General features: G+C 40.2%; 1 protein-coding gene across 1 annotated transcript; it reads left to right on the top strand.

Annotated features, from left to right (window-relative positions):
- Positions 1–8,162: 8,162 nt before the first annotated feature.
- Positions 8,163–27,635, top strand: FAM104B (family with sequence similarity 104 member B). Its single transcript, XM_032267032.1, has 3 exons — positions 8,163–8,267; positions 11,911–12,007; positions 23,780–27,635. Exons 1-3 carry the CDS (start codon positions 8,248–8,250, stop codon positions 24,005–24,007), a joined length of 345 nt encoding a protein of 114 aa, XP_032122923.1. The 5' UTR covers positions 8,163–8,247; the 3' UTR covers positions 24,008–27,635.
- Positions 27,636–68,449: the final 40,814 nt, after the last annotated feature.

Here is a 68,449-nt window from a genome sequence, read left to right as displayed (position 1 = left end):
GAAAGACCTTTTGTGAAAGAAATTAATTATTTTCATATCTATATTTATAAATGCTTTTCTTCAGACAGGATGTTGCTCTGTCACCCAGGCTGGAGGGGAGTGGCATGACCATACCTCACTGCAACCTCGATCTCCTGGGTTCAAGCAATCCTTAACATGCAGTCCCCCCGGTGACTGATACTACAGGTATGGGCAGCACTACACCTGGGTAATGTTTTTTTTTTTTTTTTGACAGTGGTCTCACTGTGTTGCTAAGGCTAGTCTTGAATACCTGGGCTCAAGTGATCCTCCCACCTAGGCCAATTTTTATACATGCTTTGATTAATCCATTTTTATTTGGTTCTGTGTTCTGTCATGCTTGCAATGAATTTAACTAAATAAATTCTAATGCAGACTAAATAAATACACACCTGTTTACTTTTTTAGGTTGTGTCACTGCATAGTTAAGTCTCTGGACTAGAAATAGATTTACCTGAATATATCTGTAGGTCATTCAGGCAGTGTATAGTTCAGAAATCTACATAGATACTGATGATAGGATCTAGGCTCAGTCTACTGTGACATGATGCACAGCAGTGGTGACTATGCTCGTCATAAACTGTACTTCCCAGATAGCAGCCAAATAACCTGTTCATAAGACAGCTCTGACATTATTTGCATAACACTGTAAAGAAGAGCACTACCTCAAAAGAGCCACTACTATGTCAGTTGTGGACTGGCTTTAGGCACATTTTTTCTGATTTTGAAATCTAACATAAAGTGGGTCTTTCAAAGTCAGGGACAGTTTTGTTAGAATTGGGTAGGAATCATAATGATTTAGGATCGATGGAGTCAACAAGACAAGATTTTTAGGCTAAGGTTTCAAAGAGTTTGGGGATTGAAAAATGCCATTTGACACTTTTTATTGAGGAGTTGATGGATCTTTCAGGCAGTTGCTGAAATGAACGGTAAAGTTCTTTGCAATGTTTATTTTCCTAGGCAAGAGATTCCTGTATTAGAAAACTTATTTTGATGAAGCCAGTGGAGTATAAACTCACATTAACATAGACAGTAAGCTGTGTGCATGATTCCTGTTAATGTGGGAAATAGTATATGAAAAGGAAACATAGGAAGGGGGCCCTGATCAGATCTATCTTTCTGTAAGTAAATTAGGAAATACTGTTGAGCTGACTCCTGTATATTCCATCCAGCTGGAATTCCCTTAAGGAAATACCTTGAGTAGGAAAACAGAGGTTTCTCAATTTCTCTGTCTCTAAAAAGCAGCTTGAGTAGGAACTGTGGTTCTTCAAGATTTGAGGTTTTTTTTTAAGGAGTAAGAGCAGTCATAGTCCTGATCTAATATTTAGTATATCTTTTATCTTTCCTGTACTTTCTTGCCAAGGACACTATCGTTACTAAATTTTACTTTCTTTTTTCTTTTATTAATTATAGTTTTTAGTATAGTGCACTCAGAAGTTCTCAAAGAATGGGAGACAGTGATTTCTGAATTTAGACTTTCCGTGAGCAACTAACTGGCACATGATCAAAGTCACGGCATCAGATGGCTGCATGGTTCTGCTTCACTGGGACCTGGATTTTGATGATTGCTGAGTAGCCACACTCCAGCTTCAAAGGGCGGTGTTTAACTTCATGCCAAATTTAAGCTTCTTCCCATCATTCCTGTGAGAGATAAACTTTGACCAGCTGGATGAATTCAAAGAATGATAATTTTAAAGAAAGTAGATAAAATAATTAGTAAATAGTGTCCACTGCATACAGAATATACAAATACACTGCACATTCACATACACATACTTATATTTATTTGTGTGCTGAAGTATATACAAACTGTGTATTTCTCATGCATTGTAATAAAAGAGTTGGAAGGTCACTGCCTTAGAGGTTATGAGACAAAATGTTTAGAGGCCCTTCCTTTAGCCATCTGTGAAGATGATGGATTAAGACTAGCTCAGAATAAATTCACTGTTGTCTGTGGCTTTCTACATAATGCTTTAAGTAGCCCTCAGTGATGTTTAAATTGGTCAGTTTTATTGTGGGCATCTGACACTTAGCAAACTCATTTGTGAACTCATGAGATGGTGAGAAGAAGTCTGATTAGTGGTGGGGCTTTAGTTCCTACCATGTCTTTCTGCAGCTGCAGGGTGTTTTAATGTGTGTGCTTCTGCACTTATCTGATGATGCTTTGATGTGTTCCCTTTCATTTCACCCTTTTATTATTGACTGTCTCTTATGGCTCCTATTAGGTACTTTGTTAGCATCTTGTGACAGTGCCATCTGTGGTACTCAGATTTGATCTGTTTTGCACATATTCCAAAATATTTTCAAGCATGAATATTTATTCTTACCAACTTTCCTGTAAGTACTTGGAGGAGTCCAGTGCAATTAAATGTGAATATTTGATGTTACATCTTACTGGGCAATAATTATACTGCATTTCTAAGCAGACTAACAGTCATTATGCTTGAGGTATACGTCAGCATTATGCTTAGATAAATGACACATTGACCAAGACATAGAATGAAAGATTCTGATATATTGACATTTTTAACAAATCACCTTGAGAAATACACAATCATGAAATATTTGGAAAAATTCTCCCTTTGAAACTGATGCAGGATATGCCAGCCCCAAAACTGAAGCTTTGCCCAGGAGAGATTTCAAGTGTGAGCTGGTGGTATCAGGCAGCAATCTTTTATTGAATGGAACTGCTCCTTGCAGAGGAGGGCTAACTCATAGGCACTACACCAGAGTCAGCAACCTATGGGGTCTTTGCAAATGCATTTCTATTCACTTATACCCACTTTCAATTATATGTACATTAAGGGCAGGTTAATGCAAATTGAGGAGCGAAGTATTTAGAACTTTCTATGAAAGGGGCGGTAACTTCCAGGCCATTGCCATGGGAAGCTGTTGTCACTTCCAGTTCATTGGCGTGGCATTTGTAAACTGTGATGGTGCTGGTGGGAGTCTCCCATGCTAATAAGCAAAGAGGGCAGCCAGGGATCACCTTTGTGGCCATCTGCTGGTTTCTGCCAGTTTCTCCATTTTATTCTGTCTGAATCAGATCCTGTTTTAGTCAGCAGGGTTATGACCAGAAACAAGTCCTGCCAGTCTCCTACCTCAGATATATATTTGTGTATTCATCTAAGCCCTGGGACAAGTTTCTCAGAGTGGAAACATAGTTTGGTAAAGCTGGATGCTTTTTTGAGGGGATAGAGTAAGACCAGAAAGTAATCCATACTTTTCAATCTTTAAGTAAATAAATTAAATAATGGATGAAAAATGTAAGCCTTAATGTGATGCAGAGTAGTAGATATTAGATTAATACAGGGTCATGGATTTTTCTTTAACGGGCTTGGCAGTAAAAATTTTAGTCTTTGTGGGCCACATAGATTCTGTGGCATATTGTTGTGTTTTTTTTTTTAAGGTGTTTAAAATGTAAAAAAAAAAAAATTATTATCTCAAAGGCTATGCAAAAATGAGCCATGGGCTGGATTTAGCCTTCAAGTCATAGTCAGCTAGCCCCTGGATTATCTTTTAATTCAAATATTTCAATGCTGCATTTTCGTACCAGTAGTCAAAGTATTAACAAAGGAGAGCTCTACCTCCACATAATATTTAGAAAGGCTGAAGAGAAAGTCACTTTAGACCTGAAAATAAGAAAAAGCCTAATAATCTATATTATCATTTTTTTAGATCATGAGAGAGCTGAGGTAATAAGGTAGCCACAGGAACTGATATAAGAGGGTGACAAGTCCCTCTGAGGTGAGATGAGACACACAAACTGTGTCACCTCTGGCAGAACATGTGTGCAAGAAGTGACAGTCATAAAATGGGTAAGAAGAAAACACTCAAAATTAACAAATTCATAAAGTTTACACATAGGCTACTGAGACAGCTGGAATCCCTGGAAGTCTCAGACATAAGTAGAATCCACATTCACAGACAAGTGAGATCCCATCTCAAAGAAAATAATAGTCAAACGGTATAAGGCTGGATGAAAAATCAAGAACAAAAATAACAGATGCTGGTGAGTTCGTGGAGAAAAGGCAATGTTTATACACTGTTGGTGGAAGTGTAAATTATTTCAACCATTTTGGAAAGGAGTGTGGCAATTCCTCAAAAAGCTAAAAGCACAACTCTCATTTGACCCAGAATCCCATTACTGGGTATATTAAGACACATGCACAAGTATGTTCATTGAAGCACTATTCACAATAACAAAGACGTAGAATCAACCTAAATGTCTATCAATAGGAGACTGGATAAAGACAATGTGGTATATATGCACCATGGAATATTATGCATCTGTTAAAAAAAAAAGAGAGAGAGAGAGAGACATCATGACCTTTTCAGGAACATGGATGGAGCTGGAGGTGATTATCCTTAGCAAACTAACATAGGAAAAGAAAACCAAATGTCACATGTACTCACTTATAAGTGGGAGCTAAATGATGAGAACACATGGACACATAGCAAGGATCAACACACTGGAGGCTATCACAGGGTGGAGAGTGGGAGGAGAGAGAGGATCTGAAAAAATAACTAATGGGCACCAGGCTTAATACCTGGGTGTCAAAATTATTTGTACAACAAACCCCTGTGACATGTGTTTACCTATATTACAAACCCGCACATGTACCCCTCAACCCAAAATAAGTTTCAAAAGAACCTCACAAAACTTTATGAAATAGTCTGATCTTTCTACTTAGAAGAAATAAATTCACTTATTTTTGTACAAGGAAGGAAGGGAGGAAGGGAAGGAGGGAGGGAGGGAAGGAGGGGAAGAAAAAGAGAAAAATAGGGCTGAACAAATGTGTCTGTCTCTACCCAAACAGGTCTTCATGAGAAGGTACTTTGAGCAACTTACATGAGAAGTAACAAAAATCAGAGGATGTATTAGTCCATTTTCGTGCTGCTGATAAAGACATATCTGAGACTGGGCAATTTACAAAAAAAAAAAAAAAAAAAAAAAAAAAGGTTAATGGAGAGTTCACAGTTCCACATGGCTGGGGAGGCCTAACAATCATGGCAGAAGGCAAGGAGGAGCCTTCTGTTATTCTGGCTGTTGTTTCTGAGCAATTCAAACTTGCCTTGGGCCCCAGTGAATCCTGTATTCTCTTGTAGGGCACCTTTTCCCTGGATTAACAGCGCAGTTGAGAACCAACACAGACTGGTTAGTTTAGGAAGAAAAAGAAAAGAAAAATACAGGGGATCAACATTTCCTCCCCCATGATATTATTGTTCTCTTTTTACTTTTTCTATTCAATCTAGAGAAGGATATTTGAATCCCAAAATTTCTAAGCTGAGAGACCGCTGAAAGATCATCCTATAGAGTATAGCCATTTTCCAAATAAATATTGTTTTAGCAACAGAACACTTTTGTGAAATGAAATTTCATCTAAAACCCTACTGCAGAAAATGGGGCAATAAAGTAATATTTTTTCATATAAATGTGTCACCTTAGTTTCAAGTTATCTTTCTATAACGGCTGTCAGTAAATTTGATTGAGGTTCTTTTGAGGCACCTAACAAATTGTTCTGTGGATTTCTGCAAAACACTTCAGTTCCACATTGGCTTCTGCATCTAATTTTTTGGTATTTTTATTGCTATTGTTTTACAGCTACAAGAAGATCTTGATTTTCACAATATATTGATCACTAATCTGTGTCTTGGGGGAAAAAAGAATCCCATTTTAAAACTAAACAAGTTACAAGTAAAGGATGGAAGAAGATGTACCCTGCAAATATGAATCACATAAAAATTCAATGTGTCGGCCGGGCGCAGTGGCTCAAGCCTGTAATCCCAGCACTTTGGGAGGTTGAGGCAGGCAGATCACGAGGTCAAGAGATTGAAACCATCCTGGCCAACATGGTGAAACCCCGTCCCTACTAAAAATACAAAAATTAGCTGGGTGTGGTGGCGTGTGCCTGTAGTCCCAGCTACTCGGGAGGCTGAGGCAGGAGAATTGCTTGAACCCGGGAGGCAGAGGTTGCAGTGAGCCGAGATTGTGCCACTGCACTCCACCTTGGCGCCTGGTGACACAGTGAGACTCTGCCTCAAAAAAAAAAAATTCAATGTGTCAAATTAATACCTCACAAACCATACTTCATACTGGGGATTATTACAAGGGACAAAATTGAACATTATATAATAATCATGAGATCTGGTCATTTAAAAGTGTGTAGCACCTGCCTCCCCTCCCCCAGCTCTCTCTCGCTCCTGCCTTTGCCGTATGAAGTGCTTGCTCCTGCTTCACCTTTTACCAAGAGAAAAAGCTTCCTGAGGCCTCCCCAGAAGCTGAGCAGAAGCTGTTACCAGAAAGGGGTCCCAATCCAGATCCCAAGAGAGGGTTCTTGGATCTCATCCAAGAAAGAATTCAGGATGAGTATACCGTGCAAAGCAAAAGAAAGTTTATTAAGAAAGTAAAGTGGTGAAAAATACAGCTACTCTATAGACAGAGTAGGGTGTTCCCAAAAGTAAGAGAAGGAATGTGTCCACCCTAGGTAAAATACTCATTTATATACAGGATTAAAAAAGATTATGGGGAGACATGGTCTGCTACAAGGGTTTGTGATAAAGGATTAATTTTCTTAATTACTATTTTTGCAAGAATTGATATTATGATCTTTAAAGCAAAATTAGGAATGCTTCTGTTCTCAAGGTATCAGGATATCGGGACACTCCTAAGTCTGGGTCTGTTCAGTAAATGTTATCAATCTGTTCCCTTAACCATAAACCTCTAGAGGCTAGAAATAATTAACTTTCTGAGAATGCAGCTAAGCAAGTCCCAGCCTCATTTTTCCTACCCCTCACTCAAAATCGAGTTGCTCTGGTTCGAGTGCCTCTGACAAAGCCAGCGCCATGCTTTCTGTAGAACCTGCAGAGCCGTGAGCTAATTAAAACCTCTTTTCTTTTTAAATTACCCAGACTCAGGTATTTCTTTACAGCAATACAAGATGGCCTAATACAGGTCTGCATTGCTTAGGAGTCTCATGTTGATTGCAGTGTTTTCAGTGGTTTCTGAAGGAAGGCTAACTTCTCTCTCAAATCCTGCTGATGATGTTCATTTGCTCACATATGTCTGGCTGGTGTAACTTGCACTTTTGTCTCTCTCATCTTGGTCAGAATCTGGTGCTCCTTGGCTGACTCAGCCTCAGCCCATCTGTGCTGGCTTCGGCAGACCCCTCTGAATCTGGGCCTCATCCTCGCTTCCGATCCTGGCCAGGGTTGTCCACTCCACAGCCTCAGCTGCAGGGTAACCTAGCCCCTATCTGGCTGAGGCTTGCCTCATGGTAGCACTCCTGGCTCTTGAATCAGCCACTTTGCATACCCTCCAGCGCCCCCCACCCACAACCTTCCTCAGATGATTCAGCCCCCTGGGGTCTCACCTATAACACAGCAGTAACCACGATCAGCTCTAGAAAACAAAATCCTTCATTTCTAACCATCTATTTGCCCACTTTGTAGATGATAGCATGATCCGATAGACATGGAGAACGTGGTGATTCAAGTAAAAGGAATGATCATTACAAAAGCTTATTCCTTGAAAATGTGGAAGGGCATGGGATCCAAGTAAAGGGTGTTAAGGAAAAAAATTATTCATGACATTTATTAAAGAACGGTAAGGCAGACTTTATCCATCAGGATAGGTGTAGGACCACTGCAATGGGGGGTTATGTAGTGAAGGGAGAGAAACTTGGTTCCACTCCAAATACAACAAGGAAAAGCGGGGATTTATAGCCAAAAAGCAGGGTGGGTAGCAATGGATGGAAAATTACGAAGAGGAAACACCAAGGGTAAGGGGGTATTCTGGCTAAATTGAACTAACAGGATTCTTGGTGAAGGTGGACTCCGGTGATCAGACATCACCTGTGGGATGAGGAACCTGAGATATTGAGGATGGAGAATTCTAACTAAACTGAGTTAGCAGGGTTCTTGTTAAAATTGCACAATGCAGAGACAAACATGGAAGTTTAAAAGTCCCCTGTCCAGGGCTGTCTGCTCCGCAGCCTCGGCTGCAGGGTCACTTAGACCCTAGCTGGGTTAGGCTTCCTTTATGGTACGGATCTTTAGCTCTCGAATCAGCCACTTTCCACTTCTGCCCCTCACCCTTAGGGACCTCCCCGGGCTCCGATGCGCAGGCCCAGAGCCCGTCAATCGTAGGCCAGACCCGCCCTCCGGGCTGCGTTTTTCCGGCGGCGCAGAAACTTCTTGCGCGGTTGCTATGGTTCTGAGGGCAAGACTATGGGAGGCTGCCCTGTACGGTAGGTTCGTCGGGGCCTTTCCGGCCGGTACCAGCCCATTCGCTGGTCCCCACCGTCATCACGCTTTGCTTTCGCAGCCAAGATCTTGGGGCTCGGGGAGGTTACGTAGCGGAGATGTATTTTCCTCCGGGGTTTGTGGCGCTCGGGTTGCAAGACTTGGAGGTAGCAGTGTTGCTCCGCGAAGCGGCCCTGCTCGCCTCAGCCCAGCCCTTCGTACTTGAAAAAAATGCCGCGAAGCGTTCTCCGAAAGAAAATACTGGTTCTTTGGTGGTCGGTGCCTTACAAGCCCTGGAGGCGGGGGTGAGGTGGGGAGACGTGGTCCCTTGTGAAAACTCAGTCAGTGGACAATACCATTCTGTTTTTCAAATTGGCATTTCTTCGATGAGGCTGCTAGGTACCCTTGCAACTAGTTATTTCTGTTTCTCTGATTGGTTTTGTCATCTTTCTCCACTTGATACTGGGGTTCTGTGGACCTTTATCAATGCATTCTTTCATTACAAACGTCTCTGAATCTCATTGTAGAAAACTTGGTTAGACTGTGAAGTGTAATAAAGAAAGCCAATCTTACCCATAGTCTGATCACCCAGGCGTGACCATTAATCGTATTTTGTGATAAATTTCCTTGAATGTTTTTCATTCATAAAGTTGCATTCTAAACAAAAGAGATTAACATTGTATCATGATTTGAACATCCCGCTTTTTTTTTTTTTTTTTTTTTTTCTTTTTTTGAGACAGAGTTTCGCTCTCGTTACCCAGGCTGGAGTGCAATGGCGCGATCTCGGCTCACCGCAGCCTCCGCCTCCTGGGTTCAGGCAATTCTCCTGCCTCAGCCTCCTGAGTAGCTGGGATTACAGGCACGTGCCACCATGCCCAGCTAATTTTTGTATTTTTAGTAGAGACGGGGTTTCACCATGTTGACCAGGATGGTCTCGATCTCTTGACCTCGTGATCCACCCACCTCGGCCTCCCAAAGTGCTGGGATTACAGGCGTGAGCCACCGCGCCCGGCCCACATCCCGCTTTTTAAACTCAGCTTCACACTTTGAGAAACCATTTTCATAGTATTAGTCTGTTTTAAAAACAATGCAAACATATTGTGAGCTGTTGAAAGTTTCAGTAAAACTTGAGCGCAAAATACTCAAAATACCATGATCAAAGGCAACCATCACCATGCTCCCTAATGAAGGCAGGAGCTGTGGCTTGTGTTTGTTTTACTCTTGTATCCTGGGCACCTGGAGGAGTGCCTAGCACTTAGTGGATGCTCAATAAACATTGTGAAATAAAATAATATTTACATTCAGTCATTTTTTTCTATATGTAATCAATCATTTCGTAATGGAGTATAATGTAGCAACAGTTTTCTACATGATTTTTTATTTGGCATTTTGTAGTCAGCATTTGCCTGTGTCATTAGGATATCTTAAAAATCTGTTTTATTGGCCTCAGCCAGTTCAGTTGACAAAGTGCATTTACTTGGTTGGTAACAGACTCAGGACAGAGCCCAGATCTTTCTAGGTTCGAAGCTCTTTCTTTCATTTCATAATCCCACTGAGGCTTCCGTAAGATGTAGCCTAGAATTTCCTTGGTAGATGCGGTGGATCTTTTATTGTTGCTCCATGTTTTGATCAGGTGTTCATATATTGCCTATCTTTCAGAAAAAAAGACCCTACCCTGGATCAATTCATAGAACTGAGATTCTGGAAGGCATCCTAAGGTTATTTAGGCCGGTGGTGAAAAGCTAGTCAACGGAGCCTGCTGCACTGATTTAGATAATGTAATGAGGAGCTTGCAATATAAAGGAAAATACACTAACTATGAATTCAGGGGCCAAATTACCAACATGCTCTTGGAGTTAGGGGCACAGACATATGACAGTAAACAGTATATAGGAAGCAAGCCTCATCTGACTACAAAGTTCTTTCCCCAAATCCAACTAAAACTGCTTTGGCATGCCTCACACATGTCTGGGAAAAAATCACATTTCCTGCAGAAAAAAAAAAGTGCCTTTTTAAACACTGTATACAAATAAGCTGGATTCATTTATACTGGCAAGTTCTTTATCATAAAGATATTGTTTGATTGGGACATGCAGTTCTTCATTAACTTTTACTTCCTGAAAACTTTTATGGAGGACCTTGGGCCAAGGCTAAAGAGAACTTTCCTTCCAGCCTTAGCTCTACCACCCTGACTCATTTTACTGTCTGAGTAACTGTGCTTCTCTGGGTCTGCTGTTTCCTCAGTTTTTGTTTTTTTTTTTATTTTTTTTTTCGAGACGGAGTTTCACTCACGTTACCCAGGCTGGAGTGCAATGGCGCGATCTCGGCTCACCGCAACCTCCGCCTCCCGGGTTCAGGCAATTCTCCTGCCTCAGCCTCCTGAGTAGCTGGGATTACAGGCATGCACCACCATGCCCAGCTAATTTTTTGTAGTTTTAGTAGAGACAGGGTTTCACCATGTTGACCAGGATGGTCTCGATCTCTTGACCTCGTAATCCACCCGCCTCGGCCTCCCAAAGTGCTGGGATTACAGGCGTGAGCCACCGCGCCCGGCCCCTGTTTCCTCAGTTTTAAGAAGAGTTCAGGCTATGTTAGTGGGTGTCACAGGAAAGCAGATATAGGGAGAGATGTGGTTAAAGAGCCCCTGTTCCCAGTACAGGAACCCCTTTTTTTTCCTATTATGTGTTGCTTTTAGTTTCTTAAAGAAAGTGGTTTAATTTAACAGTGTTAGAAATCACTGCACTATGTGATCAGTACTCAGTCTCCCAAAGGTGAGAATTGACTAAACAGTAATGAAATTATAAAAATGGGTAAACTCAGCCATTCTTAGAAGTATCAAAAACTCAAAAGTAGTCTCTAAACAGATGGCTGGGGAGAATGTCTGATTCATAATAGAGTGCTGTGAAAATTGTGTTAAATGCTGCAATCTGATTACTTATTGACAAGGAACTTGAAACTGAAGATGTAATCTTACCAATCATTGAAAGCAATTTTGAAAAAAGAATATTTCCAGGAAGTAATCGGCCACAATCTCAAGAAAGTAATCGGTGACAATCCAGTGGAGTAACTACTATGTCATAATACTAGTTGGTATAGCAACAGTAAGTGCCTAACCACATTCAACATACAAGAAATAGCTCTTCAGTGTCCCTACACCATTACAAGTGTAATGACTTGTATTTATTAGCATGATATAGCTTTAATTGAGCTATAATTACTAGTAAATAGACACTGGCAGTTATACATGTCTTAAGTGTTATCTTATGGAAGGGGTTAAAACATCATTTACCCTGGAATTGTAACTTCATGGAGTCAAGACAATGAAACTAATTAGGTAGATTTTGAAAACTTAGCTATTAAATTCGTCATGTTCTTACTTTATTTTCAAGGGTCACTTAAAGTTATGAAAATTATTTCTAGAAATGAAATTTACAGCCTGACTTTACTTACAGTTCTTGTATTACATTTTTTATCTTCATGCCTGGTAATGGAGTACTTAAGACTTTTATATCTTGGGATAGCAGATAGTGACATATTTTTTCAGGCAAGATCTCATATATATATGTTGTCACTGCTTTACAGTTAAAGCGTCCAAAAGATTAATTTTTAGATGACATATTTTCCTCTTTCTTTGCAATTTATTTTCAGGAAAAGAAGAAATGGCAATAAAGAGGGCAACCATCATTCCCCCCAGCCCAAAAGGAGTAAGAGAAGCCCTGTCTTTCAGGATTCTCGAGATACAGAGGTAGGAAGTGTGATTAGATAACCTCTATTTCATTCATTGTCTACACTAAATTATCCACTTTGTGCTCCCTAATGAAAAGAAATGTATTATTCCAAGAAATCTTCATAAAAGCTTTCTTGCTTGATTACAGTGGCTTTTGAGCTGGAGCTCTTAATTATTATATACAGTATCTCACAGGAGATGGAAAAGAAGCACAGAAAAACTTTGCTAAACATAATCAGGAGGAATTAGGCCCCGTAATTTTGCCCCTCATATGAGCAGGGAATAGTAGTCTTACTCACCTACTTTTCGTATGGAAAACATATTTTCTAGTATGTAGTGATATGTTATTAGCTGGAAGGTAAGTCTTGCTTTCTCAGTGAAAAAGTTAAAAATCTGGGGCAGTCTCAAATTTTGTAAAACTTTAATGGTGCTGGAAAAAGAGCTTGAAGTTTTTAATTTTTTATTGATATAGAATAGTTGTACATATTTTGGGGGTACGTGTGATATTTTGATACCTGTATATAATGTGTAATGATCAAGTCAGGGTAATGGGGATATCTATCACCTCAAACATATATCTTTTATTTGTGTTGGGAACTTATAATTCTTTTCTATTTTGAAATATATAATAAATTATTATTAACTGTAATTTTCCTACCATACTATTGAATACTATAACTTATTCCTTCTTTAGAACTGTATTTTTATACCCCTTAGCCAACTTCTTTTCATCTCCCCTTCCTCTTTTCTAACCCTCTGGTAACCACCATTCTAAGGAGCTTGAATTCTAACTTCAAGGTGCTTCACTTTAATGACTTGTATTCATTAGCATAATATAGCTTTAATTGAGATATAATTACTAGTAGAGTGTTAAAGGAGCCTTGTAAAGTCTTTCTGAGTTAATCCTTTTAGTTAGTAACTTAATATGGCTTACTTTTCCCTTTTTTGAGCAAGATGAGAAAAGATTATCAATCCATGTCCTCTTCCTGGTACCTACCTATACACAGGTATGATTATCCGAGATCCTGGGCAGCTACTTGGATGGGTAAAATGTAACTATGTTTAACTTATATAATTTATTCTCTTAGGTGCTGGGGGATTTTTGTTGGATAAAGACCCAAACATTTCTGTACAAGTGTCTCTTACTTACCAGGAGCATTCGTTTTACCTTTTTTTTTTTCCTGGTTATCTTTTATTCTTTATTATTTTTTTATTATACTTTAAGTTCTAGGGTACATGTGCAGATTGTGCAGGATTGTTACATAGGTATATACATGCTATGGTGGTTTGCTGCATCCATCCCCCCATCATCTACATTAGGTAATTCTAATGTTAACCCTCCCTAGTCCCCCCACCCCTTGCTATACCTCCACTAGCTCTCCCACCCCCCAACAGGCCCTGGTGTATGATGTTCCCCTCCCTGTGTCCATGTGTTCTCATTGTTCAACATCCATTTATGAGTGAGAACATGTGGTGTTTGGTTTTATGTTCTTGTGTCAGTTTGCTGAGAATGATGATTTCCAGCTTCATCCATGTCCCTGCAAAGGACATTAACTTATCCTTTTTTATGGCTGAATAGTATTCCATGGTGTATAAGTGCCACATTTTCTTTATGCAGTCTATCATTGATGGGCATTTGGGTTGGTTCCAAGTCTTTGCTATTGTAAACAGTGCCACAATGAATATACGTGTACATGTGTCTTTATAATAGAACAATTTATAATCCTATTTATAACACTTTGGGTATATACCCAGTAATGGGATTGCTGGGTTAAATGGTATTTGTATTTCTAAATCCTTGAGGAGACACCACACTGTCTTCCACAATGGTTGAACTAATTTATACTCCCATCGGTTTATTGAGTAAAAATTATTTTTACTCAAAAAAATTTATTGAGAAGAAATTAAGAGTGGAAAATTATGTAGATATACACACAAGTGGCTTATCTGGAGCAGATCTCTGCCTTTTTCTCTTCCCTACTGTATAGATTAGGAAAAGATTTTCTGTGCTAATGCTACAATTCCAAGGGGGCAGCAGAAGTAAGACAAATGAGAGAAAAACAGAACCAGGAGGCCCCACATACTTTTAAAATTAGAGTTCTATGAATCCTATTATTTTTTTTAACTGGTAGGAAATCTCCCCTTGTCAGATTATTTTAAGTAATATCAATTCGGATGACAACTGAGACATTTTTTTTTTGAGACAGAGCCTCACTGGATCACCCAGACTGAAGATGCTATTGCATGATCTCCACTCGCTGCACCCCCCACCTCCTGGGTCAAATGATTCTCTCACCTCAGCCTCCTGAGTAGCTGGGATTACAGGCATGCAGCACCGTGCCTGGCTAATTTTTGTATTTCAGTAGAAATGGGGTTTTTCCATGTTGGCCAGGCTGGTCTCGAACTCCTGGCCTTAAATGATTCTCCTGCCTTGGCATCCCAAAGTGCTGGAATTACAGGTGTGTGGCACCATGCCCTAGTGTTGATGAAATTTTTTGAAGAACATTTTCTCTTAGGTTCTTTCTCATTAAGAACCTAAGAGAATTTACAGTCATTCTCATTAAGTTTGATTACATACATTCTAAGAGACAGAACTACTTTGGGAGACGTTTTTAGGGATGAAATTGTTGAACAAAATAATGGTCATTAGATGTGGTTTTAAACACTATGGCAAAATGGGAACCTTGTGAAATTAGCTTCTACTTAAAGATACATTCAAAATGGAGGAACAAGCTTTTTCAAAGACGGCCCAATCTGTTTCATGCATTTTAAGAAACCTTGTTCATGTAGCATACTAAACATCCCAAGCACTTTCATATTGCAGTTGAATCTTACAATCTCAGTTGTTTTAATGAATTGAAGATGAATATGTCCACATGTTTTTTTCTGCAGGTGAGGATTACCTATCAGTCTTTTTTTTTTTCATTTCTTTTTGTTTGTTCAAATCCCATTTACTGAATTGAAACAAGGTGAGTTGCATAGATTTTTAAATAATTGTATAGATTCTATTATAAATTGCATTTGTAAGCTGAAAAATAACTTACAACTCAGTGTCTGTTCTAACTTCATCTTATGAGAGAAACTGAGCTACAAAAAGCATAGATTATTTACCCCATCAGCACAGAGAAGTTAACACATGAATATCATTGCCTTGCTAATTTGGAAAGTGGTTGTAATTCAACAACCTAATTAACTTGGTATTTTACGGTTCATAAGATTCTACAATGTTTCTAGTATTAGGGAATGTGGACGTGTCATTTTAAATGCACTGGAACTTTGGGAGCACATATTTTAAGTGCCCTCTGATGGATTTGGTTAGGATCATCTGTTTTACTTACTCAAGTTTCTACAGGTGCCTTTGAATAAACATCATATTATTATACCAGGGATAGAATATGTATTAGGAATGAATGTTCTGTTATGGAGGTTCACATAAAGGAAAAGCTCTAAGGCATGGAGGGATAGAATTGAGAGGAAAGCTAAGGCTTGAAAGAAAGTAAACTACCAGGTTCATCTGCTTTTACAATTAAAAAGAGTTATATAATTTTATATCATAAATACATGCATGAATTTCTGCTCTATTTTTATGAAGATATTCTGTAATTGATATTCCGTCTCATCTCCTCAGTTCTATTTATTTACTGTTTCCTTCATTAGCCTGCTAAGGTTCTCTTTTCACTCCCTAACTAATCTTGCATCTGGTTTCTTTTTCTCTCAAGTACTGTGTCTTTTCTCTTTCTTCTAAATCCAAACTGTAATCTGCATTCACTCCCCAGTCAGCAGTCATTGCTACATTCTTGTCATTGCAATAGCTTGATGCTGTCATTCTCAAAGTATTGTATTTTTCTTGATTAGGCTCAAGAATTCCCTGTTGAATCCCTAAGTAGCCCAAGCAAAGTGCTTCCTTATACATTTTATAATAGACATGCAAATATTTGTTGAGATACTGGTTGGACATCAGAACAATCTGTGCCTACTTGAGAGCCTCTCAGAGGTTGGGCCCCAGCATGTGGATATGAGTCAAAGTGTCAGAAAGCCACACAGGTGGTTCTGATGCCTATTCTAAAACAGAATATGTTATGGCAAATCCCTGCTAGCCTCAAAGTTTCTTTGGTTACAGGTTAAGTATGCAGATTTCATTATGGCCCAAACTAACCTAGATCCTGCTTTTTCACACAAGCCTGGACTCCGGGGTTTTTGTAAAGTGCCTTTGTGAATTTTGCATAATGAGATACCCTTCTTTAGCGTCTTCATAAATATAATTTTATTTTGCTATGTATGTAAATTTGCAAGGGCTCTGTTCTTCATTTGCCTTGCACAGATACCAGCATTAAACCTATATTGAAAATGCAGAGAAAAAAGAATGAGCTTTGTAACTGTCAGATAGGATAAGCATTCTGGTAAGACATTTTTATGAGGAATCAGGAGGATGATGAAAATGTTTTATATATTATGAGTCCTTCCAAATACTGGAGTACTTAAAAATCTTATTTATTCTCTGATAAAAGAATTTGCAGTTTGCGCGGCTGAGGCAGGAGGATCCCTTGAGCCCAGGAGTTCAAGGCCACAGAGAGCTGGGATTGCAGCAATCCAGCCTGGGTGTTCCAGCAAGAGCCTGTCTCTTAAAAAATAAAGTGTTGTAAGGTTAATGCTTCTGTACTAAGATAGCAGTTTCAAGTGTCAAAACCATGTACCATCAAGAAGCAGATTTTCCTCTCAATCATTCTGACAATAAAACAACCCATTAAACGGGATATCTCACATGAAATAGATTCACAGGGTAAGTGTAACAAAGCCCAGATTGCATGATATAGGCTATGTTTATTAAATGAACAGCATTATTGGCCTAGAAAATGCTAGTGTATGTGACTTTTTAGATGCTCTTTAGTAGGCTAAAGGAGATTAAACCCTCTTCCCAAAACCTCCTTTATGGACTCATAGTGCTTTTTAAGTCTTTGCTTTGAAGTCAGAAGTAACTGAATCCAAAAGCAGATTTTACTTCATTTTGTAGTAGCATTCTTTAGTTTGCCTACTTACAAATAAAATGTTTGTTTTTCACAAAAGAAATATGTTTGTAGTAGATGAGTTAGAAAGTGAAGATACAAAACTAAAAGTTAAAAAAATTATTTAAAGTCCCAACTATATATATGTGAACTCAAAATATCTGAGACAGGTCTCAATCGATTTAGAAAGTGTCTTTTGCCAAGGTTAAGGACACACCCTTGACACAGGCTCAGGAGGTCCTGACAACATGTGCCCAAGGTGGTTGGGGTATAGCTTGCTTTTATACATTTTAGGGAGAGAGAAGACACCAATCAATATGTGTAAGATGTACATTGGTTCAGCCTGGAAAGACAGGAGAGTTTGAAGCTGGGGCTTCCAGGTCATAGGTAGGTAAAAGACAAGAGGTTGCATTCTTTTGAGTCCTTCATCTGCCTTTCACTGAATGTACAATTTAGTCTGGCTTAGTGAATCTGCATTTTTACATAAACAATAGGGCAGAGGGAACAATCAGATACACGTTTGTCTCAGGTGAGCACAGGGATGACTTTCTGTCTGGCACCTGTGAAGGTAAGTTATCAGTTTACGTTGCCAGGGTAAAATTCAACAGAACTGTTTTAGGGTAAGATCTTAAGGCCCACAAAGGATTTTCTTATTGGCAAATTGTGAGAAAGGTATGTTGTTTTAAAAAAAAAAAATTGTAGCTACCGGATTTAGGAATAAAATGGGAAGCTGGTTTGCCTGATGTAGATCTCAGCTTGACTTTTCCCTTGGCTTAATGATTTTAGAGCCCTGAGATTTATTTTCCTTCACATTTGTCACACTTTCTTAAATCTTTTGGAGAAAGCATTTTAGAAGAAAATGAGTCTCTGGTCTCAGATTTTGTTTGATCTCTTGTGGCAAGAATGGCTTATTTCTAGATGAGTAGTCACATATTATTAGGAAATCTCATTTCTAGCAGGTTGTGAAGTATCATGGCCTATGAAGTGAAAATAGGGGGAGGAAGAGAGAAAGAATACAACAAACAAACAAGAAGATGGAGAACAATCCTGGAAAATCAATATAGGCCATATTACTCTGAAGTCCATACATCAGTAGGCAGGTATGAAAGTGTTTTATGTATGTAAATAGGTTGCTGTTATTTTTTTCTGAAGCTTAAATTGTCTAGCTTCAGTTCACAAGGCTTTAAGAAAGCACAGGTTAATTTTTAGTGATTTCAAATCAGGAAAAATGGAAGGAAGGAAAGGAAAGAAGTTAAAAAAAAAAAAAAAAAAACAAAAAAAAAAAAAAAAAATTTTTTTTGGAGACTTGTAGCCAGGAAAAATTTTAGAATTCAGTCTAAACTAGAAAATAATAAAAATTGAAAAAACATTAGGCAAGACTAGAATCTAACAACAGGTATACTATAGTTCATTTTGAAACGTATTTTTTCTCTCTCCAACCTCCATTTTCACTAAAAACAAATCATACGACAAATTTATGTGTAAAATAAGTGTTAGTTTTATTATGCTTGGCCTGAGTATTTGCATAAAGTCAGCAAGAATAGCTATTGGCCATGCAGGCTCTTTTGTTTTTTGAGTTGGCTTTGCTGGAACTTTATTCCATAAGGAATCTCAGATTACACTTCAAAGCCTTTAGCCCAGCCATGGATTTATCTATGCCTGTAAATACCTGTATTAATTGGGTGAATTCCTTACTGAGGTCCCAAGATAATCTGGGACTCTTTGGGCCTATCAGAAAGTGCCGTTCTTTACTTACCACAGGTCAGGAACCTGTACAGGAACTGTATAGACAATATATGAGGCCAGCTTTCTCAAGGGGATTTTATTGGTTCTATAAGTCAACCCTGATTCCTTAAAACAATCTGTTTGTATCTGAAAGTATGCCACTCCAATCAAAGCCTCAGTAAACTAACCAGTGTCTTCAATTGTGTCATGTTACAAAAGAAAACAGAGTCTTATCAAATTTTTGCAAATAACTATACTACCATCAACTATGTATAATTGCAAATAGTTTTCAAATTCTGGAGAAATCAGGTAGAGAGAAATATGCTTCAGATTTTCTCACAAGAGCATAGTTTACCCAGTTGTTAAAAAGCAGTAAAATAGCTCAAAGAGAAACAAAAGTTAGAAAAATAAACAAAGTTAGAAATTCAGAAACACAAGTTTCTGAGTTTCAAACAATGTTTCAAAGTCACAAAAAGATTATTTGTTTTCCATTGTCTAGGCTATGTAATTAACTCCTGTTCTCAATGTTTATGAACACATTAGCTCTCTATGGGAGTCTTGGAAGTTTTTCCTCTATTATAGCATCACAATCTCCACAGTTATCCAAAACCTGCATTCAAGAGCACCTGTCAGAGTCCTATATCTGATTGTGAAAGCACCTTTTGAGAATGATAAAAGTAAAACAACCATGAATGACAAGAGTTCTAAAATTGTCATAATTAAAGACACAATTGACAAGGAAATTTGGTTACTTCTGTGGCATACAGCAATTTTACATAATCATAATTACTACTGATAACATATACCAGGGATTCCCAGTCCCCAGGCTTGCAGACTGGTACTGGTCCATGGCCTCTTAGGAACCAGGCTGCACAGGAGGAGGTGAGTGGTGGGCAAGCGAGCAATACTGCCTGAGCTCTGCCTCCTGTCAGATAGGTGGCGGCATTAGATTCTCATAGGAGCATGAACTCTATTGTAAACGGCACATGTGAGGGATCTAGGCTGTGTGTTCCTTATGAGAATCTAATGCCTGATGATCTGAGGTAGAACAGTTTAATCCTGAAACCATACCTTCCTTCCCCTATCCGTGGAAAAATTGTCTTCCACGAAACCAGTCCCAAGTGCTAATAAGGTTGGGGACTGCTGACATGTACCAAAACATGTCAATTTCACAGGAATTTCATACAATTTTGAAACATGTACTAGTAACACGTTTATATAAATATAATCCAAAAAAGGTTAAATGCTGTTTCATACTTGACAATACTTCTTATATGATTTTATTATATCAAATAACCTGAATATGTCTCTTTTGGACTTCAGGGGACCTAATATCAAAAGATTAATGAGGACCAAAGTTAGAATGTTATTTTGGAAAGTTTGTCAACTATAAAGTGTTAAAAACACTTAATATCACAAAATAGAATCAAAGGTCATTGTAAAATAAGTTATTTATTTAGCCAAATGATAACTCAAAGATTTCCCCAAAAAAGACAAAACCCTTTATTTTTTCAGAGAGGAGACTTAATTTCCCAAACAAGAAGCCTTAATAAAGATGGTGTAAATCCCATTAAATCCTCTTTTAAAATTTTATAAACAAATTTATTAAGATTTGGTCATCTTGACCATAAGATACAATTTCAGTAAACTTTTTTTATAACCTTTATATTTTTTAAATTAAGAAGTGGGTTAATGCTTCTTAATTTCCAAGAGAACCTTGTTACTGTGACTTTGGGGCCCAGATGCTGGTCTTGCATCAGTGTGCCATCAATGTTAATGATTAATTTATAGAGAAACTGAACTAATTTGTCTCTCAAAATTGGCCATTAGAATCTCATGCACCCACCTCTTCCATGATAGTCCCTGGGCCTTGAGCAATTGAATAGTTTTAATTTCTGGCCCTGTGTCTCATGAACAGCTTATTTTTATTGGCATCTTCTACTGGGTCTGAAGATAAGGCTTTAACTGCTGTCATTGTTTAAGATTTAGCAGGACTTGGTGTTCTTTTTAATACTCAGGAGTCAAAGCCCTGTAACTTAAAGGCACAAGGACTTTAAAAGCAACAAAGTTACATGGATGTAATAACCTTGATTAAAAAAAAAAAAAAACAGTTTAACCTCAGTTTTTTTCTAAGCAAATCAAAACTTAATAACAATGGCATAGGAGTTATTTTGATAAAATGTAAAATTTGTTTGTTAAACCAGTTGCCAAAAAAGCAAAAAAAAAAAAAAAAAAAAAAAAAATCTTCTTGCAGTACAATTGCTGTTCCCTATGGAGAGTCCATTTAGGTAACCTGCAAATCAAAACTAATGGAAAGGATACTTTAATTATTTAGACATAGGGAGAGTGTTTCCTGGGTAATTAGTGAAAATTTTTGGATTTATAGAATTCAAAGCCAAGAGCACAGAATGTTATGTTGGAAGAAAACATTTTCTTTAGACCTTTAAGATAAAACATTTTTAGCATCAGGCCATGGCAAACAGAACCTGAGGAAAAAAATTACAGAAGCTAAAAATGAGTTGAAGGAGACAGTTATTATCTCAGGCCTTTTCAAAGTGGAGACAAAGCTGAAAACAGCAAGATAATAAAAGTTAAAAATTGGGTTAAAAAAATTAAAATCCCTTGTAAAACAATACCTTAAGAAAATTTTGTTGTTCTAAACAATTCTTTAGTGTACAGGTGTTTTTTTTTTTTAAATATCAAAACCTAATCTCTAAAAAGACTATTATAAATAATTTTCCTTTAATTAAAGACAACTTGATACAAATCATTAATGAGATGCCTGGACTTCCTGTTTTATCCTAGACATCTCTCTTTCTTAAATAACCAGTTATTTTAGGACAGAAATTTACCATACAAGATTCTTTCTCATATAAAATTATTTTCCCTTTAACCTTTCTTGCCAAAAATACCTTTATATTTATAAAGAGGTGAATATATAGTATGTAAAGAAAGCGATATTTCTTTACATTGCTCTTATTTACTGGTTACTTTCACCTTGTTTCACAAATAACTTTTAAATAACCTTTGAATTAGACAAACATTATTTTCTTTTAAATAACAAAACATTTATTAGAAAAATATTTTCCTATTTTTTTAAAAAATTGGAAATGATCCAGACCTTTAATGAGTATTTATTATTTAACTTATTATAACTTTAGATTTTAAATTATATGACGTTTATTTACAGGCATTTATTCCATTACATTTCCCTAATTAATTAATTTTTAAATGGTTTACCCAGATGAAAGCTGTGAAAGTCATTATTTAGTTATTTATGTTAACTATGTTTATGGCCTGTAAATATAGGTTTTTCTAAGAACTTGAAGTATAAAGATTTCTGATATAGAATGATATATTACTATTGTTAATGGCTGATGAGATTCTGTTGTATGAATGCATGTACTATAATTTAACTACTTTGTTTTTAAATATTTAGTTGTTTCTGATTTTTAGCTATTAAAAAATATTGATAGTATACAAATGTGTTAATGAGCATTCCTATTTATATCTGTACACAATTGAGTTTAAAAACTTCTTAAATGAAGCAAATTAAAGGTAGATCTATTTTTTCTCAATAATTATTCTAAAGAAATCCCTTCTAGCCTATGAATTTTTAATGTACACAAGATAGCATCACCCTAGTGTTACACTATAGTGTAAAATCAATATGCTGTCATTGGAAATGAAAATTTGATTCATCAGAAATGATTTTTAATTCTTACCTGATTTTTCAGGCAGTACCTGTAACCAAAAAAACAAGCAAAACTAAGAGGAACCAAAGTGTGGACTGTGGGTTTCTTATCCAATGTAATAGCTTATTTAATTTTGGAATATTCATAACATCATTACTTTGCGACAGTGGGAGTTCTAGAGTTTTATACTCGGGCCTAAGAAAATATTTTTTTGAGTTTTCTTTTTGAATTGGCCTTAAAATTTATTCCTTAAATCAATGTGATTGCTATGCTAACTCTCACATCTGGCTTCATTTGGCCTTTCCCATCTCTTTCCTGCATAAGTTCTTTTAACATATGTTTCTAGTTGGATGATGATGAGCATAGGTTGTCTCTTGGTACTTGTGGGCAGTGTACTGTGTGACCTAAGTTGAGCAGCTGTAAATGACCTATGGACTATGACCATTCTTGGTTTAAGTCTTACTAATGTTACCTTTGGAAAATACTTACTTAGAAGAACTATAATACCAGCATTGTTAATATTGTAATTTGAACAAGAGTCCTTGCCATTACCTTATTCTTTTGAGAATTGTAACATTGGAAGGCAGGAAATTCTTGGAAATGACTGTTTACAGGGATCCCTGAGTAGCTTCTCCAACATAAAAAAGATACTGAGTCATGTTAGTTCAATGAAAAAAAAAGATCTTAAGAGGAAATACACACCCTATTAAATCCATAAATATAGAAGAACAATGAATGCTAGCCATAAAATGCTAATAAGTAACATGTAACTTTGACTAAAAGTAGGTCAAATGCCTTTCAGGATATGTATGTAGTATTGAATTGATATAGGAGGACCATAAATGTCCACTATCAGGATATGTGTACAAAGTCATTGTTTATTTATATCTATGTGTGTATGCATGTATGTGTCTTATTTGCTTCATTGTAACTTTTACCCATAGTCCATCTTACTTGTTATGGTCATTATTTCTACTACATCCTTAATATTAATTGATACTTCAGGTGGAGGTTAAGTATTTACTTCTCTGATCTGGTTATTGGAATAAATGCTACAAGCAAGGGTAGAGAATGTGTGAAGAGATTTGGAATTGGAAGGCCTGTGTTTGAATGCTCACCCTGCCACTTCCTAGTTCTGTGACTTTGGACAAGGCAGTGATCTGTTTCCTCATCTGTAAAATGGGGGCTGTTAATCTCAACTTAATTGAAGGATTGTTGTGAGGATAGAATGAACTATCTTAAATGGCTCTACTTTATAAAAACCGTTAAGCCCAGTATAGAGTTTTTATGCTGCTATTCTCCAAGCCAAGTAGGAAAAATATTGTAATAGTATAATAGCAATCCCCTTTCTGTCTTTTTCCTTCCAGTTTTCATGCAGTGATAAGGAAAGGAGCAGCAGCTACATTAATATCCCAGAGAGAGGAAATGGACCAGAAGGCAACTTAAACCAGATTGTTACTGAACCCAATACAAACATTCCCCAGTTCTTGCACGAGGGGTATGTACTATGCCAAGGTCTTTATTCCCACATCAACCAGATCTTGAAGGAGGCTCACTTCAACAGCCTGCAGCAGCGAGGACAAGCTCCAGCATGATGAACTAGGACTTCCTTATTCCAACCTAACCTGTGTTTATAAAAGCAATTGCATACACACCAAAAAAAGTCTATTGGTTTTTAAGTCTGTATTTTAAATAACAAGTTAATGGGCAATTGTTTAATTGGAGTTTCACTGAACTATTGCAATTTTAAACGGGCCATGAAGAAATTTTTATGGGATTGTTTTCAAGTTGGGTATCAAATTAATGTTAAGGTAGCAATATGAGAAAACTTATCCTGTGCATTGAAGCCATAGTATGTCCAATTCAGATTGATTTCCAGATCTGTCAGTTAGAAACTCTATGTTAAACATCTTTTTAAAGTACAAGTAAGTCATCTTAAAAAATGCAATGACAATAGCCTAGTAAAGTATATGTAGCTTTCATTTAAAAAACAAACAAAAAATCCACACTCAAAAACCATAAGTTAGTATTCCCAAATATGCAAAGCCAGATTCAGTCTTGCACTGAAATGAACTGCCATACTGTCCCTCAGAAGGTAGATGTTCTATTGAAATTGCTCTCTAGTTGTAATGGCAACAATTAGACCCAGTTTAGACTGTGAACATGAAAACCTCTCTCTAATAACTCTCTCTACTCTTTGTATTTCCAGGGAGAATGTTTCTAAGGCTCTTGAATACTCAGATACCTTCTGTATCATTTATCCTCTAGACTGTGCACTTCAGACCTAGTAGGAAATACTGTACAATTCTGTCAGACAAGAAATATGTAATAACATTTTGTCTTACACAAAAATTTATTACATTAGCACATGTGATCTCATAATTCCATCTATTATGTCTAGAGTTAATGCTAATACAGTGTAAGCTACTAAACTGATGTGTAAAGTAGCAAGAATTGTGGAAGTGGGTTGGACAACTGTATACTTCATGCTTCAAGGACCCTTTCACAGAGATTAGGGAGCTAGCTTACATTATTAAAATTGCAAAGATTTCCATGGCTTAGAAACAATGAGCTGATATGCCATTAGAAGAAACAGGCAGTACTATTTATTTAGAGATAGTGTGTCCCCATGTTTTAGTCATACTAAAGAGCCAACCAAATTTGAATAGGGAATTCATAGATGTGCTTCCTCAGTGGTGAGCTGTGTGAACGAGGAACCAGGATGCATCAGGTTATCTGCCCTGGAGTATGCAATGGGGTACAACCTGTTGCTGGATTTAAACAAAAATGCTTTTCAGTCTAACAGTCCTCTCTTCCCTGGTCACATTCTCTCTTCCACTGTATTTGGAGGTCCACAGAGTGGAAGCTAGCAGATCTGAGAACTATGGATAGCTCTACAAAGAGGTGTTTGCCAATTGGCAAAGTTTGGGAAAGACGTAAGGTTACAGGTTTACTGAAAGGAGAATGAGATTTTATTAAATGACAGAATTAACATGAAAATGAACACTGTCCTAGGAAAAGAACAGACACACACACACACACACACACACACACACATAGAGGCACACACATTTTCATGTTTGTTTTCTTGAATATGGGTAGGATTTTAAGGAAGATACTTGTAGTGGAATTTTAGTGTTATGGGAAAAAATTATGGCACCACACTGGCCCCGAACTTAGGGAGTAGGCATGAGTCAGTTATTTCTCAATTAGATGGTTTGAGTAAGAACCTTTTTTCTATGGCAATTGCTTCCAAAGTCAATATCAGGTGTGTGATGAGAAGAAATTTGAATTCCAAAAGGCTTTATGTCAGAAAATAGAGAAAGGATACCTGGCGACCGGTTTCTCTAACAATAAAGTGAGCAACTAAATACTAAAGGAGATGAGATGTTTGAACTCTCAACCCACACGTACACAACAGGATTCAGAAATACCCAAGAAGAATTTTGCAGGCTTAAATACACAGCATCCTACTGAAAGAAAGTATCTATTAAAAACACAGTATAGTGGAAAAGCTGAGAAAGCAAATTTCCATTCATTCCCCCACCTATTTAAAGATATGAAAGATAAAACTATCACCATGGCAAAGCATTATTTTTTCAAAGTAAAAAAATATACATAATAAAGCAATTACATATACACAGAAAAAGTCTGTTGGCTTTTCAGTCTATATAAGACTTTTCAGTAGTTAGTTGAACTAAGTACATACAATCTTATTCCAAAGTGGGCAGTGTAAATCTCTTGTCCTAGTAAATACAATATGCAATCTCTGTCCTGTCATCTGCAGATGGTCTAAACCTGTTTATGTCTTAAACTGGTTTATGTCCTTTGGTCCTGAAGTGAAGTTCAATATTTCACAGCAGGGAAGGAACCAAGCTGTTTGATTATCTTTGCTATGAAGGAGAAGTATTTTCAAGGAATATCAGAAGAAAGTAGAACTACTCTGGATTTTTTTTCCCAAAATTAGGAGTTTGAAAAAAGGGAGCCAGATTAGTTTAAGAGGTGAAATTGGACCCTGTTATATTTTTTTAAATGAGAGTATAAAGCAAGGGCAGAATGCCGCACCAATACTGAGGTGGGGTGGTGGTTGGGGAAAGGAACTGCCCTTAAATTCAAACCCACCCTTGTGTCACACTCTGTGTGAGTTATTCATTAACTCCTGAGGTAGGAGTGGGCTCTCCACTTCATAGGGGAGGAGAGGTAGGCTGACAGTAAGTTATCCCTATGACTACATGCAATCCAGAGAAAACTGAGAGTGGTTAATGATTTGTTAAAAGGAACACAGTGGCCAAGCAGCAGTGCCAGGGCGTCTCTGCTTTTATAGTGAAGACCAGGGCTGCCAGGCCACCTTTTTTTCTAGGGAACAATTCCCTATTTATATAACCAAAGAAACAGTAGAATGAAACAAAGTTTAAGCTCTTCATCAGAGTTTACATGTTGAATGATTTTCTAAATGCATTCCTTTTTATATAGCAGCATTTTCCTCATTTTCAAATGAATACTCTGTAATATTGTCACTTAAGTCCCTACAGAGTGAGTCAGATCTTAAAGCTGACACTGATACCAGACTCTGTCTCCTCCTGGATTTCTTGTTCCTTCTGGCTGGAGGCTGTAGTCAAAGCATAACCTATATCATCTGAATGGAACAACTAGTTGAGTACATGAACTGAGGCTGGGAAAAACAGGCAAAGATTCTGACCAGGAAGCCATTCAGATCTATTTTATATTTTGTTTAAACTAAGACAGTTATCTTGAGACCAACTGTACAAAGATGGTGTACCTATCTAAATCACATGTGGGATTCTACACTGGTGCACATTTGACTGATTGGTAATTTCCATGCATCTTCTGGCCACAATATTGTTATAATAAGTGGCAATTTTCTGGGTACCAACAAAAGTACAAATTCAGTTGCCAATTATTAAGATATTGATGGAGACTATAGGGAAAATGATATTTAGGTTGAAGCACAGAAAATACATAGTCTTCTCCAGGGAGAAAGTCATTCATTCATTCTCATCTAATGAAAGGGAAAAAATTCCAACTTTTTGGTCTATAAAATCTAATTAAAATGAATAGAAAAGATTTTATATCTGTGCTATTTCTTAGGGACCAAGTGAAAGTAATTGTATGGAATTAGAGTTGCTCTTCCCTTACTACTAAAAGACTTTTTTGAAGTAGGCAAGAGTGTAACATAATAAAATAAAACAAATTGATGATTAACTGATCAACATGGAAAGTATAAATTTACACATCACTCACTTTGACAATCCCCAGACTCCAGATTTGGTATTCCATTAGACTAAGGAGTAGGTCTTTAACTTCCTGTCACTTGGATTAAGTAGGATCAATTTCTTCCATGTTTCATTGGCCCTGGTTCCTTTTTCATATCTTCTGTGGTTTCTCTGAGCTCCTTGAGGTGCCCCAAATGCATTTCTTTAGATGGTGTATTAGTCCGTTCTCACCCTGCTGTAAAGAAATACCCAAGACTGGGTAATTTATAAAGGAAAGAGGTTTAATTGACTCACAGCTCTGCATGGCCAGGGAGGCCTCAGGAAACATACAGTCATGGAAGAAGGGAAATGGCAGAAAGGGACTGGCAGAAGGGGAAGCAGGCACCTCCTCCACAAAGCAGCAGGAGAGAATGTGAGCATGTGGAGGAGGAAATGTCAAACGCTCATAAAACTATCAGATCTCATGAGAACTCACCATCAGGAGAACAGCATGAGGGAAAGTGCCCCCATGATCCAGTCGCCTCCCACCAGATCCCTCTCTAGACACATGGGGATTACAGGGATTACAATTCAATGGGAGATTTGGGTAGGGACACAGCCAAACCATATCATTCTGCCCCTGACCCCTCCCAAATTTCATTCTCATGTCCTCACTTTTCTTTTTTTTTAATTTTTTTTTTTTTTTTTTTTTTTTGAGACAGAGTCTCACTTCGTCGCCCAGGCTAGAGTGCAGTGGCACAATCTCAGCTCACTGCAACCTCTGCCTCCCGGGTTCAAGTGATTCTCCTGCTTCAGCTTCTCAAGTAGCTGAGACTACAGGTACCTGCCATCACACCTGGCTCATTTTTGTATTTTTAGTAGATATGGGATTTCACCACATTGGCCAGGCTGATCTCAACCTCCTGATCTCAAGTGATCACCCACCTCAGCCTCCCAAAGTGCTGGGATTACAGACGTGAGCCGCTGCGTCTGTCCTCACATTTCAAAACACAATCATTCCTTCCCAGGAGTCCCCCAAAGTGTTACTTCAGCATTAACCCAAAAGTCCAAGTCCAAAGTCTTATCTGAAACAAGGCAAGTACCTTCCACCTAGGAGCCTGTAAAATTAAAAGCAAGTTAGTTGTTTCCAAGATACAATGGGGGGCACAATAATTGGATAAATGCTTCCATTCCAAATGGGAGAAATTGGCCAAAACAAAGGGGCTACAGGCCCCATGCAAGTCCAAAATCCAGCAGGGTAGTCATTAAATCTTAAAGCTCAAAAATAATCTCCCTTGACTCCATGTTTCACATCCAGGGCACACTGATGCTAAGGATGGGCTCCCATGACCTTGGGCAGATCCACCCCTGTGGTTTTGCAGGATACAGTCCTCTGCTCTGGCTGCTTTCACAGCTAGCATTGAGTGTCTGTGGCTTTACCAGTGTACTATGCAAGGTGTCAGTACATCTACCATTGTGGGGTCTGGAGGACAGTGGCCCTCTTCTCATAGTTCCACTAGGCAGTTTCCTATTGGGGACTCTGTGTGGGGGCTCCAGCCCCTCATTTCCCCTGCACACTGCCCTAGCAGAGGTCCTCCATGAGGGCTTCACCCCTGCAGCAAACTTCTCCCTGGGCATCCAGGCATTTCCATACTTCCTCTGAAATCTAGGCAGAGGTTCCCAAACTTCAATTCTTGACTTCTGTGCACCTGCAGGTCCAACACCATATGGAAGCCACCAAGGCTTGGGGCTTGCACCCTCTGAAGCAACAGCCTGAGCTGTACCTTGCCCCTTTTAGCCACAACTGGAGCTGGAGTAGCTGGGACACAGGGCATCAAGTCCTGAGGCTGCACAGAGCAGGGAAACCCTGGGACTGGCCCATGAAACCATTTTTCCTTTCTAGGCCTTCAGGCCTGTGATGGGAGGGGCTGCTGCCAAGATCTCTGAAATACCCTGGAGACATTCTCCCCCTTGTCTTGGCAATTCACATTTGGCTCCTAATTACTTATGCAAATTTCTTCAACTGGCTTGAATTTCTCCCCAGAAAATTGGTTTTTATTTTCTATCATATCATAGGCTACAAATTTTTCAAATTTTAGGCTCTGTTTTCCTTTTAAACATAAGTTCCAATTTCATATCAACTCTCTCAAGTTCAAAGTTCTACAGATCTCTAGGGCAGGAGCAACAAACCACCAGTCTCTTTGCTAAAGCATAGCAAGACTGACCTTTGCTCCAGTTTCCAATGAGTTCCTCATTCTCCATCTGAGACTACCTCAGCCTGGACTTCATGGTCCATATCATTATCAGCATTTTGGCTAAAACAATTCAACAAGTCTCTAGAAAGTTCCAAACTTTCCCACATCTTTCTGTCTTCTCCCTGAGCCCTCCAAACTGTTCCAGCCTCTGCCTATTACCCAGTTCCAAAGTTGCTTCCACATTTTTAGCTATCTTGAGAGCAGTGCCTGGCCCACTCTCCACAGGACCAATTTCCTGTATTAGTCCATTCTCACACTGATATAAAGAAGTACCTGAGACTGGGTAATTTATACAGGAAAGAAGTTTAATTGACTCACAGCTCCATGTGGCTGTGTAGGCCTCAGGGAAGTTACAACCGTGACAAAAGGGGACACAGGCACCTTCTTCACAAGGCAACAGGAGAGCATGAGTGTGTGAAGGAGAAAATGCCGAACACTTATAAAACAATCAGATCTCGTGAGAACCCACTCATTGTTATGAGAACAGCATGGGGGAACCACCCCCATGATCAAATCACCTCCCACTGGGTCCCTCCCTCAACACATGGGGATTATGAGGATTACAATTCAAGATGAGATTTGTGTGGGGGCACAGCCAAACCATATCAGATGAGAACACTGTTTCCCCAGTGACTGGCAGCATCTGACCATGGAAAGAACTACAGGCACTTCAAAATGGTTATGGACATCCTGTCATCCTTGCATAATCTCTTCAATGCGCTGCATCTCCGTCCATGTGCAGTACAAGATGTGCTTGATGAATGCTAGGGAGTGATTCTGGAGCAGCATTTCCTGCACAGTCCTAGTGTCTATAGATCTGTCAATGGCAGAGTTTTTTTTTTTTTTTTTCAATTTTTTTTTATTGCATTTTAGGTTTTGGGGTACATGCGAAGAACATGCAAGATTGTTGCATAGGTACACACATGGCAGAGTTTTTAACCTGCATAGTGAGGGCCTCCTTGTGTTGGGAGGAGTCATTAGAGGGAAGGCAAGCCAGCAAGTTATCCAGTTTAACCTTCAACTTAAAATCTAGGGTTGAAGGGAAGCTCTGCTCACAAGGACTAACAGCTGAGCATTAGTGGAGAATCCACTATTGGCAAGTAGACCCTGCCTTGTCATATTGACCCAGGTAGCATTAGAAGGCAGGCCTTGAGAATTCTCAAACTGGAGAAAGAAAGATATGCTTGATCTGCTTATTTAGGTCTGTTTATTGAAGTAGAATTGCTGGCTCTGGTGCCAAGAACCTGCAAAGATAAAACCAGGAGCTCTTTGAACAGAGCTACTGGAGAACGAGTCTTGGCGTCCTTTTATCAGAGCCTGAAAGAGTATTAGAGAAAAATTCTCAGATAAGTCTTTCAATGAGGTCTCAGGTCAGTCTTTTTCCTAGCAGCCAGAATTCCCCCATTCCACACTGAGAAGGATAGAATGGTTTTGGTAGAGAAAAAAGAGACCAATAGTAATGGATGTGGGCTTATTCCCAAACAACTAAGTTAGCCCTTTTCTAAGACTGATTTTGCCAGAACACAACTCTTGGAGTAAACAGATTCGCTGAGGACAAATGACTCCTCAAGAACAGAGCTGCACTGAGCCTTAGAACCCCAGGAAGCCGCATTCACATTGCATTCTATGTGAACGGTACCCTCTGGAGTTGTGTAACAGAGACTCTTTTAAGATCCCTGGCACTTCTCTTATCTAACACAATGACAACTTCATCAATACTCAGCTTTTGAGAGAGGGACATATTGTTATAGGTAAGGGTATTGAGGAAACAGACATCATAAAGTGGCATCCTAGTTTAAGGGCAAAGGAACTCTGGAGTTAGATTATGCTACCCCATCTCTCTCACAAAATGATTATATGGCTTTGTCATCCCATTCTATGTTTTCTTCTTGCCATTTCCTGTTCCTTTTCAGTCAATATAACCAAATCCTCCATCTGACCTTTGAATTGTGGAGTTCTCCAGGACACAGTCCTTGATCCTCTTTTCTTCTCATCAGGGATGTCATTCAGTTTCATGGCCTCAAGTAATAGTCCTATGCTGAGAGAACCCAAATGTGTATTGCCAGGCCTGAGCTCTCACTTCTCTCTTTGAGACCCATACAATCCCCTAGACTGTTCCTCCTCTCTATTTGAGAGTCTCAGCCCCCTCAAACTTGACATTTTCATATGTAATCTTACCATCTTATCCTTCTGACTATACAGTTGCCTCATGAACTCTGACACCTCCTTTCCCACACCCTCCACAGGCATTACTAAATCCTCGCCTCAGAACTAAACCTACAATTGGTTCAGTTAGCTTCATCTTCACTGCTAACACTAATCCAATCCATGATCACCTCTCACGTGGATTAAGGTAAGAGCTTTGCTGTGACCGCCCAACATCTACTGCAGCCCCACTGTGATCCACTATCACATGGATGCAAAATTAAATTTTGACTTTTACATTAAAATTTAAGTTAAAATTGTAATTTTGATTATGTTACTCTCCTCCGTTTGGAGAACAACTGTGAAAATATTTGTTTAATTGTGATAAATCCTGCTAAATACAAAATAAGATATTCTGGGGATATATAGTGAGGGATCTCTAAGGGCCTGTATGGCTAGGGAAGGCTACCCATTGCTTTTAGGGCAGTGTGCAAGACCCTTACTCTGGCCCACAAAGCTTTGCTTGATCTAGCCAGGCACAATCTCTATTTCTGCAGGCTCATCTCATTCCACTTCTTCTCTCTATGCACAGCTCTCAACCTCACTGACTCTTTCACGTCCTCAAATACACCAACATCCTTCTTGACTTAGGCCGTTAAACACACTCTTCCTTTTGCCTGAAATTTCTTTCCTTGTCTTATTCACCTATATAACTCTTATTCATCCTTTGGGCTGAAGTTTAGATGTCACTTCCACGGGAAAGCCTTCTCGGACCCTCTAAGCTTGGTGATGTCTCTCTGCTATATGTTTCTAAGGCAGATAATAAATTTGTTTTATGGCAGTCATCAATATTGATATAGATACTTATTTATGAGTGAAACGTCTGCCTCCCCTCCAGACTAAGACCTCTATGAAAAAGTATCCATATATGTCTGGTTCATTGCTATATTTCCAGAACACACAGTATACACACCCTCAGTAACTGCTGGTTGAATCAGAAAAGAAAGATGAGTTAGGGCTTCCACCTGTAGGATGGCCTCCAGAATGGATTAGAGCAACTCACGACAGGGATGGATCTAGCAGCAAGCCTTTTGACTAAGTGTTGAAAAGAGTTTGATTCAAAGTAGTGGCCACCAATTAATCTAGTGAACAAAGCTGAGTCTTGATACCTTGAGTCTGGTTGGGAATTAATTGAATGCCTGCTTTTCTGGCCAGCAGTAAGTCTGATATGACTTAGCAAGGAGAACTCTCTTCTAACAGCATGATAGAACATGGAGCCTGAACTGCAGCTTGGAGAGGTAGAGCTCAACATTTGAGAAGTAACTTGCTTTCATTCAAAATTGCTTCCCTAAAGAGGACCAATAAAAGGATATGCTGGATGGCAAAGGTAGGCCAGGGTATGATGAAGGTCATAGGAGAAGAACCTTGGTATGTCACAAAAGAAGACACATACCACAGAACTATTGTGCTAAAGAGTGACTGTCATCAGAAATCTTTAAGCTACACCCACTCCTGGAAGTGGTTGGCTCCTGCCACCTGCTGGATAGACATATGGAATGCGAGTGGAACGGAAAGGTTCGTAATGAACTAGAACACAGAAGGAGCAGGCCGTGAAAGTCGGCAGCACAGCAGACATGGAGATAGGGAGAAGAAACGACGCAGCTCCAGATTGTTTTCAAGAATTTCTGATTGTAAGTTGCTCCGGTGGCCCAGCTATGCTATGGAACTTGTTTCATGGCTGCATGGAAAGGCAACGAATGATGTCAGAAGAAGAAAGAAAAGCAATGCCATTTCTCTGCATCTTTACTGAGCAATTTCGGGCTATTTTTGTGTGATAACTTTGCATTAAGTTTCCTAATTCTCAGCATGGAAGGCCAGTATGACTGAATGACGGGTGACCAGCCATGCTATAAAATTCCACTCTTTATTTTCTACTGCTTGATAGCACCTTCCTTCACTCCCATGGAGAAGCAATCTTAATTAGATCATCTCAGTGCTAATTAATAAATATGGCAGATGCCTTTTCTCAGTTTTTTTCTTTCAGTTCTCAACAGCATGAAGCCTTATTAATCGTCACTCCTGGAAGCTTTCTCCTTCCAGGAGTGAGCTTCTCCCATGATGAAGGTCATGGGAGAAGAACCTTGGTGTGTCAGGAAAGAAGACACATACCACACAACTATTGTGCTAAAGAGTGACTGGCATCAGAAATCTTTAAGCTACACCCACTCCTGGAAGTGATTGGCTCCTGCCACCTGCTGGACGGATATATGGAATGCGAGTGGAAAGGAAAGGACTGTAATGAACTAGAACACAGAAGGAGCAATTTGGGGCTAGAACACAGAAGGAGCAACATGTTGTAAAACCATGTCTCCATTTTTTTCGATCCAAGATGGCCGTTTAGGAAGAGCTCAGGATTGCAGCTCCCAGTGAAAGCGCAGAGGGTAAGTGGACGCCGCATTTTTATTGCCCACAGACTAGGAAATTCCCAGGCAGAGGAGCTGCACGGTCACCAGCGCGGCTGTTTCGGCCAGCGCGGCTGTGCCGACCGGCGCCGCTGCTTTGCCCCGCGTGGCTGCTTTGTCGGCGCCCCGGAGCAGAGCAGTTCTCCGGTTCTCCGTACAAAATACACCGGTCCGGGTGCCCTTTGGGCTGGCGATTGGAGCCACGGAAAGTCGCCCATTCGTCTGTTTAAAAAGGGGACTGAGCAGAGAACCAGGACAGTAGATTCCAGGGCAAAAAAAAAAAAAAAAAAAGCGCCACAAACCTCAGTGCCGCTGTTTAAGCCAGCACAGTGAGTGGCCGCAGGGGAAAACAAACAGACCCCGGCGCCTCTTCAACAGGCGACTGGAACACCAACTTAAAAAAGGCTCTGAGGCAGGGAGCCAGGCGATCAGGCTCGGCTGGCCCTACCCCCACAAAAGAACAGCAACCAGAAACTCTGGATTGAGAGTTTCACAGCAAGCGCAGCTGAGCCTGGGAAGGTCCAGCTCTGTGGGGGAGGGACGTCCGCCATTACTGAGGCAGCCTGCCAGGACGGAGGTAGTAAGCCAATGCTGAGGCAGCCCGCCGTTGCCAAGGCAACCCGCCATTGCTGAGGCAGCCCGCCATTGCTGAGGCAGCCCGCTGTTGCCAAGGCAACCCGCCACAGCAGAGAGACTCCGCCTCAACAGAGGCAGGCCACCATCACCAAAGCAGTTCTAACTACACCCATATAAACAGGACTGCAGGGAAGTTCACTCGGCAGCTGGGCGGAGCCCACAGCAGCTCAGCAAAGCCTCTACAGGCCGACAGTGACTAGGCTGCCTCCTTGCTGGGCAGGGCAGGTCTTAAGGAAAAAAAAAAAAGAAGGCAGCAGCATAACGGAAACTCAAAAATAAAGCCCTAAATCCCTGAGACAGAGCACCTGGGAACAAAAAGCAGTTTATGAGTTCTGCTGCAGCAGACCTAAACGTACCTGCCCAGCAGCTCTGAATGAACAACAACAGAGCTCACAGCTCACGATTTGAGCTCCTATAAAGAAGAGACCATCTCCTCAAGCAGCTCCCTGACCCCTATATATCCAAAGAGACACCTCATAAAGGAGAGATCAGATTGACACTAGGCGGGTATCCTTCTGGGACAAAGATAGCAGAAGAAAACTGGTAACAACCCTTACTGTCCAGCAGCTGCTGCAGGTGAACCCCAGGCAAGCAGGGCCTGGAGTGAACCTCAGCAGACCTACAGCAGAGGGGCCAGACTGTCAGAAGGAAAACCAAGAAACAGAAACAACCTCATCATCAACAAACAGAACGTCAATCTGAAAGATTTGAGATCCAATCTGAAAGCCAGCAACTACAAAGTCGACAGGTGGATAAATCCTTAAAGATGGGAAGAAACCAGTGCAAAAAGGATGAAAGCACCCGAAACCAGAACACCTCTCCTCCTACAAGGGATCACAACCCCTCACCAGCAAGGGAACAACGTTGGAGGGAGAATGAGTGTGATGAAATGACAGAATCAGGCTTCAGAAGGTGGGTAGTAAGAAACTTCTGTGAACTTAAAGAACATGTTCTAACCAAATGCAAAGAAACTAAGAACGTTGAAAAAAGATTTGATGAAATGCTAACGAGAATGGACAAAATAGAAAGGAATATAAGTGAATTGATGGAGCTGAAAAACGCAACACGAGAACATCGTGAAGCATGCACAAGTATCAACAGCCGAATGGACCAAGCAGAAGAAAGGATATCAGAGGTCGAAGATCAACTCAATGAAATAAAACGGGAAGGCAAGACTGGAGAAAAAAGGGTAAAAAGGAATGAACAAAGTCTCCAAGAAATGTGGGACTATGTGAAAAGACCTAATCTACGTTTGATAGGCGTACCCGAATGCGACGAAGAGAATGAATCCAAGCTGGAAAATACTCTTCAGGATATTATCCAGGAAAACTTCCCCAACCTAGCAAGGCAGGCAAACATTCAAGTCCAGGAAATACAGAGAACACCACAAAGATATTCGTCAAGAAGAGCAACCCCAAGGCACATAATCATCAGATTCACCAGGGTCGAAATGAAGGAGAAAATACTAAGGGCAGCCAGAGAGAAAGGTCGGGTTACCCATAAAGGGAAGCCCATCAGACTCACAGCAGATCTCTCAGCAGAAACCCTACAAGCCAGAAGAGAGTGGGGGCCAATATTCAATATCCTTAAGGAAAAGAACTTTCAACCCAGAATCTCCTATCCAGCCAAACTAAGCTTCATAAGTGAAGGAAAAATAAAATCCTTTGGGAACATGCAAGTTCTCAGAGATTTCGTCACCATCAGGCCAGCTCTACAAGAGCTGCTGAAAGAGGCTCTACACATATAAAGGAACAACAAGTACCAGCTCAACTAAAGGGCAAAACACCCAGCTAGCACCAAAATGGCAGTATCAAATTCGCACGTAACAATATTAACCCTAAATGTAAATGGACTAAATGCCCCAATCAAAAGACACAGACTGGCAAATTGGATAAAAAGACAAAACCCATCGGTGTGCTGTATCCAGGAAACCCATCTCACATGCAAGGATACACAAAGGCTCAAAATAAAGGGATGGAGGAAGATTTACCAAGCAAATGGAGAGCAAAAAAAAGCAGGAGATGCAATTCTCATCTCTGATAAATTAGACTTTAAAGCAACAAAGATCATAAGAGACAAAGAGGGACATTACATAATGGTAAAAGGATCAATGCAACAAGAAGAGCTAACGATCCTAAATATATATGCACCCAATACAGGAGCACCCAGATACATAAGGCAAGTTCTTAATGACTTACAAAGAGACTTAGACTCCCACACAATAATAGTGGGAGACTTTAACACCCCATTGTCAACATTAGACAGATCAACCAGACAGAAAATTAACAAGGATATCCAGGACTTGAACTCAGACCTGGACCAAGCAAACCTAATAGACATTTACAGAACTCTCCACCCCAAACCCACAGAATATACATTCTTCTCAGCACCACATCACACCTACTCTAAAATTGACCACATAATTGGGAGTAAATCACTCCTCAGCAAATGCAAAAGAACGGAAATTGTAACAAACAGTCTCTCAGACCACAGTGCAATCAAGTTAGAGCTCATAATTCAAAAACTAACCCAGAACCACACAGCTTCATGGAAACTGAACAACTTGCTCTTGAATGTTGATTGGATAAACAATGAAATGAAGACAGAAATAAAGATGTTCTTCGAAACCAACGAGAATGAGGACACAACATACCAGAATCTCTGGGACACATTTAAAGCAGTCTCTAGAGGAAAATACATAGCAATAAGAGCCCATATGAGAAGCAAGGGGAGATCAAAAATTGACACCCTATTGTCAAAACTGAAAGAGCTAGAGGGGCAAGATCAAAAAAACTCAAAGTCTAGCAGAAGACAAGAAATAGCTAAGATCAGAGCAGAACTGAAGGAGATAGAGACACAAAAAAACCCTTCAAAAAATCAATAAATCCAGGAGCTGGTTTTTTGAAAAGATCAACAAAATAGACAGACCACTAGCCAGATTAATAAAAAAGAAAAGAGAGAATAACCAAATTGATGCAATAAAAAATGATAAAGGGGATATCACCACAGATTCCACAGAAATTCAAACCATCATCAGAGATTATTACAAACAACTCTATGCACACAAACTAATAAACCTGGAAGAAATGGATAAATTCCTGGACACTTGCCTCCTCCCAAGCCTAAACCAGGAAGAAGCCAAAACCCTGAACAGACCCATAACAAGGTCTGAAGTTGAGGCAGCAATTAAGAGCTTACCACCCAAAAAAAGCCGAGGTCAGGACGGGTTCACAGCCGAATTCTACCAGACATACAAAGAGGAGCTGGTACCATTCCTTCTGAAACTATTCCAAGCAATACAAAAAGAGGGAATTCTTCCCAAATCATTTTATGACACCAACATCATCCTCATTCCAAAACCCGGCAGAGACTCAACAGGAAAAGAAAACTTCAGGCCAATATCCATGATGAACATAGATGCAAAAATCTTCAATAAAATACTGACAAGCCGACTGCAACAGCACATCAAAAAGCTTATCCACCATGATCAAGTAGGCTTCATCCCGGGGATGCAAGGCTGGTTCAACATACGCAAGTCTATAAACGTAATTCACCACATAAACAGAACCAAAGACAAAAACCACATGATTATCTCAATTGATGCAGAGAAGGCCTTTGACAAAATTCAACAGCGCTTTATGCTAAAAACCCTCAATAAGCTAGGTATCAATGGAACGTATCTCAAAATAATAAAAGCTATTTATGACAAACCAACAGCCAATATCATACTGAATGGGCAAAAACTGGAAGCATTCCCCTTGAAATGTGGCACCAGACAAGGATGCCCTCTCTCACCACTGCTATTCAATATAGTATTAGAAGTTCTAGCCAGAGCAATCAGGCAAGAAAAAGAAATAAAGGGCATTCAAATAGGAAAGGAGGAAGTCAAATTGTCTCTATTTGCAGACGACATGATTGTATATCTAGAAGACCCCATCGTCTCAGCCCCAAACCTCCTGAAACTGATAAGCAAGTTCAGCAAAGTCTCAGGATACAAAATCAATGTGCGAAAATCACATGCATTCCTATACACCAATAACAGACTTAAAGAGAGCCAAATCAAGAACAAACTTCCATTCACAATTGCCACAAAGAGAAAAAAATACCTAGGAATACAACTAACAAGGAACGTAAAAGACCTCTTCAAGGAGAACTACAAGCCACTGCTCAACAAAATAAGAGAGGACACAAACAGATGGAGAAACATTCCATGTTCATGGTCAGGAAGAACCAATATCGTGAAAATGGCCATACTGCCCAAAGTAATTGATACAAATTCAATGCTATCCCCATCAAGCTACCAATGACCTTCTTTGCCAAACTGGAAAAAACCACCTTAAACTTCATATGGAACCAAAAGAGAGCCCGCATAGCCAAGTCAATTCTAAGCAAAAAGAACAAAGCTGTAGGCATCACACTACCGGACTTCAAACTATACTACAAGGCTACAGTAATCAAAACAGCATGGTACTGGTACCAAAACAGAGATATAGACCAATGGAACAGAACAGAGGTCTCAGAGGCAACACAACATATCTACAACCATCTGATCTTTGACAAACCAGACAAAAACAAGCAATGGGGAAAGGATTCCCTGTTCAATAAATGGTGTTGGGAAAGCTGGCTAGCCATGTGCAGAAAGCAGAAACTGGACCCCTTCCTGACACCTTACACTAAAATTAACTCCAGATGGATTAAAGACTTAAACATAAGACCTAACACCATAAAAACCCTAGAAGAAAATCTAGGCAAAACCATTCAGGACATAGGTGTAGGCAAGGACTTCATGACCAAAACACCAAAAGCATTGACAACAAAAGCCAAAATAGACAAATGGGACCTAATCAAACTCCACAGCTTCTGCACAGCAAAAGAAACGGTCATTAGAGTGAATCGGCAACCAACAGAATTGGAAAAAATTTTTGCAGTTTACCCATCTGACAAAGGGCTGATATCCAGAATTTACAAAGAACTAAAACAGATTTACAAGAAAAAAACTAACAAGCCCATTCAAAAGTGGGCAAAGGATATGAACAGACACTTTACAAAAGAAGATATACATGAGGCCAACAAACATATGAAAAAATGCTCATCATCACTGGTCATCAGAGAAATGCAAATCAAAACAACGTTGAGATACCATCTCACGCCAGTTAGAATGGCGATCATTAAAAAATCTGGAGACAACAGATGCTGGAGAGGATGTGGAGAAATAGGAACACTTTTACACTGTTGGTGGGAGTGTAAATTAGTTCAACCATTGTGGAAGACAGTGTGGCGATTCCTCAAGGACCTAGAAATAGAAATTCCATTTGACCCAGCAATCCCATTACTGGGTATATATCCAAAGGATTACAAATCGTTCTACTATAAGGACACGTGCACACGAATGTTCATTGCAGCACTGTTTACAATAGCAAGGACCTGGAACCAACCCAAATGCCCATCGACGATAGACTGGATAGGGAAAATGTGGCACATATACACCATGGAATATTATGCAGCCATCAAAAACGATGAGTTTGTGTCCTTTGTAGGGACATGGATGAACCTGAAAACCATCATTCTCAGCAAACTGACAGAAGAGCAGAAGATCAAACACCGCATGTTCTCACTCATAGGCGGGTGTTGAACATGAGAACACATGGACACAGGGAAGGGAGCACTACACACTGGGGTCAGTTGCGGGTAAATAGGGGAGGGACGGTGGGGGGTGGGGAGCTGGGGAGAGATAGCAAGGGGAGAAATGCCAGATGTAGGTGATGGGGAGGAAGGCAGCAAATCACACTGCCACGTGTGTACCTGTGCAACAATTTTGCATGTTCTTCACATGTACCCCAAAACCTAAAATGCAATAAAATAAATAAATGGGGAAAAAAATGATTTGTAAAAAAAAAAAAAAAAAACCATGTCTCCAACCATTTCTTCATATGATTTGTCTGTAAGTATTTATTCAGCACCCAATTACCTGCCTTCTGATTTGTCTGGACCATGTTAGAGACCCATGGGACTTCAGTTTGCTAAAAACAAAACCAAGTATACTTAATCCACGAGGTCATGCATGTCATGGAAAAAATGAAGCTCTCCATTTCTCTCTTAAAAAGATGCTGCTAGGTGCCCACTGGGGCGTGAGGATCAAGAAGACCTGTAATAAAGCTATTGCTCACAAGCAGAGCCTGTGGGTCTGATACAAAGGAGCCTGCAGTGCAGTGTTACTGGGCACAAAACTGTCTTAGTCGGTTTTTCCCTTCTGGAAAGACAGACGGTCAATTTCCGCTCTGTGGAAGTCTTGGGCATGTGGCTAATATATCCCATGCCTTGAACTCTCTCCATCTGTGATAGGCATGGAAGGCCCAACCAAGATACTTCTTTGTGTGGGAGCCAAGCAAGACCAGTAGAATCTCCCATTGGCGTTCTTCATGTAGGTTCTTGCAAGATGCTCTCACCCATAGAGTCCATAGCAAGATGTGTGGTTGCTGAGATAATTTCTAGCTCTTCATCTTTGTTCCATGGCAGCTCTTCCTATATGGGATAAAATGTCCATATGGGTTGTCTCTTCCTTCTTGAAATAGACTTTTCCAATCAAGTTATTTGGTTTCCATCTGAAAAATTGTGTCAAAAGAGCTGGAAACACCACACTGTGATGTTGTAAGAAGATTCTCCTATTGGCCATTTCTATGTTTAACAGTGTCCCAGAACAGCTGCAAGGTCCTTATGTAGAAAGCTCTCACTAGACTTGTTCTGTCCCCTGGAGAGTGGCCTCACTTCCATCTATCCTTGGGCAGATGAGAACATATCATAGCGGAAGCCTAAATTATATCCATTCTCCTGTGCTGGACATGTCTGAAAACATGGCTACCATATGTCTCTGTCTGTCTATTGAACACCTGTGATGAATAATGGAACCAATCTCAGGGACTGAAACGACAAAGATATTAGGGAAATCAACCAGACAAAGGTCCAGGCCCAACAAGCCCATGATTACATTGTGTATGTGTGTGTTTGAGTGTGTGTGTGTGTGTGTGTGTGTGAGAGAGAGAGAGAGAGAGAGCATTAACAAGCGACAGAGACAGTTCTGATCATTGTGCAGGAATCTAGGGACCATTTCTGAGAGTGTATATTGATAAGTAACAGATAAGTGCTCAAATCAAATGGCATTTACCAATGTCCAGAATGTCATATCCTAGAACAAAAACCAAAGAAATACTCAGGTCCAGGAGGGAAGATGACAGCAGGGCCACGAAGCAGGGCTGAGACTTTTGGTGGAGTGTTAGTGCAAGTTGAATTGAACTCAACTATGATTGCGAAATTGCAAGAAGCTTCACAGGCTGATCTATCTGAATAAGAGAGCCGGCCATGCCTTTTTCTTCCCCAGGTGTCCTAAATAAAAAAACAATCTAGTGAAATAACTTCTTTCTCTGGATTTCAGGTTCTTTCTGCATTACATTAAGCTGGTTAACATAACCATCACCTCAAATATTTAACATTTTTTGAACATTAGAAATTTACTCTCTTAGTGATATTAAAAAGTACAGAACACAATTGTTACTTATATTTGCCATATTGTGCAATTGATCTAAACAATCCAGCTTATTCCTCCTGTCTAACTGAGGCTTTGTACCCTTTGACTATCATAGCCCTATTTCTCCCACCCACCAGCCTTTAGTAACTACCACTCTACTCTTTGCTTCTATGAGTTCAACTGCTTTAGCTTACACATGTAAGTGAGAACATGCAGCATTTGTTTTTCTGTGTTTAGCTTATATCACTTAGCATAATGTGCTCCTATTTTATCCATGTTGTCTGAAGTTGACAGAATGTCTTCGCTTCTGAAAGATTAATACCATACCATTGTGTATATACACCACATTTTCTTTATCCATTTATCCCAAGACTTGCCAACATTACAACATTACAACTGCCATAGGTCTCTACATGGGCCATTCCCTCCTGGGGCTTTTGGGTAGAATGGCTGGCCTTCTTTCCAAAGAGCACAGTCATCAATCAGTGCATCCACCCACCCAAAAATTACTTGAGTGCTTTCTGTGACTAAACACTTACAACTCACAAAATGCTGTGGCCCCTGTCTTGTTTAAAAAAAAAAAAAAAAAGGAAGTAAACATGTTATTTTGCTCAAACTCTCACCACCAATTGGCACGTATCTGCCCCTTGTCATCAGAGACCTTACTGCCTCTTTGCTGATGTAAGCGTTTTTGTAACATACATCCACCAACCCATTGGGAAAAAAACTGCTTCAGTTGTACCTGCATGTACCCTTGCTACATGTCTTGCCACCAAATATATTGTTCTTGCCCTTCTCTGTAACTAGTATTAGTGAGTAGACAATTAAATAATTGTTTAATGTTTACGAGACTAATGTTTCTTCTTATGTTTTCTGCCCCCAACACATTTGAAGGATAAGGAGCTTCCACCTAAGTAACAGTGGCCCACCAATACAGTTCTTCTGGTTGGTATATGAACAGGACTCCATGAGTTTATAAGTTAGAACCCCAGTGGGGAAGGGGACATTCACAGAAATGATATTTGATAAAGCCCCTCTGACCCAGTCCTTCCCAAGTCAGGTCTCATAACTAGAAAAATATGAAGTGATTATTTAAGACTGAAGGGAATGCAGGTGTTACATGAAGTGCTGGAGAAGGGAGCTTGTTGCCACAGGTATGAAACAGTCTAATACTGTGAAAGATAGAATACAGCCAAAGGAGGCATGATTGATTCCAGACTCCACCTCCTTGTTTGGAAATCCATGTGGTGCTCCCTCAGTTCTGATTATTAGACCTTCCTACCCTTTCAGATCCCATTAGCAGGTCTTGTCCTCTGTATTCCCAGGTGCTCATTTCAGAAACTCCAGCAGTCCACACTGTGTATAAGGGAAGACTAATCAGGAAATTGGATGGAGATGACGGACTGGGTTTGTGCGTATGTGTGTCTGCATGGGTTAGATATAGATATGTCACAATTGGGACTGAAAATAAAATGGCCCATGAATTAGGGGGAATTTCTGAACATCAGAATGCTTCAGAAATGAGATTAAATGAAAGCAATCACCACCCAATCCTGAAAAGGAGAGGATGTCTTCCAGAGTTAAGATTTGCTCAAAGAGTGTTCTGAGGTTTAAGTTGCAGGATGGAATTATAAACGGAGTGAGAATACAGTCACCTCCCTGGTTGAGACACTGTGGTAGGGCCAGCAGTCAGACTAGCTAGGCAGGGAATTCCCATCCTCCAGTGCAAGAAGCAAAGAGATGCAGAGTCCTCTGCCCACAGCATGAGTTCCTGCAGGTTGGTGCTGGTGTTCCAGGCTTAGAGGCTCCAGGCTTCCTTGTTGTCTGGTATCCCTCGTGTGGTCCGTGTGAATGTCACTCCCATGCCTTCTGCAGGAGACAAATAATATCAATGTGTTGGCATGTATTTTGTATTTTACATTTTCATGGCATAACAAAAAAATATTACTTTTCCTTTTACAGAGTTAAATGATAGATAACCTGTGTTCGGTGATAACATTTTTCAACTTATTGAGGTATAATTGACAAATAGCTATGCATTAGGTCTCCAGAACTTGTTCATCTTATAACTGAAGGTTTGTACACTTTGACCAACATCTTTTCATTTTCCCCACCCTAGACCTCTGGGAACCACTATTCTAGGAAATGCAATCAGTACCTTGAATAGATGTCTGCCTTGCCATGTTCATTGCAGGATTATTCAAAATAGCCAAGATATGGAACCAACCTGAGTGTCCATTGATGAATGAACAATAAGGAAGTTGTGATAATTGCAGTATATATGCATAAATGTGAATATTATTCAGCCTTAAAAATGGAGGAGATCTTGTCATTTAGGACAACATATATGCACTTGGAGGACACTATGCTAAGTGAAATAAACCAGATACATACAGAAAGAAAAGCACTGCATGATCTCATTTACATGCAGAATCTAAACAAAGCTATAACGTTTCCATGATGAACAAGTAAGTTCTTCCCTGTGGCTGCATGCATTTTGATGTAGTTTGTGAAGCTGAGTTCCAAAAAAAAAAAAAAAAAAAAAAAAAAGTCATCAACAGCTTTTCCCTCAGATTTGACTTCAAACATATGAGCAAAAGATTCCACACCAGAAAGTTTGGGAGTTAAAATAACTTTGCAACATTTGTTCCCAAAATCGAAAAAAAAAAAAAAAAAAGAAGAAGAAAGAAAAGGATTGCTATATGTGTAGTTCACAGACCTAACATTGAACAAGAGGATAGGAGTTAGGTGGTGCATGTGTGGGGAAAGTAGTGGAGGATCTGATCGTAATAGCTGAGGTGTGCTGATTGCATCCTGTGTATACAGCAGTGTGTGCATTATTTCACCTATTTGACCTGCTTGACCTCAGTCAATCAGTCACAAAAGTCCTACAATTTTGCTGCTATCATTATCTTCAATTTATTAAAGGGAAAAATCAAGCTCAGAGAATTGAGAACTTTGCACAAGTTTAATGAACTTGGATCTTGCCAAGATGGGTTAGGAATTCAGGGAGTCTGACTTCAGTCTCATTTTTAATGACTATAGTCCTGATGAATGTCAAGGGTTAAGAGTTAAGTTCAATATATCAATGTTATACCTGCAAGCACCAATATTTACATTTTTAAATATTAAATATTAAATTTAATACATCATAAAATCACCACTGTAAAGTTATGGGTGTGAGCATGTAATTATGCCCATTTGCAGAGAGCTCTCACAGAGAGTCCCATTGTGCAATAAAGATGCAAGCTCTGGGCAGATGAGAAGTTGAGTAATATATAGATGATGGACAGGTTGTGATGTGGTGGAAAAAACCATGCCCTTGGAAGAACAGCCTTCCTTGTCTCCCTGATGGTGGACCTCAAACTTTCTGTTCACTGCTGGCATCCTGAGACAGAATCAAAGAGGAGTAGATACAAGTTTCTCAACATAAAGCTCATGACGCTGACCTCTGTGAGGGCTGTGGTCAGGTGAGGGATTCTAGGGTTGCCCACACAGAAGGCAGATTTCTTTAATCCATAAAATATCAGGGCATAACACCTAGAAGCAATTGCAGGAGAAAGAAAGTGTCTCTTCTGTGAAGGCAATGGTCAATTTCTTTAAGGTGTTGAAGGAACCTGGGTAATAAGAACTTATTGCAAGGAAACCAGGGGAAAGGGAGAAAAGAATTTCGCTTACATCTTAGGTGCAAATCCCTCAAGGTCCCTATCTTTCCAGCCTGGAAGAGACTCCAGGCCTCACAGAGAATCCCAACAGTCAAGCAGCCCCATTAATATTAATGACATTCTGAGCTCAAAAAAGTACTTTCTCCATGTTAGTGGTATTTATCTCATTGGGTTCTTCTCCTGGCACCCAATGAAGGGCTCCTGCTCTGGGCAGAGTGACTAGCACAACCATCTTAGAGGCAAGTGTTCTCCCCTATGTCCATGCAATTCATAGCTGCCTTTATGTCCAAAATTTTGGAGGACAAAATTAAACTTTGGAGAATGGATCATCCAGTCTCTCTCTTCTCCCTTTTGGTTCTTGCATGTATGTTCTCTCTTATGGAGAGACAGCCCAGTAAGTTGTTTACTTGACTAGGTAAAATGCAAGAGAGAACCCCAAATTTCAGGATGAAAAACTCATCCATTGCCAGAGGTGGATCACCAACAGGCCATTTGGGATTTCTGTGTGTGTGGTGTTATTACTGATCACTGGACCTTTGCCACTTCCATGCTTGCCTAGGGTGTGAGATCTCGTAGGGCAAGCAGCAGTCTTCAAACTGTGTTCCTCACATTCATGGGAACTTGGGAATGCACAAAGTCTTTCCAAGATGTGGTGAGACCATGTGGCTTCAAAAATTCCATTTCCAAGTCTTCAGACTTCCGTAAGTGCTAGACTCATCTGCTGGAGAATGGTTTATGGGTTACACTTTTTCGCCTTCCTTTTTCATAACCCTCCTCTTCGTACTTTACAAAAAAGAACTCTACTTCTGGCCCATCCATAGTGGTATAATGCTGGATTGGACTCAGACTTTAAAATCTCCAGGCACCAAAGGAAGAATTTGAATATTGATGTTAGCAAACATTCTTTGATTCAAACACCCCTGCCATAACCCTACTCCATCCATCTCATTAAGATATTCATTCCCAATGAAAAAATATATATCTAACATATATGATATCTAGAACACATACCTAGGATATGTCATATATATCTTATATGTAATATTTAAAACAATAAGTACATATATGTCTATATATATATATTCTCAAAATGTATGTGTCATACATATGTATGATGCATATGCCTTATGTACATATTATGTCACATGAATAAAGCACAAAAAAACAGTAAAATTAGATAATATGCCTGTTTTTCTTTTTTAACATAAAATAAGTATGCTATTTTTATGCCCAGACTGATAGAGTCTATTTGTTACCAAATTTTTCCATTAGTTCTTAGTGCATCTTGAGATACTCCTCCATCATCTGTTAAATGATTCATTACTATTGAAAAAATTTTAATTCTCATACATATCGTTGTTGATTACCATGTGATTTACAATGCTGCCTATACATATTTCTTACCCTTAAGATGCTTAGAACGTCTATATTGCCTACTCTACCAAATATTCTTGATTTTGCCCTTCCTTGACTTTCAGGCCTAACCCATTCTGTGCTTTCCTAAAATGGCCTTAAAAGAACACAGTGATTTGCTCCTTTGCCCTAGAAATGGAAAGACAATGAGATTAATTAGGCGTATCTAAAATCCTATAAATGATAATTAATTCCAAAATAATGACAATCTTTTTTTTTTTACCAACATCACAGGAAAACACTGCAAATGAAAATGTCTCTTCCTATGTTAATTTTCCGTAAGTAAAATATCCTAATAAAATATATTTAAAAGAGTGTATGCATTTTAGGTTAAAAGAAGTATATGCAAGTTTAAGCACAAAGACTGATGTAGTAACTATCTATGAAGAGAATTATTTTTAGAAGTCTAGGTTCACAAATTCTTTTTATATTTTGTCCATTAAAGTTAAAAGTTTGCAAAACCACTAAAGGTCCTTCTAAGAATACATAGGAATCGTAAGAAGCCAATTACTTATTTCAGTCTTTTATTAGATCTGGGTGCCAAGGCATATCTATCTACCTTGTCTAAAACCAATAGCAGCAAGAACCAAAGGTGTAAAAACTTTAGCTAATTTAGTTCTTGGGTCTCCACTAAACTTACTGGTTCCCCTGTTGCAGGATTTCAGAGTCTGAAAAGACCGTTGAGGTTACAGAAGGAGTTTATTTTAGGTGTACACCGGCCCGGCTGGTTCCCTGACCGGAAACAAAATGGCTGAGGCCTTAACAAAGGCAGGGCTTGACTTTTTATACATGAAGTACACAGTGGCACTAAAACAAGTTTGCAGGTGTAGAACAAAGGCAATTCATTAAGCAATGACAGGCACCTAACTTAGGCTTACATATGACTACTGCCATGCGACCCAGATGTTTGCTACCTGTAGAGCTCAAGGATTCAAGCACCGGCCTTATCTATTGCCTTCTGCTACAGTGCCCGGAAGGCTGGAGTCCTGCCTGCTTGGGCATTTCTTATGACCTTCGCTGTGTTACAGAAACTTACAGTTACCAGCTATAGAGAACAAGAATACAAGAATTTATAAACTTACTAAGCTTGCAAAGGAGGATACAATCCCACGGGAGGGGGAAGGACTCAGGAGTTTGCTCATAAAAGAAAAATTTAATTTCTGCTTCTCTTTCATGTATGAATTTTATTTTATTTTATTTTATTTATTTATTTATTTATTTTTGAGACGGAGTTTCACTCTTGTTACCCAGAGTGGAGTGCAATGGCGCGATCTCCGCTCGCCGCAACCTCCGCCTCCTGGGTTCAGGCAATTCTCCTGCCTCAGCCTCCTGAGTAGCTGGGATTACAGGCACGCACCACCATGCCCAGCTAATTTTTTGTATTTTTAGTGGAGACGGGGTTTCACCATGTTGACCAGGATGGTCTCGATCTCTTGACCTCGTGATCCACCCGCCTCGGCCTCCCAAAGTGCTGGGATTACAGGCTTGAGCCACCGCGCCCGGCCTTGAATTTTATTTTTATTAATTTTTCCTCTTCACCCCAAGCTGTGTAGAATATTCTACAGACAGAAAATCCTCAGCACTTCTTGGCTAGTCACCTACCCTCCTATGAAACACCATCACTTTTCCCTTAACACATCCCTGTGCATTACTGAACCTTCCTCCTTTGCCTGACGAAGAGAAGCATATGATTTCTTAACTGTGTTAGGCAATTATCCATATCCTGCACAGACCTGCTAAAGATATCCTTGGTTTTATTCTGTTGGTGGTTCGTACTGAAAAAGAAAAGCTAATAACTGGCAAGTGGGTTCTGCTATCCCAGACTGGAATTTACCCTTAAAATGTAACTTTCAGAAATTAAATCTGTTCATTTGGTTAAGTTGCTTGCCCTTGTCTGGTCCTGCCATGTGACAAAATATGAATGAGCAAATATTTATGATGGTCACAGGTGTGGTTTAGGGTTGGTCCATAACTTTGAAATGTTATAAAAACAGAGTTTTATCTCTATATACATTAGAGAGATAAAGAAACTAGATATGCTTGCTAATTAACTTAAAGAGATTGCCATCATAAAAGTGGAGTTTAGAAAAATTATTTTATGTATTACAATAGCAAAGATGATTTGGCAATTAATAGAATCAACATTGATGGGATAATTTTACTATTGCCACACACTCAGATGATGCTTCCAGCTTTGCTACCAACATGTACAAGCTGCATTTCCAAAACACACCTAAGCAGCCTCTGCATGACCTAATATCTGGAGATCTGGTCTTCTGGAAAAACATTATTGAGGAAGCACTGCCCTTAGGCCTCAGTGGAAAAGACCTTATCAGGTACTGGTAACAGCACCATTTTGTCCAAAGGAAGACAATTTCTGTTCAAGACACCATTAGTTGTCCAATTCATTGGCACCTATTTTTTCCCTTTAACAATTAAAATTGTTTATCCTGGTGTTAGAGTAGGTGGTTAGGCAGACATAAGCAGGGCAGGAGAGCCCCCCGCCCCCTAGGAATGTCAGGTAATGATCAGGTGATGGTCAGGCAGTTAGACTATTTTTATAAAATAATAATTGGGCACAGCTGGTGCCAGGGAAAGACAGTCTCTCCTAATAGAAAACACCTGGAACTGGCGATCAGCAGCTTCCAGATAAGATCTCAGCAGTTGGGCGAGTGGGCTCAAACACATGCACTAAGAAGCAAAATGGCAAAATGTAACCACTACATGACCTTCCTCTGTGAACGCTGGACTGGTAAGGGAATAATGTCTCAAGTGAGTATGCACTCAATTTCAGTAAACACACTGTGCATGTGGTCCCTCCCAAGTGCTGGCAGGCCACTGTGCATGTGGACAGTCCTCCAGAAGGGAAAAATCAAGGGAGAAGAAATGCAAACCCAGAGCCATGCCAATGTATAAGCCCAAGTCAAGGGCTGAACAGGGCACTTGGATCTCTCAAATCATCCACTTGGCCCTCTTCCAAATGTACTTCGCTTCCTTTTATTCCTGCTCACTCCTGCTCTAAAACTTGCTTTGGTCTCTCCCTCTGCCTCATACCTACTTCTGCCCCTCGGCTGAATTCTTTCCTCTGAGGAGGAAAGGATCAAGTTCTGCAGATCCATACAGATTCACTGCTAGCAGCAATGGTAAAAATAAGTGACTGCAGCTTTTTTTCCAACTAAATCTTTGACCATGGTTTTATCTTTGCACCTTAGAGATAAAAATTTTAAAGATGAGGTAAACTAAAATTAAAATCCCAACCCCAACCCCCACCTAAATGGACCCCTTCTTGGCCAAGGGGACCCTGAAAAAACTTTAAAACTGTAACTGAAAAGCCGGTTATTTGCTTGCTGCATGTAGAGTTTAATTAACAAGAGCAAGGCCTAATACCCCAAAAAAATAAATAAATAAAGCTAATTTATTCTGAAGCTAGCTTGGGGGAAGGTGCACAAAGCATCCTGCCTTTAAATGTGCCACTTCACCTTTGAAGCAGAAAGTGGGCATTTTTATGAGGTGGTGGGGGGAGTGAGCAAGGGCAGTGGTCCCCCTGCTAGCTTGGCATCTTATCTATGAAACAAGTGAGCTGATGCCTTCCTGGGCAGAAGTCATAAAAGTGGCTAAGTGGGCATGCTTTCAATAAGCCGTCCTGGTGGATGAAAGTTCCAAGGCAATCCCTGGAAGATGGACGTTCCAAGGCTACCCCCTGGAGGTAAAAGTTCCATCGTGCTTTGGTCTGCAAACCAACCATCAGCTCTGGAGGAGAGATCTGTCTTGGAGCACATAGTTAGAAGACCTTGTCCTGTAGGGAATGTCTGGTGAGAGGGAGGTGAAAGGTTCTATTTGTATTTCTGAAGGACTATGTAGGAAAAGTAGAGCTGGGGAAATGAGAAAAGAGAGAGAGAGGGAAAAAAAATTAAACCACCTCTAGAAAAATAAAGGTACTCAGTTACAAAGCTGAGCTCCTGGCCATGAAGGGAAGGGAAGTCAGACATGCCCCATTAAACCCCTCTCCCTTTTATGGTTAAGACACAGCAGCTTCCCAGCATTAATGTTGCAACAGAGATCATAAGATTGACAGAATGGACTCTTTGTGGCAACAAGATACCAAACTATAAACAAGACCTAAGGCCATGCCAGACAAGAGTAACAAACTCTGTTCTAACTGCTACAAGCTGTTTATTTTTCTCTAGCAGCTAAACGAACACTGGTCTAGTGATAAGCAATACTAAAACAATTGTAGCTCATCACCAGACACTAAGTGACCTTCTGTTTCACAGGCCATAACAATAACTTTGATTGGACAAGAGACTGATTTCAGTTACTTTCTCCAAATAAGACCACCAATCATGGACTGGTTCTGGTCAGTTTACAGAGGCTTCACACTTGAGTACCTTTGCAACCTGAAAAGAACTTTTGACATATAGGGCTTAATTGTAATATGTTTAAATGTTAAGTCTCTACCCCAAGGTGAACATGTGTCATATGTTATACATGTTTGTTCAGTAAGCATGCATCAGGACCAACTTAATGAATATTCATAGTTTCTCCTGTAACCTGACGAATATGTATATTTAGCCAACTTGTTCAGAATAAAGCACCTTACCCCAACCCCTCCTCCTTTGAAGTGCCTCTCTCTGATCTTTGCCAGATGCTATGCTTCCCAGCCTGTGAGAAGGCCACCTTGCAGGCTGTAACCGCTTATAAGAAATAGTCTCCTTTTTCCAAATTTATAATCCTGTGATTTTTTTACATTAACAATACTTAATCACAGAATTGTCCCCCACTTCCTGACAGTGTTCAATTAGAGAAAAGCTTCACTTTTTGAGTCCTCCTGCAAATTACCTAACACAAGCCCAAGTCCTATAGAAAAGCCTCTAAGAAATACGTTCTAGCACCATATTAATGAGATGCCCAATGTGTTCCACAGTGTATGTTTTCTCCCTCCTTGAGATTTTGTTCAGTTACAGAGGTGTTCCTCATGTTCTTTGTCTGGAGGGTACCGGCAGAAGATACATGACAGGTTTAGATAGCACAAATAATTAAACGTCCCATAACTTATGCCTATTTGGCACTTTATTTTAAAATATTTTATAGTATCATTTTGTCTTATGCCAAGATTTTTCTAAAATTAAGTATGGCATCATCATAAAATAGTACAGCTGAAGTGCAGGGGAAGCAGCAACTGTAAAAGTGACTCTTGAATTGCAGGGTTCTAGGAAATGCTATCGTAGGTCATACTCTGCTAAGAATTATGACAGTTTTCATGTAGAGTTCATGGAAAAGTGAATCAGGTTCTCATCTTCATCCTTGAATCTTACAGCTGGCTAGAAGTGTTTGCAGGATAATATAAATATACAAACTCTAGATTGGAATGGGAAGATTGAAGGGAGGTTTCTGTCAGTCTTACTTCCAAGTGAAGTTAGTTAATTCAATAAGCAAGAATTCCATGACATTTACCATCCAGCCAACTGATGCTGGATCTGCAAAGACCAATTAAATATAGTTCTTGCTCTCAAGGTGTTATTGGAAGCAGAAAGAAATTATTTAGGTAGACAAGATAAAGTGAGTCCCTGGTGGGAAACTCCTTTTAACAAAAAACAGCTCAAAAATAGCTCCCTTTCTAACCTCCTGCAGTTCAAAGAAATCACTTCTAACTGACAGCAGCCTGAAAGAGCAGACAGTAAAACACAGATAAAACAGCTCGGACACAGAAGGAGGTAGGGGAAGTCTGCTAGGTAATTACCAAACTTCACACTTATACAATGGACCCCAGTAAAACAGTGGGCCTTAATAAGCACATTCCTTTCCTTTTAAGCACACTAAAATAGGGATGCTAAAAACACACCCTGGGGGATGCCTGCAGCTGCAAGAAGAGGTAAGGGAACAGACACAGAAACTCTCCCTCCCAGATAAGTAGGACAAAGAAACACAAACTAACAGTTGGCCTATGTGGTCAGAGAATGGGATAAGAGCTGATTTAAAAAAAAAAAAAAAAACCTCTGCTCTGTACAGATAGCACACCTGCTCCCAACTAAACCATCAGGCCCTAGGAGTATAAGACAGCCCTTCCTCACAATTCCCCTCCTCGCTAGCTCATTTATAAAAACACTGACATTGTGGAAGACAGTGTGGCAATTTCTGAAGGATCTAGAAATAGAAATTCCATTTGACCCAGCAATCCCCTTACTGGGTATATACCCAAAGGATTATAAATCGTTCTACTATAAGGACACATGCACACGTATGTTCATTGCAGCCCTGTGTACAATAGCAAAGACCTGGAACCAACCCAAATGCCCATCAATGATAGACTGGACAAAGAAAATGTGGTACATATACACCATGGAATACTACGCAGCCATAAAAAATGATGAGTTTGTGTCCTTTGTAGGGACTTGGATGAATCTGGAAACCATCATTCTCAGCAAACTGACACAAGAACAGAAAACCAAACACTGCATGTTCTCACTCATAGGCGGGTGTTGAACAATGAGAGCACATGGACTCAAGAAAAGGAGCATCACACACTGGGGGCAGTTGTGGAGGGGTAGGGGGGGACAGCACAGGGTGGGGAGGGTGGGGAGGGATAACATGGGGAGAAATGCTGGATATAGTATACACCACATTTTTATTACAATTTGGCAACCCACTTGGGACTCCTCTCTGTGATGGAGAGCTGTTCTTTCCTTTTGCCTATTAAACTCCTGCTTGAAACTCACCCTGTCTGTGTGTGTGTCCACAACCTCCATCTCCTTGGCCATGAGACCAAGAACCTTCGTATTTAGCCCAGAAAATGAGGCTCTTCAAAGGGTCTCACAGTCTCCTGGGAGAAGAGACCCATTAATTCAATCCAGAGTTACCTGTGATGGCCTGTGGTATGCTGGGCACTGTGCTACCTGCGGTGCATAAACAGTGATCAAAAGAGACAGAGGAATCCACCCTCGAGGAGTGTACATTCTCTGAGTAGTAGCTTTAGGGGAGTGACTGACAATTTACAAGCATTGAAAGACATTAATAAGCAATGGCTCTACTAATCCAAACTTGATTCTGTCTCTGTAAGTAGCTTTGAGAAGTCTCAAACGCTACAAATTCCATTAGGCTCCATTTTCATTATTCCCTACTCTCACGTGCCCACACCAGAGTCACTGAGCTGAGTGGGACATACCATCATGTGACTGTGATTACATATCCACCAAAAAGCACCCCTGATGGGACAAGAGAACACAACAGCTCTGTACATGTTACATGATGAGGCTGGGTTGTGGAGAATTTGTTATTTAGGGGAGCCCTTGCAGTAGCTTCCTCCAGTGAGCAGTAAACCCCCACGACTACCCTTAAGCTATGCTAGCTTGTCTCTCGATTCATTCTCATTTTCTTTGAAAACTCCCAGGAATGTTTTATTCTTTTCTAACTGCTTTTAAGCTGTAAACAGGAAACCTACAATAATCATATAATCATAGCCACAGAAACCCACATAGCTGAAATTTTTTTAAAACACTAAGTATCTCAAGACTCAAAAGATACATTTTGCTGAAAGATATGAAATACTTTATTTGGGAGGATATCCATGGAGTAATGCTCCAAGCAGTAGAGTCTACTGCTGCAGACTCTATGGGGATAACATGTTCCTAATGTGGAAGTCCCAGACTCTTCAAAAACTACTCTAGCCCTGGATAAAACAGCAAAAGGGTGAGCTTCCAGTTTAATAGGAGTGCAGAAACAGATAATTATGCAAGTAATTACAACAAACCGATGTGCTCTATCTAACACTTTAGGAGAATGAGAGTAGGCTAAAAGAGAATTTGGCAGGGAAAACTACCCTAATGGAGGGGTGGCAAAGAAAGCTTGCCTGAGGAAGTGCTCTGCAAGCTGAAATAACCAGGAGATCCTCAAAGGAAGGCAGAGTGTGTGTTTGGGGGGATGTTAAAGAAAGAGGGAACAACATGGCTAAGGTTTTGTGAGCCAAAGACAACACAGAGAACCTGGTGGCCTTGATTGTCTCAATCCCTTCTCTACAGGGGCCACGTTCTATTTCCTGGATATGACCTGAAGATCTCATGGCCCACCTAGAGTTTTCAATAGATTCCAGTGTAAGGATGTGTATCAATGTTTTCAAGCAACTTCCTTCTGATGGCATTTAGGTCATTTGAAGTTTTCTGCTCCTGCCAAGAAAACTAGGGTGATAACATTGTTCAAAAATCTTTGTATGCCTGTGTTATTATTTCCTAGGGATAAATTTTTTTGAGACAAGTTCTTGCTCTGTCACTCAGGCTGGAGTACAGTGGCACAATCTCAGCTCACTGCAACCTCCACCTCCCAGGTTTAAATTATCCTCTCCCTTCAGCCTCCTGAGTAGCTGGGACTACAGGCACAGGCCACCATTCCTAGTTAATGTTTATATTTTTTGTAGAGATGGGGTTTCACCATGTTGCCCAGGCTGGTCTCAAATTCCTGGGCTCAAGCAATCAAGATGTAAACCAAGTGACAGTACGCAGGGGCTCAGCTCCCTCCCTAATCAGATGTGCTTAGGTTCTTGACCTCACTTGCCCCAGGAATGGGGAAAGGGCCCAGGAAGCATGGTGAGCTTACCGTTCAACTAAGTATCAGACCCAAAGAGTTTAGCAGAAAATGATTTATTAGGCAAGGAGTTTGCAGAGAGCGATTTATTAGGCAGAGAGAGAAAGAGAGAGAGCTCCCACGTTTCCATGGGAGGGGATCCAGAGAAGGAGTCCATATAGGGAGAGAGGGGGAGACAGCACCTTCAAGAAACAGGATCCTAAAGCTTGTTTAACAACGGGCTGTCCTGGCCTCACCCTCTTCTAGGTCCGTTTATAACCATTCTATTATTGCTGGCCTTCGGGCCTCTCATCTTTAACCTTCTTGTCACATTCATTTCTTCTAGAATTAAATCCATAAGGCCACAAATGATCCTGCAAATGGAATCTCAGATGTCCTTGGCTGATAAGTTCTATCGTGGATGTCTGGATCAACCTGCACCCCTGGAAGACTCCCTTTGGAGGAAACCTCAACTGCAGGGCCCCTTCTCTGCCCCAATTCAGTAGGAAGTAATTAAAGAGCATCGATGCCCTTGTCACAACAGCAGTTGGACTTTCCTGTTCAGAGTGGGGACGGAGGATGTATTAAGGAAAACTACATGTGTTACAAAGGCAGGAATTTCCCAGCACCATACCTCCATCCACACCCCGATCCAGGAATAAAGTTCTTTGTCTAAGTTTCGCACGGGCTAGGTAAAATTCCAGGTGAGCTTCTTTTGTTCAGAAAGCCCGCCAAACACTGTGGGAGGAGGGGCTGTTGTGGGCCCAAGCAACCAATTCAGGATCAGAGTCAAAGATCACTCCAGAGGAAGTCTGAAAGAACTACTCTCATTGGACAAGAACATGAATGGGGCAGGGGTAACTCCAGGGTTAAAATCCTCCTGCTCCCTTACCTATATGGATTTCCCTCTCTGGGATCCCCTCCCACAACAGTGTGGGAGCTGTCTGTCCCTCTCTCTATATACGGACTCCTTTTCTGGATCCTCTCCCACGGCAGCTTGGGAGCTCTCTCTCTTTTTCTCTCTCTCTCTCTGCCTAATAAATAACTCTCTGTAAACTCTTTGCCTAATAAATCATTTTCTGCTAAACTCTTTGGATCCAATATTTATTTGAATGGTAAGCTCACTGCACCTCCAGGGCCCTTTCCCCATCCCTGGGGCAAGTGAGGCCAAGAACCTGAGCACATCTGATTGGGGAGGGAGCTGAACCCCTGCATCCCATCACCCAGTTACACACCTGCCTAGGCCTCCCAAAGTACTGGGATTAGGGGCATAACCCACTGCCCCAGGTTGGAATAAATAATCTGAAGGAAAGTTACTGTATCTGAGGGTTTTTGTGTTTATACTATTGGTGCTTATTCCCAGGCTACACAGTCCTACCTGCAAGGAAGCTAATGCTGGCTCACCACATCCTCACTGTGGTAGGTATTCTCTAAAGACAGCCACTATCAAGAACTTCCTTTCTTCTCTGCACTCGCTGATTGTCATGCTATGAGATGGAGTCTAACTCTCTTCCCCTTGAATATGGACTGTGTTGGAGCAATAGGACATGGGAGAAGTGATGCATTTTTCTTCCAAGTCTAGGTGATAAGAAGACTTAATTCCACCCATGTCTCCTAAAACTCTCACTCTTGGGGTTTTCCCTCTGAGAACACAAACATCATGCTAAGAGAATCCCAAAAGATAGGGAGAGACCAGGTGGAGGCTACGAAGTTGTAAACCTCAAATAAGCCAACAGTCAGCATAAAAAGCCAGTCATGTAAGTGAGTCTACTTGGAAGTCCAGGACAGTAGAGCCTTTGGAACACCATAGTTGCCACTCATAACTGACTACAACTGCACAAAAGACCCCAAGTGAGCTGATACCCACCAACCCATAGAACTGTGTAGGACACAGACACATTTTTTGCTTTAAGCCGCCAAGTGGTGGGGCATTTTTTAAAATGTAGCAACAGATAACTGGATCATTCACCGTCACATTTTCTCTTTAATTATCTTCCACTGTGAGTAGGTATAAGGAAGATGATCATATTTTACCCATATGTAGAATATCTTTTATGCCCTTGTTTAATTCAGAAGGTGTCATTGTCCAGGACCTCAGGACCAAACACTGAAACCTTCTAACATATTTTACTATTCCTTGAGGTAAGACATTAGAGCACAGGGGTTGATAAAACTGGCTTTGAAATGAAGCAGATCTGAGTTAGAATCTGAGCTCTAGCACTTACGGCTTGTGTGAACTTCGGCAAGTTACTGTGATTCTGTGGGCCTCCATTTCCTGATTAACTGGAATGGTGGGAACAGTTAAAAGATAAGTGAAGGCACATCTTCTGATGCTGTGTCTGGCACATAAGGAGTAAGTAGATGAGAACTGCTATTGGTAGTAGCAGTAGTAGCAGCGGCAGCAGCAGTAACAATAGCAGTAGCAGCAACAGTATTGTGATCTATTAAATGCCCAATATATTCTAGGGATTGTTATCATTATATAAGGGTTTTTTAGTCAAAAGCAATTTGAATCTCCTCTTGTCTGCCTGAAATATGGCATCAATTCTAGATCCATATCACCCTCTTCCACTCTTCCTTGATCAGGGAAGATACAGCTTTTCTCTGCAGGATGACTTGTGGGAGGCCAGCCCTGGTTATAGCCTCCATGAGTCTTGTCTGGGTGAGGCCTTGAGACCTAATTCCATTTCTCCTGCTCTCCTTAAGGCGGGAAACATGGAGACCCTAACAGCCCAGCCACGGCCTGGGAAAAGTCATTCACACTGTGCCTGGGTAATCCACACATCAGCATGAAGAACTATGCCAGGACACCTGGGTTTCTAGTCTATCCTTCATCCAGAAAAAGGGCATTGAGTGTAGGGGCAAGATTTATGTCATTTTTTCATTTCCTTTTTTTCTGCAGACCCTACCACTCTTAACTGTGCTGTGCTAAGAGGAATTAAAATGACACTGTGAGTGAAGGCCTCACAGACAGATTTCACAGATATGTCCAGAGAAACTGGCACCATTTCTTCTATGGGTTTGTGGGACCTTTTGTAAGTGCCAGTGGGATGGGTGAGGCCTCTTTAAAGTTCTTAAAGGCATCCGAGAAGCCAGCAGGCAGTTGATTGGTAACTCAGAGTGAAAAGAAAACAAGTCTCCCTGGCACAGTAAGAATCTCAGATAGGCCACTTTCTTGTGCCGGAATAGGACATCTTGATGAAAACAGTTTAAATAATTATGGCAAATACTATCTCATGTAACAACACATCCATGAATAGGGTTTCTAAGACTTTAAATCATGGTTTCCATGACATCACAATCATTGCTGTTCTTTTTCACTGCACAGTTCCAGGATACATTGTCAAAACCAGTAATGTGAAGTGGTAAATATGGTGCTGACTCTTAACCATATGTTTCCTACTAAGAGCAAAGAGTCTTTTCCTAGAAACAACCAGACTCTGTTTCCACTGAGCTAATTCTGAAACTGAATAATATCTTAGTCCAGTGGTGCAATGCATAGATTTTATTCAGTTAAAGTTTCATATCCTTCCCCTTTGCTTTCTCATTTAGGTATAACCATCACTGGAAGGTTACAAAATTGATGTTTGTTTTCACATCTGCCCACTGTCCCCATGTTAACATCTGATCTTCAACTGTGATATAGTTTATTCAAAACCAGGTGCTAGGTACTGTGCTAGTCTCTTGGAATTTAGGGCTTTTTCACTCATGGAGCTCACAAACTGTTGGAGAATGTGTGTGAGAGTGTGTGTGTGTGCACGCACACACGTACATATGTTTGCATGCACACATGTGGTTCAATAAAGGTAGCAATGACAACAACCTGAGAAGAGATCTCTATCACAGGGTCATTCATTCAGTGGGTTCTGAGAGCTCATAGCCAGGGAAACTCACCCAAGGCCAGTAAAAGTTCGACAGGTGAAAAAAGAGGGGAGGGTGGAGTAATGTTTAATTAGTAGGTTCCTGTGATTGATTGGATATGTTGGGATGGTGAGAACAGTAGAGGAGTCTGAGATAGTGCATACAGGTAGATAGATGTCTTTCACAGAATTGCTGACACCAGAGAAGGTATGCTTCTGCAAGTTTATGGAGATCATCAGTGAATTCAGGTTTGTGCACATAGAGTGTCAAGTGTCTATGGGACCATCAGAAAGAAGTGTCTAGGAGGTGAGGGGGTACCTAGGTATTGTCACCAAGGAGAGAGAATAAGCTGAAGATGTCAGTCTGGGAGTCATCAGCAAATGGCAGTGCAGTGTGGTGGGTAAGATCCAGAATGCCTGGGTTTGACTTTAGGCTCTAACCCTTACGACATGTGTTACTTTGTGTAGCATACATAAGCCTTCTGTGTCTCAGTTTCATAATCTAAACAATGAGGATGATGATAATTTGTAAGAATCGCTTTTGTCTCCTGTAATCATTTAGCATAACATAATGTTCCATTTTGTAAAATTCAAATGGCTGTTCAATTACCTTGGCAAAAGAGGAATTCCCTTTTTATGTATCTGCTTGAGTATGCATACAAGATGCATTGAGTATTTTAACACAGATGTATGTTCCTATTAGAAACAGATGTAAACAATTGAGCATAAATTTATTCTTTGATATATATACTCTAAAAGAAATAAAATCTCCAGCCAGTCACACAAAAATGCCCACCTCCTTTAAATCTCTCAACTCATGATTTCCTCCTGGCTGGACCTTCCCCCCACCACACCCACACCCACCACCAGAAGGCTGGAGTTTATGACCTGTTTCTCTGTCACTCCACTGTTACATCACCTCTGGGGCCTTGGAAACTTTGTTTTGTCATCAGGAGTCATGTGTCCCAGCAAACAACCAGAACCTGGGGGAGGGTCCTTCTAGCGCTGCCACACTGTCCTGTGAGGGGTGGGGGGTGGGGAGTGTGTTGGTTTCTGGGGTCTCAATCAGGGAATAGTGCTTTATTTCACATGAAAATGAAAAAAAAGTCTAACCAGCTTGTCACACCAAGAAGCTAATCACCGTTTACATGCTGGACCTTCCTCCTTCAGTCTCTCTAGACCTATAAGGTGAGAATTTAGGACACTGTTTATCTGATTTGTCCCATCTCTGTAAGGAAAGCTCCATTCTTCTAGAGAGTCCTGCTTTTCTCAAGAATCACTTGCCACATTCAATCACTACTCCCTGAGGGACAGCTGCTGGAGGACGCAGGTTCTCTAGGATCTCAGAAGGACTTCTCTGGGTGATCTAATGCCTATCTTTTCTAGGGGCAGCTCTTCATCCTATGGCCAGAAGATTTGAGGCACCACTTGGTACTGAGACGGCACAGAGGTGATCCAGACAGAGAAACAGCATCTCCTAAACACAGGTCAGGTATGAGTTACTGTTTCTATAACACCATGCACAAATGTAACCTTTATTGCTAACTGTAAGTGGGACTTCCTAACTAAACAATTGTATTCCTCAGATGCCCTATCTCCAGTGTCACAGCTTTTATGACTCTGTGTATGGAATATTTTGTCTTTTTCTGGTCGGAGAAACGGAATCTTTAGAATTTATATGGCACTGAAGAGCTAATTGGGCTTGAATCAGTGTCAGAGATCGTTCTTTCCTTGGCTTCTTGCTGGACAACTTGCCACCACCTTACAGAAAAGATAAGAATAATTTAAGTGTTCATGTGTGGAGTAGGTAGAATTCTACAGATATTCTGCCCAGATTCCCATACCCTGGCTATTCCATTAAGCACATGTCTAGGTATACTGCTGGGAAGGGACTTTCTGCCATAATTCAGTTGACTTTAGGATAGGGAGGTTATCCTGGATTATGTGAGTGGGTCCATTGTAATCATATGAGCTCTTAAAAGCAGAGGAGGGGCCGGGCGCGGTGGCTCACGCCTGTAATCCCAGCACTTTGGGAGGCCGAGACGGGTGGATCACGAGGTCGGGAAATCAAGACCATCCTGGTCAACATGGTGAAACCCCGTCTCTACTAAAAATACAAAAATCAGCTGGGCGTGGTGGCGCGCACCTGAAGTCCTAGCTATTCGGGAGGCTGAGGCAGGACAATGGCTTGAACCTGGGAGGCGGAGGTTGTGGTGAGCCAAGATCGCACCATTGCACTCCAGCCTGGGCAACAAGAGCAAAATTCCGTCGGAAAAAAAAAAAAAAAAAGCAGAAGCAGAAGTCAGAGAGAGATTCTGCATGAGAGGGAGAGAGGATCAAGCTGTTGTTGCTGGAGAAGGTCATAGAGAGAACATGAAAAGGAATTCAGGCAGCCTCTAGGAGCAAAAACCCACCCTCAGCTGAGAGGCAGGAAGGGAATGGGGACCTGGGGACCTCACTCTTAAGGCTGCAAGAAACTGAATTCTGCAAACAATCTAAAAACACAGGTTCTTCCTCAGAGCCTCCATTAAGGAATGCAGCTCTGGGGACAACCTGACTTTGGCCTTTTAAGACCCTTAGCAGAGGATCCAATCAACCCCACCCAGACTTCTGACATACAGAAACTGTGAGATAGTAAATTTCTGTCATTTAAAGCCATGGAGTTTGTGAAAAATTGTTATGGCAGCAATGGAAGGTTAATATGGAAACACATTTTTCATACTGAAGTAAGCAGAGAATCTCATTCTGCAATATATGAGGCATCATTAGACATATTTTTAATGTTTTTGGTTTCCTGCATTAGCTTATACTTCTTTAAACAAGTTTGTCAGGAATATTTAGTGAGTGGATGATTCCTTGGATAACCAGTTTGCCTGTGGGCAGTAGATATTGGGCATCAGAGTTGTACTGTTATTGGAAATTTGGTCATATGACTGATATGTCAAACCATCAAGTGTTCATGGCTTTGCTTGGCTCTATTGCTCCAAGAAAAATAAGAAAGAATTTCCATATGGCAATGAGCAGTATTTATTAACAATGCCCAATAACTAGTGTGCGTAAATATGGAAAATCCAAGAGGTGTCATCTCCTGCATGAGAACTCCTGGCCTTTGATAAAATCCACTATTGTAGGATGTTGTCAATAGCTTTGGAGGGGAGCAGTGGGTTTCCAACTGATCACTGCATATGGATAGCATTTTTAATTTGTGTTTGATACTCAGCGTCGCAGGCTGGTTAATACTTTGGCAGCAGTGATCCATTCATTTTTCATTAACCCACTCTGTGGATGGAGAATGAGTTAAAGCTTAACGTTTTAGTAATAATCCAGCCTATAAAAGAAGAAACGCCTCATGTAACTAAAAGTTGTCTTTATTATATTTAGCAGATTCGAAGAATGTAGAGGAGTGAATCAAGATAAGGAGGAAGTATGGGTGGGCGGGTGGATCACGAGGTCAGGAAATCGAGACCATCCTGGTCAACATGATGAAACCCCGTCTCTACTAAAAATACAAAAAATTAGCTGGGCATGGTGGCACATGCCTGTAATCCCAGCTACTCAGGAGGCTGAGGCAGGAGAATTGCCTGAACCCAGGAGGTGGAGGTTGCGGTGAACCGAGATCACGCCATTGCACTCCAGCCTGGGTAACAAGAGCGAAACTCTGTCTCAAAAAATAAAAAAAACAGATGACCATATCATGGTGGGAAGATTAGTAACATTCACAATGCAAAGGACTTTGCATTTCAAGAGACTTAGGTTGAAAATGTGTTCCACCACTTGAGTTCCTTAGCCTCCCTGATCCTCAGTTACCTCATCTGCACGCGGGGGATGATAATATTATATGTCATAGCATGTCCTGAGAGAAGCTGTTCCTGACCACTTGGGCTAAGGGGTCAGAAACAGCTTCTGTGTTCTGAGCCTCCCTGTCTCATGCCCACCATGGTTTTCATCCCTTGTTTTGTCATTATCGTCAGTATGGCTCCCTGTCCCCACCAACTGTGAGCTCTTTGAGGTCTGTTATCCTGCAGAAAACATGGATGTGTGAGAAAAGCCCACCAAAGCACAGATCCTGGAGCCTGGTGCTCACAGATGCTCTGACACATTTATGTATGAGTGATGATGACTCATGCTATTCATTCAGTACAGTGTAGCTATTGTTATACAACTAACGAAAATCAGTTTGTGTACTGGAAATAATATACTATACATGACTGAATACAGCAAATCTCTCAGCTCAATTTTCTATTAATCCAGAGGGTTTATGTGTCTTTTATCCCCACACTTTGTTCAGAAACTTACCATAGCAGTATAAAAAACACATTTTCCCTTTCATAGTGCATCCTAGAAAGTGCAGGTTGGAGCTGCTGTAGTGCTTCTTTGGAGCTTTCCTGTATGCAATGAATTGATATAGTAGAGTGGGACTGCAATAAATGCTTGTTGGAAGAATGCAACATTCCTAAGTCTGTTATTTTTACTTTGTAGATGGGAGGCATATAAACAATTTAGGCTTATCTCAGCAGGTTCAAGAACGTGAACCCAGTAATTAAGGGACTTGTAAAGTCCAGGTAACCTTTTCCACTTCTACGGAAAAGCCACTCTGCTTACTTTCTTCCTGCCTCTTTGGTCACTCCTTCACAGTCTGTTTCCTTGAACCTCTCCCCCTGCTATTATGTATTTGTGTGTGTGTGTGTGTGTCTGTGTGCGTGTATGTGTGTGTATATATATACATACACACATACATATACATACATATATATACATATACATATATACACATATACATATACACACATATATACATATATACATATGTGTATATACACATATACGTATATACACATATATATGTATGTATATATGTATATATATACACATATACATATACACATATATATGTGTATATGTACATATATGTGTATATGTATATGTGTATATATACATATATATTGTATGTATGTGTGTATATATATACACACATATAGATACACACATACATGTAATGGCATATATGTGTATATATATACACATATATGTGTATATATATACACATATATATGTGCGTGTGTATGTGTGTATATATACATATACATATATGTGTATACATATGTGTGTATACATATATGTGTGTGCATATATGTGTATACATATATGTATACATATATGTATGTGCACATATGTATATGTATATATATACATATATACACATACATATAGAGAGAGAGAAAGTCAGATCAGATGTTACAGTATTCTCTAGAGGTCTTACCTTACAGTGTATCAATTGGGTCATGCTCCTGATGATCATCAGTGGTGCTAAAAATACAAAAGTGCAACATAACATAACCATTCTAGCAATGGTTTCAGAAATGTCCTGTTCCCATGCCACCTGGATGTGAATCCAGATGGTGGCCTGAGAAGAGGTTCTAGCCTTTGGCTCCAGGGATAAGTCTCAGAACATGCCAGAATAGAGATTTAACTTTGAATCATAATTATACTGCAAAATAAGGAAGAGGAGACTTAGACCTGAGAAGTTATGGGCAATTCCTGAATCAGATTGACTGAGAAATCCCAAGCAAACACTAAAGAGGCATAGGAAAAGAGAGCTGTGAAAGTACACAGTAACTCAGGGGGGAATTCCAAATGTAAACTGAGTTAACAGTCAGGTCAGAAGTTGGGATACTGAAGAAGAAACAGCATTGGAGGCATATGAACCGTCCACCTTCGCATTAGTGCTGGTGTCCTTTGATTAGATATTCCATGTTTCTTTCTCTGTTCAATGCCTACTATGCGATGACTATAAACAGCACTGTTATGACTCTAGCATGGTGCTCAGAGCATCACTGTGCCATTTCAAAATAATATGAAGTTTAAGATGTAGGTCCTGCTTTTTAGGACATGTAAAGGATTAAATCTGTTTTCCTCATAGAGCCCTCTGGAAAGTACCAGCCACTCACAACGACAGACTCCCCATTAGAAAATAATTACTACTCTGGGAAAATCTGTTTGTGATGACATGTATCCAGGAGTCTGTGGCAGCAAAAAAAATAACTTCTTGTGTACCCAGAAAAGACTTCTGAACAGGTAAGTTCATGTGAACTCAGTTCCTCTGTTGGGAGCTTAACAGACAGTTTGGGAATTAAAGTGACTCTGAATGGTTTTTACCTTGTCTCATGGAGAGATGGGGAAGGTTAATAATATATCTACTCCTAACTCATAGGCCTAAATTTGAGCAGAGGACTCAGGCTGCATGTATGCTGCGGGAGATGTTATTGATCATGATATGTTGCCCTAAGCTGAAGTGTAGCAATTTTGTCCTGCGTGCCAGGCACTGCACAGAGTATTTCACATGCTTTACCTCATTTAATAATCTCCAATAATTCTAAAAGGTAGGTTCAATCATTATCCCCAGTTGACAAATGAGATTCTGGGGCCCGGAGTGGTCACACAACTTGCTCAAAGACAGTTTGTGAATGTGTGATCTGGGATATAAACCCAGGCTGTGGCTCCAGAGCTTGCATTCCTGATGGCTTTCCCCACTGCCTCTAAGGAATGGATGCTAAGGGCTGAGAGACAGTTTCATGAGTCGGGGTTATACTTGCAAGCACCAACATTTATATTCCTTATATCATAATCCTCAACACAAGAGGTGTGAGTGTATAAATATGCTTACACTTCAGAGAGATCTCAAGATAGAATTGTGGGGGAGCTGAGACTGAGGCTCTGGATTGTATGGGTGTTTTCTCTACCATCCGGCACTTCTGAAGGGATCTGCTGCATCGTTCTAGAAGCCACATTGAGTCAGCCAATCAATCTTCTTTTATCCCTTCTCTTCGACAAGCTCAAATGCTTTTGTACCTATTCTGCTAGATATTTGATGGAGCAAAGCCAGAACCAGAAGACAACACAATCCCTGTCTTTGAAGCATAGCTATTCTATTCAGGGGCAGAAAAATCAATGCACAAAAGAATTAAGAAACCCTTAATTGATTCCTTATGGGTTGAATTACAGTAGGTCAGAGAAGATATATGAAGTGCTTCAATAGTCCATACTATTAGATGTGTTACTACTTCTGCAGTGGTGTTTGATGCCACCTGTTGCTTATAAATTGTAAATAATTTTCCTTGGTATCATTCTCCTCACATCATTCTGCCACTATCACTCCACCCAAGAAATTATTTAAACTTAAATCTCCAGTATTGGTATCATCAGAACTTCTTGTTTTGTTATTTTTTAAAATTATTTATATATTTTAATGCACACAGAACAGTTGTATATATTTATCAAGTACAACATGATTTCCTTTATGAGATGGAGTATCACTATGCTGCCCAGGCTGGTCTCAAACTCTTGGGCTCAAGCAGTTCTCCCACCTCAGCCTTCTGAATAGCTAGGATTACAGATGAACGCCACCATGCCTGGCTTACGTGATGTTTTGAGATACGTATTCATTGTGGAATGGCTCAATCAAGCTAATTAACATAGGCGTTACTTCACATACTTAGCATTTTTTGTATGTGGGGAGAACACAAAATCTAGCAATTTTCAAGAATACAACACATTGTCATTATTATAGTCAACATGATGTACAATAGATCTCTTTTTCTTCAAAATGAAAACCAGTTTATTAAGAAAGTAAAAGAATAAAAGAACAGCTACGCCACAGACAGAGCAGCCCCAAGGGCTGCTGGTTGCCCATTTTTATGGTTATCTCTTGATGATGTGCTAAACAAGGATGGCTTATTCATGCCTCCCCTGTTTAGATCACATAGGGTAACTTCCTGACTTTGCCTTGGCATTTGCAAACTGTCAGGGCACTGGTGGGAGTGTGGCAGTGAGGACAACCAGAGGTCACTCTCGTTGCCGTTTTGGTTTTGGTGGGTTTTCGCTGGCTTCTTTACTGCAACCTGTTTTATCAGCAGGGTCTTTGTGGCCTGTATTTTGTGCCAACCTCCTATCTCATCCTGTGACTTAGAATGCCTTAACCATCTGGGAATGCAGCCCAGTAGATTTCAGCCTCATTTTACCCAGCTCCTATTTAAGATGGGGTTGCTCTTGTTCACACGCCTCTGACATTTCCCCCCTCCCTCTTATAAGAGAACCCTTAATCCTGAGAGTTGCAGAGGGATGAAGATGCATCTTCTGTAACTTGTTCAGGCTGAATAGGGGCGATGATATTCCTGCCTAGATACTAGGGTCTCTTGTGTTCAGGGTAAAGAGGAACTCAGTTAGAAAGCATCAGTATGGTGAGGGCCATTTACTCTTGAGTTTTGACAAGAGGTGATACCTGGAAGATTAATAAGTGTTTCATTTAAGAAAACA

The sequence above is a fragment of the Sapajus apella genome, unplaced genomic scaffold (genome assembly GCF_009761245.1).
Source record: "Sapajus apella isolate SASKATOON/1434 unplaced genomic scaffold, GSC_monkey_1.0 scaffold164, whole genome shotgun sequence".
NCBI lineage: Eukaryota > Metazoa > Chordata > Mammalia > Primates > Cebidae > Sapajus > Sapajus apella.
Note: the sequence above shows the minus strand (reverse complement) of the source record. Positions and strands in the feature narration are given on the sequence as shown.

What these genes read in the sequence shown, in the direction of transcription:
- FAM104B (XM_032267032.1), top strand. Translation starts at nt 8,248, where the DNA reads ATGGGAGGCTGCCCTGTACG. An exon ending in ATGGGAGGCTGCCCTGTACG is followed by an intron (nt 8,268 to 11,910) that starts GTAGGTTCGTCG and finishes ATTTATTTTCAG; the next exon opens with GAAAAGAAGAAATGGCAATA. An exon ending in AGGATTCTCGAGATACAGAG is followed by an intron (nt 12,008 to 23,779) that starts GTAGGAAGTGTG and finishes TTTTCCTTCCAG; the next exon opens with TTTTCATGCAGTGATAAGGA.